Consider the following 72,089-nt stretch of genomic DNA (forward strand, 5'->3'; position numbering starts at 1 on the left):
TGTGGATTCTGGATTCTGAGGTGTAATTGGGAAGATTATCTTCTCCAGCAAACAAAAATACGGGTATTAAGGAAAATGGGATGTTAGGGAATCGCTTGGTCTAATCAATTTAGAAAGCTAGACTGAAATTCAGCATCGTAACTTTGTGGCAGAGGAAAAAAAAAATCTCATAAAATTTTTAGGCATGGTACATCCCTCCTAGCTTTGTGATATAGTGAGAAAGATGGGAATATTGTAACAACAATGAGGAGACCACTTAGAGCTTCAGTTTCTTTATGAGGGGGTTTGTTTTAAAGACTAAACTGATTATGAATAATTAAAATGAGAGTAAATATGAGGTGCAAGGTAAGGGCCTGTTACATAGTAGGCATCTGGTACACAGCAGGGTCTGACAGGACTGCCTTCACCACAATGGATGCTGACCTAACCATGTAACTGCTGGCTCCATGGGCTTGAAGCCACCCAGACACTCATGGCCTGGGCAGCACGGCAAGCGTTGCACCCCCTTCCTCCTGACCCAGCCAAGAGCCCGTCCAGGCAGTTCCATTTGTTTTACTTTAATTTCAGGCATTCATTTCATTTACTTCAGAAATATTAATTAGGAATCTTACATGAAACAGTCTACCTTGTGCTTTTTAGGAATACAAAATTGATTATATGTGGTCCAGCCTTTGAGTAGCTCATACTCTTCCCTATTGAGATGACTCAAACATCCAAATTTTAAACTAACCATTAAGTGCTGGCACACATTTTTTAAACTCTGCCTTAGCCAAGCAAGCTCATGAGATTGCTACATCCATTCTGGAGTCCAATGGCTCCCAGTCACAGGCAGAGTTGGCCTGAGCCTGGAGGAGCTGCTGGCCTTCAGGGCTCACAGCACTGGCCATGCCACTGCACTTCCAACAATGAACTGGCCGCTCTGACCCCTCCCAGCCCTGCAGGAGAATGGGGTTGCCCTCTCTTCAAGCTCTGCGGGACCTAGGCTGACCTTTTTCTTTCTGGCTTCTGGACATTAGCTTGAGCATGGGCTGGGATCAGAGAGGGACTGAATTAGGGAGTGGACCTTAAGTGGCATGCATTTGGCAGACTGGAGGCTTTCTTTTATAAAAAAGATGAAGAAAGAAAGAAAGAAAGAAAGAAAGAAAGAAAGAAAGAAAGAAAGAAAGAAAGAAAGAAAGAAAGAAAGAAAAAGAAAGAAAGGGAAAGAAAGAAAGAAAGAAAAGAAAGGGGGTCATTTGCCAAAGGAGCCCATGAGGCTGTGAAGAGAGAAATTCAGTGGGAGCGGTGCCTTCCTCTCATGCAGACAGGGCAAAGTTTTCTTGGATATGTGACAATAGCTAATTTTAGAAAATTATTCTTGAAAGAAAATGATTCCTGAGGCTGTTACGATACATGAGTGTCTCACTGTTTACACTAAATCTTTTTTATTATTTCAACTAGAGGCCCGGTGCACGAAATTCGTGCATGGGGAGGGGTGTCCCTCAGCCCAGCCTGCAACCTCTCCAATCTGGGACCCCTCGAGGGATGTCCAACTGCCTGTTTAAATGGGCAGTCGGACATCACTCTCACAATCCAGGACTGCTGGCTCCTAACCACTCCCTTGCCAGCCTTGTCGCCCCTAACTGCCCTCTCCTGCCAGCCTGGTCACCCCTAACTTCCCTCCCCTGCAGGCCTGGTTGCCCCCAACTGCCCTCCCCTGCTGGCCTGGTCACCCCTAACTGCCCTCCCTTGCTAACCTGGTTGCCCCTAACTGCCCTCACCTGCTGGCCTGGTTGCCCCCAACTGCCCTCCCCTGCCGGCCATCTTGTGGCGGCCATCTTGTGTCCACATGGGACCAGCCATCTTTGACCACATGGGGGTGGCCATCTTGTGTGTTGGAGTGATGGTCAATTTGCATATTACCTCTTTATTATATAGGAAGGAGGATGTTAAAGTAAATACTTAGATTTAAGATCAGTTGAGACAACTTTTACACAAAATAGAACACAAGTGTTTGTCACACCACAGAAAGCCTGGCCAGCAGGCACTGCAGCAGACAAGTCAATCAAAAAGTGTGAAAAATACTCTCCATTCAGGCAAACCGGTGATCAAAGCTTGTCACCCTCAGGGCTTCTGAGGGACATCATTCAAGTGGCAAAGCATCATTCAAGTGGACTTCGCTTTACCCTGAACAAAATCAGAAGGAAGTTGTATTCACCGTCAGCTGCATTGTAATGTTCATCTGAGGCAGTTCCTACACTTTATAATTTCATCTGACAACCTGTAATTGTGCCTTTTGGAAAATGTGATTTTTTTTCTGAACTATTTGAAGGAGAATTTAGACATTCTTTTGTACTGTTTCAAATATCCATGTGAAAATGTGACTAATTTCCTTGTTTGATAATTAGTATCTAAGGTATGAGCACCAAAATTCCTGAGCAGGTAGAACAATCAGAATAATTTCTAGGAGTGGGTCATTTTTTTATTTTGCCTGTAGTCATTACCCCAGTGTTGCCAGGCAGTTTCCCAGAGGCTTGGCTACAGAGTCAGCAGAAAGTGCGAGGAGGGTGGGGATGGAGAAGTGCAGTTCAAATAGCAGAGAACATCACTTGGAATTTAAACCTGAGGACAGCCAGGGAGTACTGTTAGAAACCCCATGGAAAAGAAGAGAAAGCCACACCTTACAAACTATGCATACAGTCTTGCCAGTTCTCTTCCAAGGGAAAACTTGTAGGAACTCAGCAGCCAGTCATGGAGAGACCTTCCCCCACAAAGCTCAGGTGGGCCTACAATCAGGGGGCACCTTTTCATTGGCTCCTGGGGACAGATCATTTCCCTGATGTGCCACTTATATGTCCCCGATGCTATTTATATCACACCAGCTAATGATGGGACATAGCAATAAGTATTACAGAACCATTTTGTTTAAGCTATGTCCTTATAATATTTCAGATGTACTATACTAGAGAAAAATGTGTATTTTTTTCTACAGCTTACCAAAATTTCTTCCTCTTAGGTTTTGTGGTTACTTTATGGAAAGTGGGATCAAGGCTGTGACATTGGTTGTGTCCTCCAACCCTCTCTAACCTGGATTTTTACAACTATGTTGATGAAGGACCCAGAATGCATACAATGATTTTTGTAGCATTTTGCTAGCAGAGGATTTACTGTTGCCATGGGAATTCATCATTTTGGAGAATGTCCCCTTCACTGGCAGCAGCAGGTCTGCAGTGACAGCAGTTTGCAGGGCAGCTTTAGGATCTACTAAAAGTTGAAGCCTAATCATGAGTTGAGGCAGGATCCCACCACTTTCTATTATTACTGTGGATGAGAAGCTATAAGTCTGACCTAATGAAAATTCTCATTCTTTTCATTGTGATACTTACTCCTATAAGGTGCTCAGAGAGCTTGACAAATCCCACCCTCCCTACTTCCCAGCCTGGAAGATGGAGAGGACAAAACCTTTCCCAGGGTCCTGGCCCCACTATCCAACTAGGCTTTCCCTTTACTTTCTTTGTGTCTACAGACTTCTTCTCATTCTTCTCTGCGCCACTCCCCCCAACCAACCCCCCCTCCCCGCCCCCTGGTTTCATGTCTGTCATCTCCCCATAAAAAACAGACGTCACATGTCTTGGGTTGGGAACTGGCCATTTCTCTATAATCAAGTCTATATGTCTGATACTCTAAATCTGGACATGAAATTTAGCAGGTTCACCTTCTGAGTCCATTTCCATAGCTTCCTGACTCTCAGAACTGGGCAGCTAAGGGTTGCCTGGCATGCAAGACACAGGTCCTCACTCCAATCCCCAAAGCCTTAAGTTTCCAGTTCCTCTCCAACCTATCAAGGTTTCCTGTTTTGTCATCTACTGAATTCTGTGCACATACCTCACCGTTTTGACTTAGTGCTTTAAGTCTCTCAAGCAAATGTTGTTTAAGAAACCTCCATTTCCCTTTCTTTAGTAATCCATCAGAATAAGCCCCCAGAGCTGTTGCAGGACAACCAGGAAAGGATGATTTCTACCAGAAGCAGAAAGACTGCCTTTTAAGTCAGCTACTAGAGCTTTATGGTATTTTAATCTTTTGTCTGGTTTTTGTCCTGGGTTCTTGGCATGGAGTTTCTAAAACCACTGAATTTTCCTCAGTGATAGGGGTGTCTTTGTTATGCTAATGAGGTTATTCTTAGTGGGCTCCTAGATAGCTTCAGGATGGGAGCTGGTCATCAGAAAGATCTACCCTGTGATTAAAAGGCAGGGGAATTTGGGCCAGCCTGACCTTTGGGAAGAAGAGGGGACTGGAAATTTAATTCAGTCACATAGTCAGTGATTCAACCAGTCATGCCTACATAATGGAACCCCAATAAAATCTCTGGATGCCAAGGCTCAGTGGAAGTCTGTGGTTGGTGAACATATAGATGGCCCAAGAGGATACTGTTGCCTGACACCATGGGAAATGGATATGGAATCCCTCTCCATTTGGTAACACATGCACACCTTGAACTACATATATCCCTTACCCAAAAAAAAACAACCCTGTAATCATTAGTATAGTATAACTTCCAGTTCTGTTAGTCATTCTAGTAAATGATTAAACCTGAGGATTATTGTGGGGATCTCCAGGGTGAGAAGTGCAGGTGGCCTGGGGATATAAATTAAGGCTGATGTCGGAAGTCTTGTGGGATTGTGCTAACACTAGTGGTTAGTGTAAACTTGTGTTGCAGTGTATTCAGTTGGGGTGGAAGCAGAATAACTCTTATAAGAATATTTTTCTGGTTTCTAATAGAACTGTGGAAATATTGGCAACAGTTTTATATCTTCAGGTTGTGCATTAAGTTTGAAGCATAATCTGCTGAATGGACAGGTTTAGAAAGATCATTTTGCAGATTCCACTCAAAGTGTGAGTAGTTTGTGCACATCCACAAACTGTTCTCAGTTCCTGATTGAGATATGTACAGAACTGATTGTAAGCATTTAGAAATCTTTACAGCACTTTGATATTGCCAAGACATTCAGGAATCTATACTAATAAAAGGATAATATGCTAATTAGACCGGAAGACCTTCCAGACAAAGCCATGGTGGCGGGGTCAAGGCAGAGGCTGTTAGGGGTGATCAGGCCAGGAGGGGAGGGCAGTTGGGGGTGATCAGGCTGGCGGGTGAGGGGGGGCAGTTGGGGGCGAGCAGGCCAGCAATGGGGGGCAATTGGGGGCAAGCAGGCCAGCAGGGGGGGCAGTTGAGGGCGAGCAGGTAGGCGGGGGGAGGGGGTAGTTGGGGGTGAGCAGGCTGGTAGGTGGAGTATTTAGGAACAATCAGGCAGGTAGGCAGGTGAACTGTTAGGAGCCAGCAGTCCCAGATTTCAAGAGGGATGTCCTACTGCTGGTTTAGGCCCTGTCCTGGCAGTCGGACATCCCCAGAGGGGTCCCAGATTGGAGAGGGTGCAGGCCGGGCTGAGGGACACACACCTCCCCTGCACAAATTTTGTGGACTGGGCCACTAGTGGAAATATAAAAGTATTAGACTGTGACAATTTGTGAAAAAGAGATCCAAAGGCTCATTTAGAAAATACTGCTTCAGTTGGTATGATCAGATGGAATCAGAAATTAGTGTTAAAAGTGTGAGAGTTGCTTATCTTGTCCCCCAGTTTGAAAAGAGGAGCCAATGGTCTCAGAGTTTACTTACTAGGTGCTTCTCATAAATTGTGGAAGGTCACAGCAAAGATAAGGCTTTTTTCTGTCCTTACACTTCCCTCTTATTCCTTCAGAGACTCATGATAAGGGTGAAGTAGGTGGGCATTATTTGGGGCACTACTGAAATCCACAGACACTTTGACATAACATCCCCCTGCAGCAATAGACACTACAGTCTTGCTTATTCAGGACCATAGGTGTATTTCTGGTATGTTCCAGGCAGCCTCCAAGGCCTGGGAGAGACATTGAAGAATCAGATATGATTGCCATTCCCTAGAAATACACAGCAATGCTGCAGTACTGATGGGGAACATAAAAATACATTTTTGGGAGGCGCTAGCAATCTGACTCTACCTAGTTAATCAGTATCCTTAAATGCACATTCTTGCTAGCCGATAATTAACTCACTGCCCCTTCCTTAATTATCTGGTCTTGCAAGACCTATTTACCTAAATATTCCCATTTTACAAAGGCCATAAACCATGAACAATACACAACCCCCGGAGGGGATTATCAGCACTGGCACCAGGCCAGGCCTTTAGGTGTGGTCTCACAGCCCCCATCCTGACACATGGGGCTTTTTGCAAAGCCCGCAAAAGGTCTGGAAGCCTGATCCATATTTGGGGGACAAAGAAACCAAAGGGTATAAAGGGAAAGCTTCTTCCATATTCAGGGGCTCAGGATTTGGGACCAGGCCCCCCTGAGTCACTGTACTAGTACATGTGAAACATCTGAAAATAAATGGGTTTATCTTGAATCTCCAAGTACTCCTGTGTATTTTTCTGTTGCCTGGTAAATTCTGTAACAGTACAATATGTGAACTTTGAGCTTTTGGCTGATAAGTAGGTGAGAGATGGCAAACTCTGCTCAACTCCTGCTTTGTTTTACTAAATTATAATTCTACTAGAGGCCTGGTGCACGAAATTCATGCACTGGGGAGGGTGTCCCTCAGCCCAGCTTGCACCCTCTCTAATATGGGACCCCTCGGGGGATGTCCAACTGCAGGTTTAGGCCCAATCCCTGTGGAATCGAGCCTAAACCTGCAGTTGGACATCCCTCTCACAATCCGGGACCGCTGGCTCCTAACCGCTCACCTACCTGCCTGATTGCCCCCTAACTGCTCCTCTGCGGGCCTGATTGCCCCCAAATACCCTCCCCTGCTGGCCTGATCACCCCCAAGGCTTTTATTAGTATAGATATGACCTTGCACAGAAAATTTTACTAACCCTGCTTTACAATAAGGGCTTGACGATTGAATCATTAGAACCAGACACCAAGATTTCCTTTCTTTGAATAGTGGAGGGAATAATTATCTTGTCTTTAAGTTGCCCAGAAATTAAAATGAGATAATGACTTAGAAAAGTATAAAAGCACCATATAAAGACAACTGTCTTTTTAATGAAGTGGTAAAATGAAAAACACTATTTTTATTCTCCCCTTCCTTCCTTTACAGCTTTTATTTAAACTTTGAAATATATAAAAAATTTCACTCCAATTTTCATTTCTTTACATTCAACATTATTTTGTATTGGTTTCAGGTTTTATATTAGTTACAGAATAGTGGTTAGACAATCATATACTTTACAAAGTGTTCCCCGATATTTCTAGTACCCACCTGGCATCATACCATCATTACAACACTACTGACTATATTCCCTATTTAAGTGACAATGGGTTTACAGGTTCCTTTCAGTCTTTCTTTTGTGTTGCTCGTCCTTCCTTTTCTTTCTCACTTCTTCCCTCATTTTCTTTATATAGTATCTCAATTGGCCATCAAAGCTCAGTGAAGGCACTGGGACACGCTTCAACCATTTTACAGACCAGGAAACTGAGGCCAATTCCAGTTGGCTGTGGCACTTGACTCAGCACACAGGAAGCCCTCAGAGCCATGCTCTTTGCGCTTCCTAAGGGGCAGTCGCCCGGCAAACAGAACAAACCTTCCAGTCAGGCTTCCGAGCCTCTTTCTCAAGCACCTCTTCTATGCGGATGCTCCACATTCTTTCCTCTCTCCCCATTCTTTACTGCCCCTGCTTCTCCGGAGCAGGTGGAAGCCTTCGCACTCACTGCATAGGCATGCTCTGCCATGGGGCAGGGCACCCCGGGCTTGCTTTTGGGTCAAGGCAGGAGCAGGAGTCACTGCCTCTGAAGTGTGAAGGCCGCCTGAGCGAGGCCCGTTAGCACTGGGAGCTTCTCTGAATCACATCAGTCAGTCCAGTACCCTGCAGTGCAGCACCCCTCCACTGAGGTGGCTCCACCCCTCAACCCCCTGCCTCAGGGGTGAGGGTCCTTGCCCCTCTGCCAGGAGTCCTTCCATGCCCCTTGATCCCTGGCTGGGCCCACCCATGTCTTGGGGGCACTGCAGAACCTCTGTCTCTGCAGATGAGGCAGATCCCTGCCCTAGGTCTCCGCGAAGCTATGAATCTGTGGCCAGAGGCCTGGTCTGGGTCTCAGCAACCCCATGCCTGCAATGTTCCTAGGGACCCCCGGGAGCGGCTGGGCAGGCCCGGCCATGCCCCCCTGGGTTGCCAATCTCCCCAGGGACCCCCCAGGAGCGGCTGGGCGGGCCTGGCCATGCCCCCTCGGGTTGCCAATCTCCCCAGGGACCCCCGGGAGCTGCTGGGCGGGCCCAGCCACACCCACCCCGGGTTGCCGATCTCCCCAGGGACCCCCGGGAGCGGCTGGGCAGCCCAACCTCGCCTCCCCGGGGCAGCGATCTTCTCAGGGACCCCTGGAACTAAGAGGACTGGGCGCCACCATCTTGATCTTCTCAACGGCTGGATAGGCCACCCCGAGTCCCGCCCCCCAGCCTCCCGCTGGCCCAATCGTGGGCGTAGCGGAGTGATGGTTATTTGCATATTACCCTTTTATTAGGTAGGACTAGTGGCCCAGCCTGGACCGTCTCCAATTGGAGACCCCTTGAGGGATGTCCGACCACCAGTTTAGGCCCGATCCCACAATCTGGGACTGCTGGCTTCTAACTGCTCACCTGCCTGCCTCCCTGATCACCCCTAACTGCCTCTGCCTGCCTGCCTGATCACCCCTGACTGCCCTCCCCTGCTGGCCTGATCTCGGCCCCAACTACTCTCCCCTGCCAGCCTGATCTCGCCCCCAAATGCCTCTGCCTGCCTGATCACCCCTAACTGCCCTCCCCTGCTGGCCTGATCTCGCCCCCAACTTCCCTCCCCTGCCGGCCTGGTTGCCCCCAACTGCCCTCCCCTGCCGACCTGATCGTCCCTAACTGCCTCTGCCTGCCTGATCGCCCACAAAGGCCCTCCCCTGCTGGCCTGATCGCCCACAACTGCCCTCCCCTGCCAGCCTGATCACCCACAACTGCCCTCCCCTGCCGCAACCCACCTCCTCCACCGGGCCCCACCTCCTCTGTGCACTCAGCCATCTTGTGACGGCCATCTTGTGACGGCCATCTTGTGATGACATTAGGGCATGATGCGTGAGGGCGTGACGACCACCTAGGCCTGTGGTCGGCAAACTGCAGCTCACTAGCCACATGCGGCTCTTTGGCCCCTTGAGTGTGGCTCTTCCACAAAATACCACGGCCTGGGCAAGTCTATTTTGAAGAAGTGGCGTTAGAAGAAGTTTAACCTTTTGCACTCGGATGTCGAGTGTGACTCGACACGGTTAGCATCGGTAGCAGGAATTGAGAAAAAAGCAAGCTAGTGCAAAGGGTTAAGTTTAAAAATTTTGGCTCTCAAAAGAAATTTCAATCATTGTACTGTTGATATTTGGCTCTGTTGACTAATGAGTTTGCCGACCACTGACCTAGGCTATTATTAGTATAGATAAATCCAGTTTCAGGGAAAGGTTGTTGGGATGGCTCAGTCAAGGTGGGAAGACTGAGTGACCTGAGGAGGATTTCCCAGTATACTAGTACACCCACTCCACCTCCTTCTTTCCAGGACAACCAACTGAGATGGTGGGACCCCTTTGCAGAAGTCAGGGGTTGAGGCACATATGACACCTGAATTTAGCCATAGCTCCCCTCGCTCCCCCCTCCTTCCCCCATGATCCTGGTTTCTGATGCCCACTCAACCCTCTCCTACAGGAACACTGCAAACATAGATGGTCCCCAGTGATGTCTGAGCAGATGTCCACACTAGCTAAATGTAGACCTGTTTTTCAGGTTCATTCCACCGCTTTGGGACACCAGCTGCTGAACCCAGAGACCTGCCATGAAACCACACTTGAAGCAATGGAGACAACGAATGCTTTGTGGGATATTTACTTGGGGGCTCCTCTTCCTGGTGATTTTCATTTACTTCACCAACAGCAACCCTGCTGAGCCTGCGCCCAGCTCCCTTGCCTTCCTAGAGACTAGGAGGCTCTTGCCCGTGCAGAGGAAGCAGAGGGTCATCATGGGTGCCATGCAGGAGCCCTCCTGGCCTGAAAGCGTGAACACAAACAAGGGGCTGCTGGATGGACACCCCACGGGGCCTCGCGACCTGCAGAAATGGGCCAAGGTGCAAGATGGGGTTGAGAAAGAAGAAGAGTTCTTTCTATCCCAGATTGGGAGAGAATCCCCAAGTATCTTCTACCCAGAAGACGACGACTACTTTTTTGCTGCCGGTCATCCAGGGTCTCACAGCCACACTCAGGGGACACTGGAGCCCCTTGCCCCGAGGCACGCTGGCCGGTGGAAGGGGTGGTTGCCGGAGAGGAAAAGGCACCAGCCCCAGGGGGGCAGCCCCGTGCTGGAGGAGGGCGAGGAAAGAGACCGGCTGTCCTCCTCCATGTCCAGGGCCTTCCTGCACCGGCTCTGGAAGGGCACCGTCTCCTCCAAGATGCTCACCCCGCGCCTGCAGAAGGCCATGAAGGACTACCTGGCGGCCAACAAGCACGGCGTGCGCTTCCGCGGGAGGCGCGCGGCAGGGCGGAGCCGGGCGGCCCTGCTGTGCGCGCTGCGGCGCCAGGTGCGCCTGCGCACGCTGGACGGCACGGAGCCGCCCTTCTCCGCGCTGGGCTGGCGGGCGCTGGTGCCCCCTGTGCCGCTTGGCCAGCTGCACCCCAACGGCCTGCGCTCCTGCGCTGTGGTCATGTCTGCGGGCGCCATCCTCAACTCCTCCTTGGGGGAGGAGATAGGTGGGTGTCATGGGGTGCGGGGCGGGGAGGTGGGGGACTCTGGTCCCTGTCCTGGGCCCAGTGCGTGATTAGGGCCGGCGCTTTCTCCACCTTCGTCCGGTTCCCTCCCGCAGGGCAGCCTGGGCCTAGCACTGGACGTTGTGGACCTTAGCTGGAGACTGCTTTTCTCTAGCTGGGACTGCGTGAACCCAGGAGGTATCCTTGGGGCCGTTAGAGCAGCGGTGTGCTCCCCAGAGTTGGGTCCAGCGGGAGTGGAAGGCCGGAGCGGCCCTGCCTTTTGCAGGGAGACCCCCCAGCTTCCTTAGAAACTGTGCTCCCTGTTGTTCGTCTCCCAGCCTGGCCCACAGAAGCTGATGCACCCATAGTGTGGGAGAGCTATGGGCAACACAGGGGTAAGAAAGGAGAGCAATCCCCGCGGGGTTAAGTGAGTCAGCTCCACAGAGATGGCTCTTGAGGACCAGTATGGTTAGTCTGGGACTGAACCGCTGTTGTGGGCTTTGCGGAGGGACTGCTGCCGAGAACAGGATTCCTGCCCAACAAGAGTTCTGACCCTTTGGCACAAATCTGACTTTTGGGTCACGGCCAGTGCACCTAAGCAGGGCGCTTCTCCAAGTTGGTGAATAATAGGACCCCACCTGCCTCCTATCTTCCCTTATGAACTATCTTTAAGTCCATGCCAGGAGCCCGGGGGGACGCTGCTTCATAGTTCCCAGTTAGGGATGGGATATACATGTAGAGAGAAAGGGGCTGATTGAAGGACTTGCGCCTGTGATTGTGGGTACTGGCAATTCTGAAGTTTGAAGGGCAGGCAGGTAGGAAATTCAGGTAAGAGCTGAAATTGAGCCTGAGATCTGGAGGACGGGTTGGTGGGTAGAAACTCAGGCTGGGCTTCTCTAATGCAGTCCAGATGCAGAATTCCCCCTTCAGGAAATGTCAGTCTTCGCTGTAAGGACTTAGACTTCCCTCTCTGCCCTGGCCAATTCTATTGCTGCACCAGTTAATGCACCTGTAGGCCCATTAACTCACTTAACAACCTGTGTGCTTAGCCCTACTGTGTGCCAGCTTCTGCACTGGGTGCCAGAGAACAAATGTGAATCACACAGCCTCAGCCTGAGGTGTGACTGTGAAGCAACCGCGTTTAATACATGCTCACTAATCTGGAAGTGACATTCAGGGGCAGCTGTTGTTTCCTGGACCCATTCGTTGTTCTGTGTCCTTTAGGAGTGGTTGATGTCCTGACCATCTTAAAATGGGGTGGTGCCATCGTAATCAAGCTCCACAACCCAGACCTCATCTGAATGTGAAATTTTTTAAAAGTTAAAATAAGCAAGACACAAGTCTAGACTTGAGGTCTGGGGTCCCAGAGTCCCTATGCTGACATTACTGCAGGCCCATAATAACACTGTCCATGTGTCACATAAACGTGCAGCCTGCAATTGATTAGGAGAAGTAGTGGTTAGAGGTCCCTGGAGTGCAGTAACACCACAGTTCCTTCTCATTTCCAGGGCCATTATTAATAATGTACGAAGGAGTTGAAGTATTATGCTGTAAAGCAGGCCGTAACTAGCTTCTGGTTTGGTTTTGCTGTGTTTTAAACACCTCTGTACCGCTGCTGCACATTTGGAGTGTTCTCGCATGTCAGGGAGAATTCCCCTGCCCCTTATTGGGGCATAAATGCCTCTGACCAGGGTCTCATAAACTCCGTGAAGAATTTGTAATAGAGTGTGAAAAACACTGGGCATTACATGTTTTGGGGGAACGTGAAATGTCCTATCTTGGTTCATTTCTAGTATCCAAATGTAATTTATATTGTCTGCATTCACATGAAACTTCATGATTAGAACTATCTAATACATACTCAGAATCTTAACTGAAAAACACAAGTTTTTAAAATTCTTTATTGTTTTGTCTAGGTTCTTTAGAATCCAGTCTTGTACCTACCATCTTAAGAATATGTTATCATAGCATAATACAAGTTGTAAAAACAAAATGTCCTTCATTTTTATAAGCTGGTATCGCTTACATCAGCACTGGTTCAGTGTGAGTGGTGCCTTCTCCTTTCTGCTCACCAGGAATGTGGGAATGTGCATGTGCTTATCAACACAGAGTTGTTAATGGCTCTCTTAATAAAAACAAAGTCACTAGCAGATTCCTCCAGGCAACTTGGAATATTGGGGCATGCTGTACTATTTAGCTAAATTCATCTTGACCTCTAAAAATCTCTCGCGGATTGGCTAAATGAAGATCAAAAGACTTACCAACATAATTTTATGAAAAACTGAGAGCAGAGCTATAAAAGTACCTGGGGCTACTAGCTCCATGTCAGCACTGCCAGGAGGCCCCTTCAGGCAGAACTGTGCCTGAAGGCTTAGCAGTCACACCCCCAGCCCCAGAGGAAGACTCAGTGAGCCTCTGGTTTCCTCGCCTGCTGGCTCCCTCTAGCTCCCTCTGCTGGTCCTATTGACAGTGCAGTCCTTTTTCCAAGTTCTGTTAGACTGAGTCATGTCCTGTAATTGTTTTTAAGAACATTGTAGCAGTTGTCAAAACCTCCTTGTTGAATATGTTATTGAAAAGCAAACTGAACTGTTTTGGAAATGTGGAACATTCTTTCCTAGAGAATCATTGAGATCTTTTTTCACCCATACATATAAATAATAATTTGGTAGCGAGATCATCTGCCAGCAGTCCTGTGGAAACTCACTACAGAGGAGAAATGTCTGCTCTGAACTAACATTGGTGGCCTAGATCTGGGCAATCAGGATCTGTGTACTTGAAATACAAATTCTGGGAAGCCTGTGGGAAATGGGGGAGGGCCTATATAGGGAGTGGAGCCCCTGTTTTGTTACCTTAAAAAAGCAAGAAAGATAACAGAGTTATTTAGCAAGCACTGAGTATTTATTGATCCCCATCTCTCTGAGGCCTGATAACTATGCTAGCTACTAGTGACACAAAGATGAATAGGGAACAGGCCTAAGCCTCAAACCCTCTGCAGTCCAGTGGGGAAGACAGACTATGAACAGGCAGTGATTAGGAGAAGAACTGAGAGAGGTGTAGACTGACAGGGAAGACAACGGAATCCTAGCCCACGGTGAGGGCTGGTGCCTGGACAGAGAGGAGGTCAGCAAAGACTGCCCAGAGAGGGGAATCCAGCCCAGAGGTCCAGCGAGCTGCAGGGCGCCACCGGTGGGAGGGGAGAGCAGAGAAGGCTGGACAGGTGGCAGGAGGTCAGCTCCCAGATTTTTTGTGCATCATTCCCAGAAATTAGACTTCACTAAGTAATTATTATCATAGGTATCACTCAGTAGGGTGTTTACAGCAGGTTCAGTACCAAATACTTTTATGTGTTAACTGCTGGAAGCCTTACACCCCGAAGTAATAGATAGTTATTTCTGTTTTATGGATGAGGAAATGTAGACACTTGGAAGGCCCAGTGGGCGGAGCCTAGGTTCCATCAGACTCCAGTCCGAGTCTCCAGGAACTCCAGCTCTGACCCTGGGCCTGTGGTCAGAGGCACTGCAATGTTTGAAGCAGAGGACTGATGGGTCGACTTTTTATTTTAGAGAGATTGCTCCAGAGCCTAGATTTGAAGGCATGAAGATATAAGTGCCATTGCAGGAGTCCCGGGAGAGGTGAGGTGGAGTCCAAGAGAGATGAAGTCCCTAAGGACTGCAGGCTTTTGCTTGCTTAATGATGCAGATTTCGTGTACTGGGTGTGTGAGGAAAAGGAGGAGGAGAACGAGGATCCAGTGCCCAGGGCAGGACAGTAACGGAGGGCTCCTGCACCTCCTGGCTGGCTGCTCCTCAAAGGGCTTTAATGTTCCTTCAGTGAGTGCACTTAGCCTGTTCTCAAGGTCAATGTGAATGGCTCTACCCCGGAAAAGCCTTCTCCAAAACGATGCTTTGCTCCCCTTGTGCTTGCTGTCTGATCTCTTTCTTCTCTTCTAAATGTGAACAGACAGCATAGTTTTTTAAAGCACATTTATCAAGGTGATGCACACACAGCCAAACGGACATTTACAAAACACGGCTGCCTGATGGGCGTACTCTCAGCTCATCCTCCCTATTCTGCTCACTGACAGCTTTAAGGAGGGTCATCCCGGCAGCGCCAGCTCTCCCTCCAGCCCTCCTCCACAAACGGGCCTTTTAGCTCTTGACTCACACCACTGCTAAAGGAGGTCAGCTGCCCTGTGCTTATGAAGTCATTTGAAGTCTTAAAACACACCTCAGTGGAACTCTGGCATTTAAAAGCTGTGATGTTTTCAAGAGTAATGCAATGAATTTGGAATTGCCTGATTAATTTGAAATGCAGCCACTGCTTAGGTGCCTTGGCTTGTTGACCTCAGCCTCAGAGCTGCCCGGGGGCAGTGTGGTCCAGTGGGAGACCTGTGCAGTAGGAGTGCTGGCGCTGCCTCGCCCTGGGTCCTGACCACCTCTCAGTGCCCAGAGCTTGCCTCCCTGCTTGCAGCCTGCACTCATGCTCCACCCTGCCAGGCAGGGTTGCCTTAGGTCCAAGTTTACACAGTGGGGATCCACGAAATGAAAACTATCTACACTAATAAAAGAGAAAAATGCTAATTGACCGTACCTCTGCTACGCCCACAGCCAATCAGGAGTGATATGCAAATTAACCCAGCAAAGATGGCGGGTAAATTTGCATACGCAGGCGGCACAGGCCGAGGCCCTATGTGGCCGATGGGATTCAAGCTGCAGTCAGGGACCAGGGCAGGCAGCAGGGGGCAGCGCCAGAAGCCGCTGGTGGATCCAAGATGAGATGGGGACCTGAGCAGGCAGCGTCAGGCGGCTTGGACCCGGGCAGGCAGCGCCTGATGCCACCTGCCCAGGTCCAAGCCGCCCCGCCTGCCCGGGTCCAAGCCGCCCTGCGATCATGGGGCGAACAGGCCAGGCCGAGCCGCCCCGCAATCACTGGGCGAAGAGCCCGGGTCCAAGCCACCCCATGATCACGGGGCGAAGAGCCCGGGTCCAAGCTGCCCCACGATCACAGGGCAAAGAGCCTGGGTACAAGCTGCCCTGCGATCACGGGGCAAAGAGCCTGGGTCCAAGCCGACCTGCGATCACAGGGCGAACAGGCCAGGCTGAGCTGACCCGTGATCATGGGGTGAACAGGCCAGCAGAGCCTGGCCAAGCCGCCCTGCAATCCCAGGCTAAGAAGCCGCTCTGCTGACCAACCTGCGCTATGGACCTGTTCCCCTCTAGCCTGCAGCCATGGGAAGTCTCCCTCTCCCCAGACTTAGGAGCACCAGCCCAGGTCTACCCAGCGGCCTGGTCCTGACTGTGTGGGTGAGTTCCTGCAGGCTGGGGTTTGATCCCCATGCATTAGCAGTAGGAGACCAGTGCCTTTGTTATTGCTGTGTGTCCGGGTTTTAATTGGACAAATGCCTGGCGGTCCTGGTCGCCAGCTTAGCAAAATCTTTTAGGAGGAGAATTCTGTCTGGGTTTCCTCAAATTCCCTCAGCCCCTACTCACCCCTCTGTAAAGGTGCAGAACAAGTGAGGCCCTTAAATAAAAATCAGCTGCTTCATGAGTATGGCATCCCTTCCTATTTTAAAGGAAGCTGAGTTCCATGTGTACTATGCTATGATATCTGAGGCACAGGACAAGGGAGGCCCTAAGTGTACTATGCTTTGATATTTGAGTCATTCTTTATTGTTCAATGTAATTTATTTCTGTACGCCTCAGTTTTGTAATAGTTAAATTACTAGAATAATATATCTTGCTATAAAATATTACTAGAAGATCAAATGATCAGGTGGCATTTATTGTTATTTTCTATAAATGAACACAATCTCTGGTATGCTAAAGTGATAGGTATTATAGAAATATTCAGATAGAGAGACCTACAGGCTTGATTACAAGTGAGGCTTACTATCACAACCCAAATGTATTGCTTAAAAAAAAAGCAGGGAGCCAACTAGAAACTGAACCAAATATAAGCCCTTGAAGGGCAAATGTAAATTGGATAAGCTTTGCTATTACAAGAGCAAGAAGAAAAAATTCAGATGCAAGAATGAAAACCACATTGCATCCACTCTAAGTAGCTGTTAAAGAAAAAGAATGGTATACTATGAAAATACTTAATACAGATTGTAAAGACATTTGTTCAAAGAGGATTTCCTAGAGTAGGTGATATTTCAGTTAATTTTTTAAATGTGAAGAGGTTAGCTAGATAAAAAGGTGTAGGGGTCCTGAATTGCAGAGGGTGCAGGCAGAGCTGAGGGAACCCCTCTCCGCCCCCCTCCCGTGCACGAATTTCGTGCACCGGCCCTCTAGTTTTTATAATAATACTCATAATAATGTTGACATTCGCATTGATGTTGCAAAAGCATTGGCGAGTAAAATGCTTCTTAATACAAATCAAGGCATCAGGCCCAACTCTGCTGGGCACGGCATTTTCGCTGCCAAACTCAGCAGTAAAAGCAAAAAGGGCCAGGTTCACTTACAGATGTCCTTGATGAAACAGTAAAAATTGTTGACTTTATTAAATCTCAGTCTCTGAGTACCTGTGATTTTGGGGCCCAGGGGGAAGTAACGTGAAAAGCACCGTGTGTGCTGGCACACAGGGAAGAGCGTCAGTGTGGCTTGTGAGCAGAATGAGCCGTTTTATCACTGAAAACACGTTTTACCTTGAAGAAATGGCTAACTGACTCTATTCAGTCTTAGACATTAGCATTCTCAAAAACTGATTAAGTGAGCCTGTCACTTTTAGGAAAGTAACTGACAATGATGGTTGCCAGTGAAAATTCAGGCTTTCAAGCATGAGCTTGATTTACTTTATAACAATATTTTGAAGATCTGGATAACTTACTGAACTGATAGTCCCAGGTGATCATTGCACAATGTTACAGAATTATGCACAGGTGAATCATCCATTTTAAGAGCAAGATAAACTGATGGGTTTTAATGTAACAGCATGAAAAGTTCATTGATACTGCGTCACATACCTCATTGCGGCCACCTTTTATAAACTAGCACTTAGCAGGTTTTGATGAAGTATCAGAGAAGACTATTCCCAGTAATCTACAAAGACTTCAGATGTTTCTTCCATTTCCAGTGATACGTCTGAGTCCTTATATACTTCAACTAAAGCAATACATTGCCGCAGACTGTGTGCCCCAGCAGCGAGGAGAAGCCAGCTGTCGTCCGAAGAGTCACTCATTAATGAGATTTGCAAACATTTAAAACAGTGCCAGTCTTCTCACTATTTTTTTTATTTTGAAAATGTATTTTTCATAAAAATGTTATTTTAAATTAAATTAATAAACATTTAAAGTTTTTCTTTTTTACTTCCTAATATTGATGTAGTTCAAACCTTTGGGTTGTCATAGATTTTCAAGAATGTAAAGGGGTCCTGAGACCGAAGAATAAGCCTCTAGAGTGGCAGACTTCTATTCTTAGGAGCCAGGTAGTAAATGTTCGGGCTTGATGAGCCACAGGGTCTCCCAGCTCTGCTCTGCTGTTACAGACAATAGACACACAAGTGAGTATGTCTGTGTCACAGCACAGCTTTGTTTACTAAAACTGGTGGCAGGTCATAGCTTGCTGACCATTGAAAAATTTCCCCTAAAAGAACATTGCAGGACTTTTTGATGACTTAGCCAGGTACCCTTTATGCATTGTTTGTATTCCAAAAGAGTGTTGCTTTAACCCACAACTGGAATCTGAAATCTTCTGAATCCAATGCTTGTAACATGGTTTTAATGGTGGCACACATGCCAAGTTTCTACTACTTAGGGGGTAGGAGGATCTATCCCAAGGAGACTCCGCAGGAGGGGATAGACTCAAGTGGAGAATGGGAGCTGCTTTAGGGACTTGAGTGGAGTATGGTCACTATAAAGGTGGCATGTATCCACAAGACTCTTTGGCAGATCAGAAATGCATAATTTCACCTCACTCCCTCACAAATAGGCAGTGTCATTGCTCCAAGTTGAACCTGACATGTGCATAGAATTTTTGAAGCTAAAGATAGCCTGTGGAGATTCCCTTATTGCTGATTAAGTCTGATTTCAGGCTGGTTTCTGAAAAATTAATTACTTGGCACAGGAAATTTCAAGACGTGTATAAAGACTGCTCTGTGGAAAGGAAACAAACATATCTCCCATTTCCATCCCTTAGTCAGGTGAGCCCACTTTCCTTGACCTCTAGCTCTTGTCTCCCTTGTCAGTCTCTATGATATGGGAGCTGTCTTTTGGGACCTCAGAGAACTTGGGGAAGTCTGACTTTTGAGTCAAATGAAGGGAGACATGGCTCTCTGTTGTGGGTGAAGCTCCATGGACCACGGTGTGCCTGATGGACTATAAGTAGCATTGGTAGCTGGTCCCTCCCTTCCTCCAGGGCGAGGCAGTAAGGTAGGCCATTGCTAGAAAAGGAAGAATGTACTAAGATTGCTCTCATGTGGCTCTTCTTGGCATTGTGAGCAGTAGGTAAAGATGCACAGAAACTATAGCTGGTTTTCTTTTTTAAGCACAAACCAGCACCCAAAAGTGGTCAAGCTGCAGTGAAGGCTGTGGCTCTGCCTGTGAGAGACACACTTGATCTTGGTGCAGGCAGTGGTGTTGGAGGCACAAGGAGCAGCCTCCACTCTGAGCAGTGAGGAGCCACGGTGAGCAGCCCGTTTGTAGCATCATCCTGTTCCCGTAGATTCCATCTTCAAAAGGTTTTGGAGTCTTTAGGAGAATGGCTGCAAAAAGCATGTCCCCTTGTAAAGATGTGGACACGTAAGCATCGCTGAATAACTGAGATGACACAGGACCTGCTGTAATTGCACGGATTGTGCCTCCATGCTGATCTGCCCCTGGGCAGCATCTCAAAGAAACAGTACGCTGAAAATGTGTCCATGGGTCTCTTCATTGTTGGTGTCTGATTAGCTTCCGGTTTAAAAGATTCACTTTTAAGATATTTTACTAGATTATGTTTATTCTACAGATAGGAAAAAAGTGAGAGTGTCATTTATGTGCCCCTAGATTCTCATGATGCAGTCTTGAGATTTAACGCTGCTCCCACCCGTGGCTATGAGAGAGATGTTGGGAATAAAACCACTGTGCGCATCATTAATTCCCAGGTAAGATGGATGGAGTGCTTGCATGGATGTGTGCTCTATAGGTATATAGCTTAACAGATGAGTGAAATTACCCAGAAAATCATGATCATGATTTTCCTTATTTCTATGGGTCTTATAATTATAAAGAAGTAATGAGGAAAAAATGTAGAGAAATGGGAATTTGTGTGTGATATGAATAGGAAAAAATGAGTAAATAAGCTCAAAAAAAAGTATACACACACACACACACACACACACACCCATAGACTTATCATGTTGCATCTTGTGGATTTCAAAGGATGTTAAACTTACAAGAAGTAGTGGCCAAGAGAAGGCAGGGGATGGAGGAGAGAAAAGCAAAGGTACAAAATCAAGGTTAATAGCGTAGCTTTAAACTTTGTTACTTGAAATTTTAAAAAATGAAAATGGATTGTTGAAATGAAAATATCTCTTTTCTTTGTATTCTTAATAAGAATGTTTTCCAAATTTGTAGCAAAATTATTCTCAGAACAAACCACAACAATTTCTAGAGTTTCCAAACTATGATAGAAAAATATGAGGTGATGAATGATTTCTGATGAGTTGCTTGCAGAACAAAAGATTAGATTTCTGCCTAGTACCCTGAGCCAGGCAGCACACAGCAAGGTAAGAAACAATTACCACATATCCTTCATTTATAGATGCCATTGATTATAAGATTCACCATTCATTTAATAACAGCTTTTCAGAGCAGAGGAGCTAACCCTCACCAAATTAAAATACATGTCACTGTAGGATACCTTTTAACTACAGAAACATTAAAATGTGAAGAAAAAAAGTACATTTTAGAAACTGAAAAATTGCACCTAAAAAATGAAATCACATTTTTTTCTCAAAACTGTAATTTAAAAAAAAAAAAAAGATGATTGACAGGTGAGATTGAAGAACTCATCCAGACTAGACAGGCCCCAGAGGAAACGGTCACCCAGGCTAACACAGGTTGGCTGGCTCGCTGTGCCCCGTCGTCCTAGGCTGGCACGCTGAGGCACCTGCAGAATTCAGTTCATCCACATCTTCAGCTCTCTCCCAAGTTACCTGTGAAGACAATTGAAGAAGGTTGTGGGGCCCTGAATTAGCTAGGATACGTCTTTTAGGAGCCGATTTGATTCCACTAGATATGAGTACAGTGCTGGGTGAAAATATAAGAACAGGGCGATTTAAAAATAAACAAACAAAAAAACACCTCATTTCCCCAAACATTATTTTTAGGTGCTTTAGCATGCGATGCCAGCCTCTCTCCCTCCCCCAGAGGAAAACAAAGCCTGAGGGACTTTTGAAAAATGGATCAGAGCAAGGAAACACTTTTCTTCATCTCTTTTTAAAATATGATTTTGAAGAACCAAACACTTGCTTTGAAATTATTTTTCTATGTATTTGCAGATTCTGACCAACCCCAACCATCACTTCATTGACAGTTCATTATATAAAGATGTCATTTTGGTGGCCTGGGACCCTGCTCCTTATTCTGCAAATCTTGACCTGGTAAGTCTTCATTTGTCGCCCCTACCCTGACTCTAGTGGTCAGAAGGTGCCTTTGACTGATTACTCATGGGAGCAAGTCAAGGATTGAGCTTTGATAGACATAATGAAACTGATCATGGGTGCTGCTTAAATACATGTGTGCCCATGCCATCTTGATACCCACTTCCCATAATATGCTTGGTGAGCATTGTCCATCTAAAAAGGGCTTTTGCTCTGGTGGATTTTTTTTTTCAATATCCAATGTCCAAATGTTCAGAAATTCCTAGTTACACTGGAGGTTGGGCTAATTAAACTCAAAATGTTCCCATTATGATAGGGTTACATTACCTTCCAAACAGTTACAGACCTTTTGAAATAAATTGGAAGTGCTTGGCAAGAAAAATCTAAACTTGTGTATCACCAGTTTGTTATTTAAATGAACCTGTTACCAGCTTTCCTTGAGTGGGTCACTGTGGCTTCAGCTTCTCAACCTGTTTAATCTTGTGATGCATAAACAAGATCATGGCTAGCTATCAGAATGTAGGCAAGTTACATGCACGACTTTCTGGCAAGTTGCTGGCTATCTAAACAAGCAGCCAGTTACTTCTGGTAAAGCCTGGGATGAAGAGCCAGTGTCGCTGGAAGATGGATTATAATTTCACCGTGACAGATGCTGTCCGCTGTGCCAACGGGTGTCTTTCGAATTGTTTTGCTGTGACTCGAGAATGCAGTCTTGTGGGGGGACTGATCTTGGCTCTTCCGTCCCCATCCCCACCCTGAGGTATCTTTCTAAGAGAGCTGCCCAGGGTTGATGGGTCCCTCTGAAAGGAGTGTTCTGTCACTGTTCCTCAGGAAGCTGGACCTTTACCTAGCATGATTACTAACCACTTTAACCAGGATTGAAATCAGAACCACCTGGAGAGGATTTTTTAGCTCCGTCTGTCAGAGCCCCATTTCCAGAAATGTAATGCACGGCATTGATGTGTGTTTTCTGAGAAAGCCTTTTGGGCTCTCATTTGTGCCCTCCATTGAGGATCAAGCATCACATGAGTGTTTGAACTTTTCAGCTTCCCTCCCAGCCTGAGGTTCTCTGGCTTGGAGTTCGGCTAGCTCTCCTGCTGTTTGTGGACAGACCGAGAGCTTCTAGGTGTCAAACCTTGCTTGTTGCTCTGTTGGAAGCATCCAAGCGTAAGGCACAGGGCTGTGCAACCCCATGCGTGTGAGCGCCATGACGCTGAAGTCTGAGTGACAGGCTGCTGTCCAAGGGCCTGTCCTTCCGTTCGCTGTGTCAGGATCGAAGGAGGGGAAGAAGCAAGTCCCACATTCCCCGGCTTCCTTCCCACTGCCTCACTTAAGATGATCTGGCCCAGCCATCCTCAGCATCTTCAAAGCAACAGAACACATTCAACCATGGACTGTTCCTCGGGATCTTACTCTAGACCAGGTGTCTGCCTGAAGGGAGCTTGGAGCCCGAGCCCAGCCTCCCCCTCACACACCTTCTCCAAATCCCATTTCATGGTGGCAACTGACACGCTTCTGCAAACATTTTTTTAAATCAACCTATAGATTATTTTTTCATAAAATATTTTATATACAATCAATGTAAGCATACATTTTGATGAGTATTAGCAAATATCTATAGTCATGTATCTACCACCATAATTAAGAAATCGGATATTTTCATCACTCCAGAGTCCCTTGTGCCACACCCATGGGTCATCCTAGCCCTAGCCCTAGGCATTAACTGATTTGCTTTCTGTCGCTTTAGATTCTATACGGAAAACATTAGTTTTTAGCCCAGAGGTCAGCAAACCACAGCCACAGGACAAATATGGCCCTGGTTTTAAATAAAGTTTTGTTGGAACAAAGCCAAGCCATTCATTTGGCATCTTGTGTGGCTGCTTTCCCAGCACAAAGGCAGAGCTGAGTGATTGCCACAGAGACCATACACCCACAAGCCCTTTGCAGAAGTCTGCTGAGCGCTGCATGCAGCATCTGTCTATCTCTGTCCACATTCCCTCCTCCCCTCTGAGTCCCTCCATCCCTTCCTCCAGTGCTGCCCCGTGTCCTTTGCACAGTGTGGCCTCAGGACTGGATTGTGTTGATTTTTTCTCTTAGTGGTACAAGAAGCCAGATTACAACCTGTTCACACCATATGTTCAGCATCGTCAGAGGAACCCAGATCAGCCCTTCTACATTCTTCACCCTAAATTTGTATGGCAGCTTTGGGACATCATCCAGGAGAACACCAAGGAGAAGATTCAGCCCAACCCACCATCTTCCGGCTTCATTGGTAGGTGCATTGGTGAAGCTGGAAAGAGGGGTGTGCAGGCAGGTTAGGCCTGATAGGCAATAAGTACACACTCATGTTATACAATAAGAGCAAGTAAGGTGGTTTTAGAGGGGAACTAGACCAGCTGAAGAAAAGAGAAACATTCTTCTCCAGTTTTTATTGCCATGTAGCCCACTACCCAAAATTCCAAGAACTACTTTATTTCCTTGCATGACTTTATGGGTCAGTATGGGCTTGTCTGGGGTTGCTGGGTTGTGTTCAGCTGCTTCATGGGATGGCTTTGCTGCATGTATTACCCCATGGAAGGAGTTCAGGCTCAGCTGGGACTGTTGGCCTAAGGCCACACATGGCCTCTTACATGGCGGTCTCAGAGTAGCTGCACTTCCTAAATGGGCTCCAGGCAAGTGGTCCAAAACATAGGCAATAGAACTGTCAGTGTCTTATGGCAGAGGCCTGGAGGTGTGCACAGAATCACCGTGCTATGCTCTGGGGGTCAGAGCAGTTGAGGTCCTGTCAGCTTCCAGGGAGGACACACAGCGCCCACCTTGGCCATCTCTGATCCACCACCCACTGCCACGCACAGTGCTGGCAGGAGGACTGGCTGGGGATGAATGTGTGACCACAGGGCAGTGCCAGGTGGCCCAGGCTCTGGTGAGACTAATTTTAGGGCCTTAGACAGCTCTTACCACCAGAGTCCACTAGCTCTAACTCAAAACTAGATTTGATGTAACAAGATTATCACATATTGTTTAGCCCGGCTTTGATCCTCAAAGTTGTGGTCTTACCACATTTGTTTACCTACGTTTCAGTATATTGCCCCATTATTTCTTTGATTTCACTGAGTTGAGTAACATTAAATAATGTCTTAGATCTCCTTGGCAATATGAAGGCAGTAATAGAACCAAAGATATTAGCTTCGTGCACATGGAACTGTAACGTTCTCCCCTGATTTCAGTGTCTTTAGAACTGTGCACCTTGGCGTGCGCTGTGCAGTGGGTCCCCGTGTGACAAAGGAGAGTTTAAGGAGCTACACTGGTTTCCTGGTGGATATGGGGAACATGCACAATATCTGAACTGAAACTTACAGGTGTTGGAGTGGGTTTTTAGTTTTGTAATAATGTGAATATTTTATGCAGAATTCAAGACAAAATTTACACTGTGACTGCATGTTACTCTTCAATTTTTAAAGCCAAGCCTTTGGCACTCATTTCCAAATCAGTCTTGAAATCCTAACCTCTTTATCTTTTGTGCAGTTCCATTAGATCTGTTGATTTAGGAAAAAGGGTATCATTAATTTCTCTGCAAAGGGTGATAGAATAATGCAAGACAGCATAATAGGGTGTGACAGGGGTTTAATATCTTTTTCTTTCTGTTGCTTTCTCATGAATTCATTTGGCTAATATTTGATTTGAGTAAAAGTTTTAGGGCACATTGGTGGGCTGTCAGATACGCTTATTGTGATATAGTTTGAGATATTCAAGTTAGCTAGTCACAGCTGGAGAAGACATTTTCCTCAGGTGTTTTTGTTGAAAGAAATCATGCCTCGTATATATGGCCAGCCTCCTGTCATAGCTGTTGACTGAGAATTTGGAGTTTCCCAGGTTGATACTTGCCTTTCAGCTTCTTTTACATGAAAAAGGGGATTGCAGTTTGAAGAGAGAGTGTCATTGGGTCAGACAGACTGTGACTTCTTCTCTTACATTTACTAACTTTCTAATTATGGGCAAGTTGCTTAATCCTGTGCCTCTCCATATGCACATGTGAGAAATGCAAATAGTAATAAAACCTTTGAAAAGATGAGTTAGTGGGCCGATTTGCAGATGTTATTTTCTAGCTGTGCTCTGTCCTGTATTGCAGCTGTTAGCCACAAATGGCTATATACATTTAAATCAATTGGGATTGATAAGAGGAAAACTTCACTTCCTCGGTGTGACCAGCCCCATTTCAGGTTTCGGTAGCCACGTGCTCCTGGTGGCCACTGGCTTGGGCAGTTCAGACAGAGAACTCTCCATGGTCACAGGCAGTTCTGCAGGGCACACTGTTAAGTTTGGCCAGAATGAAAAAGAGCAAGTCGATAAAGCACCATTGTTCCCACTGGGCAGGCTGGATCCCGGGGATTTAAGTGTATACTAGTAGAAGGTGTGGCTTGACGTCACTGACTCCGCCTGCCACTTTTGTCCCTTGCCATATCTGAGTGTGAGCACCTTGCTAAAGGTGGGCGGAAGATACCACCTGGGCAAGCCATGCCCAGCAGAGCTGCCACCCTCGGCATCTCCTGCTGATGTTACAACCTTTGTACTCTTCCTGGATCTTGCTAGAAATATGCTCAGAGCAGGGACTGTTCTATAATTTATCTGACTTTTTAATATACCAGTAAAACGATGTCACCCGCATCTGAATCTATCTGCCAGAAGAATTTTTAAAGATAAGTGAGTGTTTTCTTCCATTATCAAACAGTGTTCTTCAAACGTGCCTTCATGTTCTAAGGTCATGTTGAAAAGCTATTGACTTATTGTCTCGTCACCTCATCATTTCCAAACATTCCAACCTATCACGTCAGTTACTGAACCAAAGAACCCATGGTGGAGCCCGTCCACGAGGTGGAATGTCTCCATGTGCATGCATTTCCAGGTCCTGCCCAGGTGCGTGGTCAGCAGGGCACGCTCCTTCAGAGAAGGGCAGCACACAGCCCCTGGGCTGGCTGCTTTCCTGAGGAGCATAGGGTTCCACCTCAAGTGAAGCAGGATGAATCCTTTTCTTTATTGATGAGCTGCTCATCCAGCTGGGAAAAAGCTGTCTCACATTTAATGTCTTCCATCTCTAAATCCACTGCACACATTTTCCCTAAGTGTGTTTATGAGTCAGCATGTGTGAAATAGAGGGACTCTAAAAGTTGACTGTTTTGCCCTGGCTGGTATGGCTCAGTTGGTTGAGCATCATACTGTGCACCAAAGGATCACTGGTTTGATTCCCAGTCAGGGCACATGCCCGTGTTGTGGGCTAGATCCCCAATAGGGGGCATTCAGGAGGCAGCTGATCAATGTTTCTCTCTCTCTCTCTCTCTCTCTCTCTCTCTCTCTCTCTCTCTCTCCCTCCCTCCATTCCTCTCTCACAAAAATCAAGTAAAAAACATTTAAAATATTAATAATAATAATAATAAAAGTTGGCTGTTTTGAACACAAAAGGCATTTATCTTACGGGAATTTAATCAATGGCTATTAGATCCCCAGAGGAACACACCTGGCCCCTTAAATGTAATGTTATTGGTACTAGTTAGAGGCCTGCTCCTGGGCTGAACTCATTTGTACGTCAGGGGTGGGGAACCTTTTCTTTGCTGAGGGCCATTTGGATATTTATAACGTCATTCATGGGCCACACAGAATTATCAGCTTAGAAACTAGCATGCTACATTTGGTCAAACATTTAATTAACTCACCCCTACTGCCTTGGCAGGGCCAGACCAAATGGTTCCTCGTACGGGCTGGATGTTCCCTACCCCTGGTGTAGGAGGAAGGCAGTGCAGGTGGAAGGGAAAAGCCATCCACAAGTGGATGTTAGTTGAGCACCTCCTGTGTGCCAAGTGCAGGCTGACCACAAGGCTGTGCGATCAAGGAAGCCTCACAGAGGTCCTACCCTGGAACTTACTGGTACAGTGTAGCAGGTGGCAGACATCACATAGGTACATGCACACAGATAAATGTACAAACTTTTAAGTGCAGTGACGGAAAAGAGCAGGAGGTATGGGGGTCTGAGAAATTTGCCCATCTTTTGGTTCCTGCTTTAGTCCAGCACACAGTCGGTACAAAAAATAATTATTCAGAGAAGGAATGAATGTTAGCTCAGTGGTTCTGAAAGTATAGCATACATCAGAATCACGCAGAGGGCTTGTGTATCAGTTACCTAATGCTGTGAAGCAATTACCGCAAAACTCAGGTACTGCAAAGAACAATAAGCAGGCGTGATCCCACACAGTTTCTGTGGTTAGTGATCCAGAAGCACGTTAGCTGGGTGACTTGGCTTGTATCTCAGGAGGTTGCAGTCAAGCTATTTAGACTTGGGCCAGCCAGTCTGCTCCCAAGGGCGGCTCACTTACTTGTACAATGGCTGTTGCCAGAGGCCTCAGTTTCCCACCACAGGACCTGTCCACAGGGCCGCTTGAGTGCTTGAGGGTCCTCACAGCCTGGTCCTGGTTTCTCTAGACTCTAGAGTCCAGAGCCAGGGCTCCAAGAGAGTAAGCAGGGGGGAGGAAGCCACAGTACTTTTTAGGGGGTCATAAATTATCACATTGGCTACTTTCGGTCCACGATACAAGTCAGCCTCATGGTTGTGACACGGAGCTATAAAAGATGAGACTCATGTTATGCCCAGAGAACTTAGTGTAAAAAGGCATATGTCACAGCTGACTATAAATACCCTTCCTAAAAGTGGATTTTTGTTAGTTTGGTTGGTTGGTTAGTCGTATCATCTTGGGAACCAGATTATTGGATATACTAATTAGTGGGGTATAAGCAAGGTCCCAACTCTTCATGGATTTCCAGAAACCAGCCTCTCATTTGGGCAGATGACTTAGCCAGTGTCTTTTATTCAAACAAACTCCTTCTGCACCTTCTTTAGCAACCCCTAGCCCAGCTCTAGCAGCCTTGCTGATGTCACATAAATCTTGTAGGCTTACCTTGTCAGAGAGAAATGGGGTATGGAGTGTGCTGGGAAAGGGAAGCAATTACTATTTTTTTTGTTAGTCGAAATATTTAATTGTTGGAACAAAAATAAGTGCTAAAGTAAAAATTCTCTGGAAAGAGTAATATATAACAAAAACAATATCTAGTTTTATAACTTTATATTATGCTAGACTAGAGGCCTGGTGTATGACATTTGTGCACTGGGGATGGGGGGTACTTCAGCCTGGCCTGCGCCCTCTAGCAGTCCGCAACCCCTGGGGGGGATGTCCACCTGCCGTGGAGGCGGGAGAGGCTCCTGCCACTGCCACTGTGCTTCAGCAGCCGTGAGCTCGGCTTCTGGCTGAGCTGCGCTCCCCCTGTGGGAGCGCACTGACCACCAGGGGGCAGCTCCTGCATTGAGTATCTGCCCCCTGGTGGTCAGTACGCATCATAGCGACCAGTCGTTACACTGTTGGGTCGATTTGCATATTAGGGTTTTATTATCCTATCTAATAAAAGAGTAATATGCAATTTAACCACCACTCTGCTACACCCACAGGCCACGCCCATGAGCCAATCAGGAGTGAGTATGCAAATTAACCCAACCAAGATGGCTGCGGCCACAGAGTGAGCAGGAGGCTTGGGTTTCCCCAGCAATGGAGGAAGCCAAGCTTTCCACACACCCAGGCCTCCACTCAAGGCTACAAAGTTTCAATTATAGAAGATAAACCCCAACAAAAATGGCTGCAGCCATGGAGCAAGCAGGAGGCTTGGCTCCGCTGAAGGCTACAAAGTTTCAATTATAAAAGATAAATAAATCCCAGATACCAGGGCCTCTGCTTGAGTCACTGGGGGGTGTGGCCAGCCTGCAAACCACCACAGGCCCCTCGCCCAGGCCGCCCCTCGCCCCAAGGGAACCCCCACCCTGATCTGGGACACCCTTCAGGGCAAACCAGCTGGCCCCCACCCGTGCACCAGGCATCTATCCTATCTAATAAAAGAGTAATATGCAAACTGACCATCACTTCAACACACAAGGTGGCTGCCCCCATGTGGACACAAGATGGCTGCCAGAAGATGGCCAGCAGGGGAGAGCAGTTGGGAGGGACCAGGTCTGCAAGAGAGGGCAGTTGGGGCGATCAAGCCTGCAGGTGAGGGCACTGAGGGGTGACCAGGCCAGCAGAGGAGGGAAGTTGGGGGCGATCAAGCCTGCAGGGGAGGGCAGTTAGGGATGACCAGGCTGGCAGAGGAGGGAAGTTGGGGGTGACCGGGCCTGCAGGGAAGGGCAGTTTGGGGGGACCCAGGCCTTCAGGGGAGAGCAGTTGGGGGGGACCAGGCCTGCAGGGGAGGGCAGTTAGGGGTGACCAGGCCTGCAGAGGAGGGCAGTTAGGGGCAAACAGGCTGGCAGGGGAGCAGTTAGGCATTAATCAGGCTGGCAGGGGAGTGGTTAGGGGGTGATCAGCCTGGCAGGCAGAAGCGGTTAGGGGCAATCAGGAAGGCAGGCAGGTGAGCAGTTGGGAGCCAGCAGTCCTGGATTGTGAGAGGGATGTCTGACTGCCCATTTAGGCCCGAACCCAGTAGGGGATCCCTTGAGGGGTCCCAGATTGGAGAGGGTGCAGGCTGGGCTGAGGGACACCCTCCCACCCGTGCACGAATTTTGTGCACTGGGCCTCTAGTGTAGGATTATATAATGGTGAGTTGAAGGAAGTAAAATTGTACTGAATTTTTTATTTTACATTAAGATGAGTTTTTAATTAAACTATTAGAATTATAAAGGCAAAGTGAAAAAATTAGCAGTTCAAGAATCTGAAAATAGACATAGGTTTTAAGTAGTATAACTAATAAAAAATTAAAAGGGACTTTAATTACTACAAACCACATTACTTTCCAAGAGTCCATGCACTGTTTTCGAGAGTTGACCATATGCTACTTTTTAAAAAATTAATCTTTATTGCTGAAAGTATTACAGGTGTCCCCTTTGTGTTTTTCCCATTAATCCCCCTCCACCCTGCACCCGCCTTTCTGAGGCCTTCACCACACTATTGTCTGAGTCCATGGGCTATGCATATATACATATAAGTTCCCCAGTTAATCACTCCTCCTCCCCCTAGCCTTTTCTCTGAAACTCACCAGTCTGATCCATGGTTGTAAGTCTGTGGATGTACTAGTATTTTGTTAATCATTTTATTTTATTCATTAGATTCCACATATGAGTGAGATCATGTGATACTTATCTTTCTCTGACTGGCTTATTTCACTTATAATACTCTCCAGGTACATCCAGGCTGTTTCAGATAGTAAGAGTTCCTTCTTTTTTATAGCCACATAGTATTCCATTGTGTAAATGTACCACAGCTTTTAATGCATTCATTTGCTAATGGGCACTTGGGCTATTTCCAAGTCTTAGCTATCTTACCTAATAATAGACAAACATGTAAATTGACCGTACCTCCACTATGCCACCAGCCAATCAGGAGTGATATGCAATTTAACTCAACAAAGATGGTGGTTAATTTGCATACACAGGTGCCGAGTGATGGGGGCGGGATGCTTGCGTCGTTGCCATAGTGACGATGCAGGCGTTCTGCCCCACCCCCAGTCTCTCAGGGCCTCTGGGCAGTGTGGGAAGGTGGGGCTGGAGCGGAAAGAGGCGGCTCCGTGGCCTGAGTGGAAAGGTGCTGGGCTGAAGTGGAAAGGTGGTGCCGGCAGCCAGGGAAAGGAAAGCCCATTCTAGCACGAATCTTCGTGCATCAGGCTTCTAGTCTATATATATAAAACCCTAATATGCAAATAGACCAAACAGTAGAATAATTGAACAACTGGTCACTATGACGTGTGCTGACCAACAGGGGACATGCGTGGAACATGGTGGGCATTGGCAGCAGGCGGGAGAGCACAGAATATGATGGGCAACAGCCATGGCGGGATGGTGGAGCAAGTGAGCAGGGATGCCAGACCAAGGCGAGGCACTGGTCGCTGTCATTGGGGCGAGCCTCTGGTGGTTACTGAAAATTCTTTGCTTCCGTGCACCGCGGTCCCACCGGACGCTCGCACCTGCTGCTGGCGCCGGCCCCACTTGCACCCACTTCCAGCACTGGAGCCACTGCTCGTACCCGCTGCCAGTGCCCAGCGCTGGCCCCAATTGCTTGGCACTGTCAGTGGGTGTGAGTGGCAGCTGCCGGCCCCGATCGCCCCTCAGGGCTTCTCCACATCCCCCTACTCCGGAGGGGCAATCGGTGCTGGCAGCCGCCTCTCGCACCCACTGCTGGCGCTGGCCCTGCTCATACCAGCTGCCAGCGCCCAGCATTGGTCCCAATTGCTCAGCGCCATCAGTGGGTGTGAGAGGTGGCTGCTGGCCCTGATCACCCCTGAGGGCTTCTCCACCTCCCCCTGCTCCTGAGGGGCAATCGGGGCAGCAGCCACCGCTCACACCCGCTGATGGCGTCAGCCACGCTCACACCCGCTGCTGGCACCAATCGCTCCACGCCATCAGCACATGGGAGTGGTGGCAGGGGGCTGCCGGCAGACAAGGGACAGGGCGCCATGATGGGAGGGGCTGTGGTGGGGTGTGGAGGATGGGCCAAGGTCTGCCCCTGTGCTCACCACAGCCTCGCGGCCCACAGTTTCTTTCAAGATGCACCAATTCGTGCCCTGGGCCCCTAGTTGTAAATAATTCTGCTTTGAACATAGGGGTGCATACATTCTTTCTGATTGGTGTTTTGGGGTTTTTAGGATATATTCCTAGAAGTGGGATCACTGGGTCAATGGCAGTTTCATTTTTAATTTTTTTAGGAAAATCCATACTGTTTTCCACAGTCTACATTCCTACCAACAGTGTACCAGGGTTCCCTTTTCTCCACAATCATCACCAACACTTGTTTGTTGATCTGTTGATGAAAGCCATTTTGATAGGTATGAGGTGATACCTCAATTGTCATTTTAACATGCATCTCTCGGATGATTAGTGACTGAGCATTTTTTCATGTGTCTTGGCCTTCTGTATGTCCACTTTGGAGAAGTATCTATTTAGGTCCTCTGCCCATTTTTTAGTTGGATTGTTTGTCTTCCTTTTGTTAAGTTGGATCAATTCCTTATATATTTTGGAAAGTAACCCCTTATTGGATGTATCATTGGCAAATATGTTCTCTCGTGCATTGGGCTCTCTTTTCATTTGTTGATAATTTCATTTGCTGAGCAGAAGATTTTTATTTTAGTAGTCCCATTTATTTATTTTCTCCTTAATTTCCTTTGCCCTAAGACATGTATCAGTAATTATATTGCTACTATGAGAAATGTCTGAAATTTTGCTGCCTATCTTTTCTTCTAGAATTTTTATGATTACATTTAAGTCTTGTATCTATTGTGAGTTTATTCTTCTGTATGGTGTACATTGTAGTCTGGTTTCGTTTTTTTGCATGTACCTGTCCAATTTTCCCAACACCATTTATGGAAGAAATGGTCTTGACTCCATTGTATGATCTTGCCTCCTTTGGCAAATATTAATTGAGCATAATGGCTTGGGTCGATTTCTGGGTTCTCTGTTCTGTTCCATTGATCTATATGCCTCTTCTTGTGTCAGAACCAGGTTGTTTTGAGTACAGTGGCTTGGTAGTATAACTTGATATCTGGTATTGTGATTCCTCCAACTTGATTCTTCTTTCTCAAGATTGTTGCTGCTATTTGGGGCCTTTTTTTGGTTCCATATAAATTTTTGGAGTGTTTGTTCTAGGTCTGTGAAATATGCTGTTGGTATTTTAATAGGGATTGCATTGAATCTATAGATTGCTTTGGGTAATATAGACATTTAAATGATGTTGATTCTATCAATCCATGATCACAGTACATTCTTCCATTTGTTTATACTTCCTTTATAATTTTTTCAGTGTCCTATAGTTTTTTCCATACAGGTTTTTTACCTCCTTGGATAAGTTTATTCCTAAGTATCTTAATTTTTTTGTTGCAGTGGTACATGTGATTATTTTTTTAGTTTCTCTCTCTGAGAGTTCATTACTGGTATATAAAAATGACATCAGTTTCTGGGTGTTAATTTTGTATCCTGGTACCTTGCCCAATTCATTTATTAAATCTAATAGTGTTTTGGTGGAGTCTTTAAGATTTTCTATCTACAATATCAGGTCATCTGTGAATAATGACAGTTTCACTTCCTCAACAATTTGGATACCTTTTATTTTTTCTTCTTGTCTGATTGCTATGGCTAGGGTTTCCAGTATTCTAGGATTTGAGTAAGAGTGGTGAAAGCGGACATCCCTGTCTTATTCCTATTAGGGAAGATGGTTTTAGGTTTTGCCCATTGAATATGATGCTGGCTGTATGTTTGTAATATATGGCCTTTATTATGTTGAGGTATAATTCCTCTATTCCCACATTGCTGAGAGTTTTTAACAAATAGAGTGAATTTTGTTGAGTGCTTTTTCTGCATAAATTAATATGATCATGTGATTTTCATCTTTCAGTTTGTTTATGTGATGTATCACATTTATTGATTTGCAAATATTGTAGCAGCCTTGCATTTCTGGAATAATCTCACTTGGTCATGGTATATTATCTTTTAATATGTTGCTGGATCCGATTTGTTAATATTTTGTTGAGGATTTTAGCATCTATGTTCATCAGAGATATTGGCCTATAATTCTTTTTTTGTAGTGTCTTTATCATGTTCTGGAATTAGGATAATGCTGGCCTCGTGGAAAGATCTTGGAAGTGTTCCATCCTCTTTGATTTTTTGGAATAGTTTGAGGAGGATAGGTGTTAGTTCTTTGGATATTTGGTAAAACTCCCTGTGAAGCCGTCCAGACCAGGGCTTTTGTTTACTGGGAGGTCTTTTTGTTATTAGTAGTACTGTTGCAATTTCATCAGTAGTTATTGGCCTATGGAGGTTTTCTGATAATTCGTGATTGAGTTTTGGAAGATTGTATTTTTCTAGAAATATGTCCATTTCATCCAGTTTGTCAAACTTGTTGGAATATACTTTTTCATAGTTTTTTTTTTTTTTTTTTTGCGATCCTTTGTATTTCTGTGGTGTACTTCACCTCTTTTTCAATTCTGATTTTCTTTATTTGGGTCCTCTCTCTTTGTTTCTTGAAGAGTCTTTCTAAAGGTTCAACTTGTTTATCTTTTCTAAAGAACCAGCTCTTGGTTTTATTGATCTTTTGTATGTTTTTTTAGTCTTGATGTTATTTATTTCCACTCTGATCTTTATTATTTCCTTCCTCCTACTTATTCTTGGCTTTTATTGCTGTTCTCTTTGTAATTCTTTTAGTTGTAGGGTTAGATGGTTTATTAAGAGTTTTTCTTGTTTTTTGAGGTAGGCCTGTAATGCTATGAACTTCCCTCTCAAGACTGCTTTCACTGTGTCCCACAGATATTAGGTTGTTTTGTGTCCATTTTCATTTGTTCCCAGGAAGTTTTTAATTTCTTCTTGATCTCTTTGGTGATCCATTCATTGTTTGTTTAATAACATGCTATTGAACCTCCATGTGTTTGAATGTTGTTGAGTGTGATTATTGTAGTTGATTATGAATTTCATGCCATTGTGACCCAAGAAGATGCTTGATAAGATTTCAATCTTCTTGAACTTATAGAGACTTAGTTTGTGTCCTGACATGTGGTCTCTCCTTGAAAATGTCCTATGTGCATTTGAGAAGAATGTATATTCTGTAGCTTTGGGATGAAATGTTCTGAAAAATGTCATTTAATTCTATGTAATCTACTGTGTCATTTAGGATGGCTGTTTCCCTATTGATTTATTTTTCTAGAAGATCTATCCAGTTATGTCAGTGGGGTATTAAAGTCCGCTGCTGTGATTGTATTGCTGTCCATCTTTCCCTTATAATCCTCCAGAAGCTGTTTTATATATTTAGATGCTCCTATATTAGGTGCATATATGTTTATCAGAGTTATATCCTCTTGTTGTATTGATTCATTTAGTATTATGAAGTGGCTTTCATTATCTCTTGTAATGGACTTCACTTTGAAGTCTGTATTGTTAGATCTGAGTATTACCACCCCAGCTATTTTTTCATTTGCATTTGCATTGGAAATTTTATTTTCCTCTCTTCACTTTCACCCTGTGTGAATCTTTTGTTCTGAGGTGGGTCCCTTATAGATAGTGTGTGTGTGTGGGGGGGGGGGGTGTGTGTGTGTATGTATATGTATATATATATCATGTTTTCTTATCCATTCAGCTATCCTATGTCTGTTGATTGCAGCATTTAAGCCTTTGGCATTTAAGGTCATTATTGATAGGTACTTATCTGTTGCCACTCTATTCTTTATGCCTGTGTTCTCCTCTTTCTCTCTACTTCTTCTTACAACACTCAGTTCAGCATTTCTGCAGTGCTGGTTTGGTGATAATAAATTCTCTTAGCCTTTTTTATAAATTCTCTCAAAGCTCTTTATTTCACCTTTGATTTTGAATGATAGCCTTACTGGATATAGTAGTCTTGGGTTCAGTCCCTTGGCCTGAAGTGTTTCTATTGAGAAAACAACTGGCAGTCTAATAGGAGCACTCTTGTAGATAACTTTCTGTCCTTCTCTTACAGCCTTTAAGATCCTTTCTTTGTATTTAATGTTTGCCATCTTATTTATTATGTGCCTAGATGTGGATATTTTCGGGTTCATAGTGATTGGGACTCTCTGTTTTTCCTGAACTTGAGTGACTTTTTCCTTCACCAAGTTAGGGAAATTTTGTGCTATTATTTCTTCAAACAGGTTCTTTATTCCTTTTTCAGATTCTTTTCTTCTGGCACTCCTATGATGCAAATTTTATGTTTCATGTTTTCCTAAACATCCCTTAGACTCTCCTCCTGCTTTTTAATTTTTTTCCATTTGCTACTCTGATTGGGTGTTTTTTTCTGCCTTGTCTTCTAATTTGCTGCTATGGTCATCACCTTCTTCTAGTTTACTGTTGAAACTTTCCAGGGTATTCTTTATTTCCACTATGTCATTCCTCGTTCTTATCTGTTTCTCATTTATTGTTTCCACCTCTCTTTTCATGTTGGTGTAGCTCTCATTAAATCCTTTATAAATCTTATTAAGTTGCTTGTACTTTCTTTGAGTTTTTTGAGCACCCTTATTACCATTACTGTGAATTCTTTATCTGACAAAGGCATTTCTTCCTTTTCTTTTATTTTGGGGTTCTTTGTTGCCACATTTTTGCTGTTCCTTTGTTTTAATTTATTTGTATTAAGATAAAACTGCTATGCCTCCCAGACTTTGAGGGGTGGTCTTATGCAGAAGATGTTCTGTGGGACCCAGTTGTACAGTCTCTTATATCTCCTGAGCTGGGTGCTCTAGAATGGCCCCTTGCTTGAGTTATGTGGGTTCTTCTGTTGTACTTGGGTTCTGAATATTATTGTCCTGTCGTGGATGGAGTCTCCTCTCAGGCTTGCTGAGTATGTGATTCATCCCTGACCATGTTGTACTTGCTGTTGTGGAGGTGCTAACCAAGCAGAACAAAATACAACACAGCAAACATGAAACAAAAATAAAATAAAATAAAAACATACACAAGACCCCTATAGCACCAATAAAAGCAACCACCAGAAAAGAGAGAATTAGGAAAGAGATATGAGAGCAAGAATGATAGAAAAGAAAGAAAGAATGAAAAAAATATGAGGAGAAAATAAAACAAACCAAAAAAATAACAAAATAAAAAAGGCAGGGGAAGAAATATGTAGTTGCAGAGATGAAATAAAGGAAATTAAAAAATTAGGGGAATATGGGAAGGAAGATGGTTTAAAATAAAGGAGGAAGAAAGAAAGGAAAAGAAAAAAGTTTGAAAAGGAAAATATAGGAAAAAGCAGATAGACCTAAAATAAGAAAAGAAAAAAGAAAAAAAACATGAGAGCAGGAGAAAAAGAAAAGAGAGAAAGAAAAGAAAAAAATTGAGTAGTGAAAAAAAAGTTGAGTAGGAAAAGGGAAGAGGAAAATTAGATATATGAACAAAACAACAGAGACTAGAATAATAACAAATCAATAAAGCAGATAGGTGAAGAAGATAAATTTAAAAAGGAAAGAGAACAATAAAAAGGAAAAGAGAAGAAGAAAATGGGGCGGGGAATGAAGTGGAGTGGCATTTGTTTCATCAGAGTTCAGTGCCCCATGGGAGCTCCCTTTGGGTCCTACTCTTCTGATGGCTGTGGCTGACTGTTCTGTCTGCCAATTCTGAGCTTCCTGTGAGGGACTTAGGTGCTTACCACTGTCATTAACTGTCTTCCTTTGGCTTTCATCAAATTGCTTGAAGCTCCACAGTTTGTGTCTGTCTCCAGAGAACTTGGCTGCAAGCAGTCAGGGCCAATCTGCCCTCTAAAATAGGTTTGTTAGCAGCCTGGGGCTCAGGGCTGGGTCAGCAAACTTCTCCTGGTTCTCTGGGCTCCACCTCTGTCCACCTTTGCCTGCTAGCCAGCTGTCAATCTTAATCTCAAAAGTCTGTTTCTGAAAGGGCTTTAGGTGGGGCAAGTGCTATTCAGTTTTCAGGGAATGTTGTGGGTGTTTCCCTGTCCCAGATTTACTCTGCAAGTGGCCCAAAATACTACTTTGCCCTTGGCTGGGCAGTGATCCTTGTACTCAGTCCAGTGGGATCAGCTGGAAACCTGGAGTTATCAGCTCTCCGTGTGGGACAGCACCATTCAGGTTCCTGGGATAGTGGGGCTGATGGCCCCTCTTCCAGTCCAGTCACTGAAGCTCCCCGAAACTGTTCAAACCTGTAGGCTTGGCCTCTGCTTTTGTTTTCTCTGAAAACGTCAAAATGCAAGGTGTGGTAGGCAGGGCTCCTGAGGCTGGGACAGGCTGTATCACCCAGCGTGGGGTTTTTTCCTTTTCCTGCCCTGTGGCTACTGGGAGTGGCTAACTCCTCTCAGGAAACATGTTTGTTTCAGTTTGGGGGTGTACAACCAAAGATCTGGACTCCTGCCTGCTGCTTTTCCACATCTCCCCACAATGCTTCCCACCCCAGCTTCTCCTTAGGTACCTAAGTCCTCACCTCCCTCCCTGCATGGAAGTTTAGGGTGAGTAGCTACAAATAAAAACTGTGCTCTGGGTTTAAAAACAAAAACTAACAAACAAATAAAAACTGCAGCTTTCACTCCCACCGGCTCTGATCTACCGGCTCCAGGCTCCATAGCCACACGCAGCCCTGCCAGCTGGATGTTATGTTGGCTGCTGTTCTCGGCTCTGGTGCTCCAGGTTGTGAAGCCCGGCCTTGGTTCCAGGCCTCTATCTTCTGAGGGAACAGACCCTCCCTGGCCGGCAGCTCCCTCCTCACTCTTGGCTTCCCAACCTGCCACTGCTGGAAGCTGGGCCAGCTCCTCTCATCACCTCAACCTTCTTACCAGTCTCCGGGTGTTTTGTCCTTCCTTGATATGTCTCCTCCTCAGCTGGACCTGAGTTGGTAATTCCAGGTGTATGTTCCCCACTTTAATTTTATTTCAAGTCTGGCCCTGGGAGGAGGTGCAAGAAAGGTCTGCCTATTCGGCTGCCATTTTTTCCAGATCTAGCAATTACTATTGAAGGGAAGATGAGTCTGGAAGAAATTTCTGTTCAGTGCACCATTCTGAGTGTTTCCTAGTGAGAGTGGCCTGGGATACTTCTGCATCAGCAGTATCCAAAATCTCAATGCAGTCGCAGGGCTGTGCTTTTCCTGGGTTCTGTGCAACCTATGCATTAGCGGTTCTTATGGAGAAGTTTTCTTTGGGCAAGATGTCCTGGTAAAATCAAATTTAGGCACAAATACTTTTCAACTACATAAATTCCTCTTGTTTTATCTGCAAATGCAAACACTGTGTTTCTACTCACAGAGGAAGAGCAGCTCATGTAGGTTTGAGGAACACGCTGACTTCTTCGCTGAAACCATTTTACTAGTATTGTTGGAAAAACACTTCAGAAGTGTGCAATTCACTTACTCAGAGAACTTACCAAAGCTAATAACTTATGCTTTTTAAAAAAATATATTTTATTGATTTTTTTACAGAGAGGAAGGGAGAGAGATAGAGAGTTAGAAACATCGATGAGAGAGAAACATAGATCAGCTCCCTCCTGCACATACTGGGGATGTGCCTACAACCAAGGTACATGCCTGCCCTTGACCGGAATCAAACCTGGGACCCTTCAGTCCGTAGGCCGATGCTCTATCCACTGAGCCAAACCCATTAGGGCTTATTATGCTTTTTTTTTTTATAATGAAACTTAATTGGAGATACATAGGTGAACAACTATAATATTGATGTAATATAAATACATTTTAATATTAAGTAACTTAAACTATACTTTCATTATAAGCCTATTTAAAATATATATTTTTAATTTTTATTACTTTTATTGGGGTGACATTGGTTAATAGGATCATACAGGTTTCAAGTGTACATTTCTATGATACATGATCTGTATATTGCATTGTGTTCCCACCAACCAAAGTCCAACTACCTTCTGTCACCATATATTGGCCCCTTCCACCCCCCACCACCACCCACCCCTTTCCCTCTGACTATCACTACACTGCTATCTGTCCACAAGTTTCAGTTTTATATAGCACCTATGAGTGAAATAATATGGTTCTTTCTTATGGCTCAGTAGTATTCCATAGTATATATGTACTACATCTTCTTTTCTTTTTTTAATCCTCACCCAAGGATATTTTTTTCATTGGTTTTTAGAGAGAGTGGAAGAAAGAGGGAAAGACGGAGGGAAATATCGATGTGAGAGCAACACATTGGTTGGTTGCTTTCTGCACCAGGGCCTGGGCCAGGGAGGAGCTTGCAACCGAGGTACATGCCCCTGACTGGAATCGAACCCGGGACCCTTTGGTCCACAGGCCAATGCTCTATCAACTGAGCCAAACTGGCTAGGGCTGTACCACATCTTCTTTATTCAATCCCCCTTTGAAGGACATTTTGGTTTTCTACATGTCTTGGCCACCGTGAATAATGTTGCAATGAACATAGGTTATGCACATATCATTGCAAATAGATGTTTTTCAGTTTTTTGGGTAAATACCCAGAAGCGGGATTGTTGGGTCATTTGGTAAGTCTATTCTTAATTTTTTGAAGAACCTCCATACTGTTTTCCATAGTGGCTATATCAGTCTACATTCCAGCCAGCAGTGAATGAGGGTTGGTTGCTTTCTCCACAACCTCTCCAACACTTGTTATTACCTGTCTTGTTGATAATAGCCAGTCTAACAGGTATGACGTGGTATCTCATTGTAGTTTTTCTTAATTTTTTATTTGCATTTCCCTAATAGCTAGTATGTTGAACATCTTTTCATATACCTGTTAACCATGTGTTTTCTTGGGAGAGGTATCTGTTAAGGTTCTCTGCCCTTTTGTTAATTGGCTTATTTTATTTTATTTGGTGTTGAGTTGTATGAGTTCTTTATATATTTTGGATATTAATCTCTTGTTGGAGCTGTTGTTTGCAAATATCATCTCCCATTCAGTCAGTTACCTTTTTGTTTTGTTGGTAGTTTCTTTTGCTATGCCAAAGCTTCTTTAGTTTGATAGTCCCACTTATTTTTTTATTTTTTTGCTTTTACTTATCTTGCCTCTGGCCAAATTCATAAAATGCTGTCTACATAAGGTCCATAAGTTTAGTAACTATGTTTTCTTCTGTGTAATTTATTGTTTTAGATCTTATATCTATATCTCTGATCCATTTTGAATTAATTTTTGTACATGGGAACAAACTGTAATCTAGTTTCATTCTTTTGATATTTAATATTATTAAGATATTTACTAGTTTTAATATCTGTGATTATACTGAAGTTAGTCATCTCAGTTTCTAAATGAATATTTTAAACCATGTTTTCTACTTTTTTAACATCTTATTATCACAAACAATTTTACCAAACAAAATATTTTGAAGAATTATTATTAAAGAGATGAACATTTACTACAATTAAATAAAAAATGTAACTGATTACTCAATTATTTTCAAGACACTTTAGTATAACTGTGCAAATACATTTTGACTTTTAGTAACAAGGTCATGCAGATTTAGTGAAATTTTGACAAACTTTTTAAGAAATCTCATTTATTTAAAGATATACATCAAAGGAGATTTAGAGATTTATTTCTCGTGATAGATATTGGTGCAAAGCCTTCAGCAAAACTTAAGGAAAAGAATGATCCTGTCTTGCTTTATAAGATTTTTCTTTGCAACTGTTTTTTAAGACTAGAGGCCTGGTGCACGAAATTCGTGCACAGGATCCCTCTCCAATCTGGGATCCCTTTCACAATCCAGGACTGCTGGCTCCCAACTGCTCACCTGCCTGCCTTCCTGATTGCCCCTAACCGCTTCTGCCTGCCAGCCTGATCACCCCCTAACCACTCCCCTGCCAGCCTGATTGATGCCTAACTGCTTCCCTGCCAGCCTGTTTGCCCCTAACTTCCCTCCCCTGCAGGCCTGTTGTCCCCCAACTGCTCTCCCCTGCAGGCCTGGGTCCCCCCTCCACTGCCCTTCCTTGCAGGCCCGGTCTCCCCCAACTTCCCTCCTCTGCTGGCCTGGTCACCCCTAACTGTCCTCCCCTGCAGGCTTGATCGCCCACAACTGCCCTCCCTTGCAGGCCTGGTCCCTCCCAACTGCCATCCCCTGCTGGCCTGATCGTCCCCAACTCTCCTCCCTTGCAGGCCTGGTCCATCCCAACTGCCCTCCCCTGCTGGCCATCCTGTGGCGGCCATCTTGTGTCCACATGGGGACAGCCATCTTTGACCATATGGGGGCAGCCATCTTGTGTGTTGGAGTGATGGTCAATTTGCATATTACTGTTTGATTAGATAGGATTAGATAGGATTAGATAGGATTAGATAGGATAGAGGCCTGGTGCATGGGTGGGGGCCAGCTGGTTTGCCCTGAAGGGTGTCCCGGATCAGGGTGGGGGTTCCCTTGGGGTGTGGGATGGCCTCGGCGAGGAGCCTGTGGTGGTTTGCAGGCCGGCCACGCCCCCCGATGACCCAAGTGGAGGCCCTGGTATCTGGGATTTATTTATCTTCTATAATTGAAACTTTGTAGCCTTGAGTGGAGCCAAGCCTCCTGCTCACTCCGTGGACGCAGCCATTTTTGTTGGGATTTATGTATCTTCTATAATTGAAACTTCGTAGCCTGGAGTGGAGACCTGGGCCAGCCAGGGCAGGCGGAAAGCTTGGCTTCCTCCATCTCCAGCCTCCTGGGGCAACTCAAGCCTCCTGCTCTCTCCAGCTCTGTGGCTGCCACCATTTTTGTTGGGATTTATTTATCTTCTATCATTGAAACTTTGTAGCCTGGAGTGGAGGCCTGGGCCGGCAAGGGCAGGCAGGAAAGCTTGGCTTCCTCCGTTGCAGGGGGGAACCCAAGCCTCCCTCCTGCTCTCCGTGGCCACAGCCATCTTGGTTGGGTTTATTTGCATATTCGCTCCTGATTGGCTTGTGGGCGTGACTTGTGGGCATGGCTTGTGGGTGTGGCAGAGGTACAGTCAATTTGCATATTACTCTTTTATTAGATAGGATTCTCCTTTGCAGGGCTTATAAAAAGGGGAGATATACATTATAATCAAATATTTAAACATTCTTTAAAACACCAAATAACCCCTCACTCTCAGTATGCCATCCTGATTTTATTTTATTCTATACTCTTCCAAATCTTGACCTCATCTAGATTTTACTTATTCTAAATATTGTTGTAATAAAAGGGGCTCCTTTGATTCATGGCACCACACAACAGACACAATAAATGTTAGCTTAATGAATGCAGGGAGGAACAAAAGAATGGGAAGTTATACCTTATGTCACCTTATAGATTCTCACCTACGGTCAAACTGGTCTCACATGTAGAAGGATATCCACCTCCTTCTGTATGGTTGATATCTTGGACTCTACAGAGACCAGAATCAAATCTTGGCTCCAACAGCCAACTAAATATGAGATCATGAGCAAGTTACTGAATGTACCTAAACCTCAGTTTTTTCAACTAGAAAATAAAGATACTAATAGTACATTTATCTTTAAAGTATCATGTTCCTAGCACAATAGCTAATATTTACTGTTTACTATTATTGTGATGTGCCTCACCTCAAATTTTATGCTGGTCAAATAAGACTATATTCCCAAATGTATAAAGATCTTTCTTTCATTAAGATAAATCGAGGTAAAAATAGACTTTTGCTTTCTTTGATATTGTAGAGGCCATATCATTACATCAGATAGGTATATCATAATTTATGCCTGCCTTTAGTTGTTGAATAATTTGAAATACTTTTCAAATTATTTGATAGTATCAATCATATTGATGAAGCATTATTATATCTATGTACCAATAATATGCTATAATCTATTCTATATGTGAATATATAGATTTTTTCATTTAAACCATTCCCTTAAGATAAGTTTTCAGGAGTATTAGTGCTGAGCAAAGGGTATGACATTTTGATACTTGTTGGAAAGTGCTAATATACTGCTTTTTCATTGAATTTCTGATCAGAGCCCATATTTTTCTTACAGTTCAAAGAAAGAGGCACCCAGTAGATACATTTGAAATATATTACTTGTACGATCCTTTTCTCTAGAGAAGCAATGAAGGGGCCCTTGCACCTCTTGGACTGCACATGTATTTACTAAATTAAAAGGAAGTAACATGGCTTACATTCATTTAGATGATCCATAAAGACTTGTTTCTTTGGAACAACTTTTTCATCTTATTGGGTTACTTACCTACAGCCCATTAGGGAGCTAGTTGTTCGCATATGAGTAGCAGTTCTCTCTCTAATCCCTAGTTGGGTTTTAGAGATTGACCTTCTAACTTGGCACTGTGAGGTCCCTTTGTACTATAGCCTCACTGAGGATAAATAGCAATTTACTTGGAATCTCACAGCTTCCATTTTGCTCTCATAAAGACATCTTACATAATAAAAGGGTAATATGTAAATTACCATCACTCTGCTATGCCCACAATTGGGCCAGCGGGAGGCACAGGGGGCGGGACTCAGGGTGGCCGGGGTGGCCAGGGTGGCCGATTGGGCCGGCAGGACGCTGAACTCGCATCACCAGCAGCGGCGCGAGCTCAGCGTCTGCGCCATGGCTGTGCTGCAGCACAGAAGGGGCCTCTGGGGCAGCGAGCCCACGTCCTGCTGCGGACCATCAAAAGCGGGGAGCTAAAGCGGGGGAGCTGGCTGGCTGTCCGCTCTGGCACCAGGCCTTTCGAAAGCCTCCGCCACGCCGGAGGCTTTTGAAAGGCCTGGTGCACCAGCGGACAGACAGCCAGCTCCCCCACAATCGAAAGCAGGGAGCTGTGTGTCTGCTCCAGCACCAGCGGACCCCCTGCCATCAAAAGCGGGGAGCAGGCTGCTAGCAGTGTCCGCAGAGCGTGCTAGGCTTTGCGGGCAGTGGATATGGCCTGGATGGCAGGTTAGGCCTATGGGACCCTACACATGCATGATTTAATCATGCACTGGGCCTCTAGTATTTTTATAGAAGGCCAGTGAGCTCACCTGGGGTCACAAAGCATGGCTGGATTGGTTTGCCACCTACATGAAGCTGGCTCAGAGGCTGAGCACCGCCAGGCAGACAGGCTGGTAGCACAGGGCACACCAGCAGCACAGAGGTGAGCTCACTTAAATCCACAACTGACAACATTTTCATTGTAGAAACCACCAACACGCCCCTACCCTTTTAAAAGGCAGGCACTACTGATTATAAGTAATATTTCTGCAATTCTTCAATGCAAACACTATCATTTTAGGCTATTTAATATACACACAAGCATAATATGCTTAACAGGTCATAACTTCCTTTCTTTTTTCTGTTTTATACTGTTTTTTGGGTTTTGATTTTCCAATATAGCATCCAAACTCATGATTAACACAAAATAATGACATATTAACACAAAATCATAAGCCACAAAACACCCATATTTATGATTATGTAAAAATGCATTGCAATTATGTTGATTAGAAAAATTTTGCATTTCTCTGTAAATAATGAATCCTGAATGTGTGTTAGTTACCACCAAATAAATGAGCTAAATAGTGGCCTTCAAGTATTATTCTCACATTATGTGATTTTATTTACTACTAGAGGCCTGATGCATAAATTCATGCATGGATGGGATCCCTTGGGGTAGCCTGAAGGGATCAGGCCTAAACTGGCAGTCCAACTCCTGCCTGCCACTCCCACTCATCCCGGCCCTGCTGCTCACGCCCAGTCAGTCCCGATCTGGAGAAGCTGGTGTCACCACAGCGGCGCTCACCAGCCATGAGCCCTGCGTCTAGAGCCCATCCCGAAAGGGTTGGGAGGGGGACTGGGATGCAATTGGCCCTCTGGGCAGGTTGTGGGACTCTCCTACCGGCCCGGGATCTGGATCCATCCCGCTGACGTTCGTGCCAGTTGTCGGGAGCCACCTGGCAGCCACTTTTATATTGTTTCTTCCTTGCAGAGCATCTAGGGAGGGGAAGTTGGTCTGTCAGTGCCTGGCCCATTCTCCAGAGATTGGACCTGCAGGACTACTGAGGGAGTGAGTGGCTGCCGCTGGGCTGGTGGGCCACCGGGATGGGTCAGTCAGCTGAAGGGCACTCCCACTGTGAGAGCACACTGACCACCAGGAGGCAGCTCCTGCATTGAGCATCTGCCCCCTGGTGGTCAGTGCATGTCATAGTGACAGGTTGACCAGTTGTTCAGTTGTCTGGTCACTTAGGCTTTTATATATATAGACACGGGGGAGGAGGGGGAAGGGGAGTGTCCCTCAGCCCAGCCAACACACTCTCCAATCTGGGACCCCTTGAGGGCAGTTGGACATCCCTCTCACAATCCAGGACTGCTGGCTCCCAACTGCTCGCCTGCCTGCCTTCCTGATTGCCCCAAACCACTTCTGCCTGCCAGCCTGATCACCCCCTAACCACTCCCCTGGCAGCCTGATCAATGCCTAACTGCTCCCCGGCTGGCCTGATTGCCCCTAACTGCCCTCCCCTACTGGCCTGGTCACCCCTAACAGCCCTCCCCTGCCAGTCTGGTCGCCCCTAACTGTCCTCCCCTGCTGGCCTGGTCACCCCTAACAGCCCTCCCCTGCCAGTCTGGTCGCCCCTAACTGTCCTCCCCTACAGGCCTGGTCACCCCTAACTGCCCTCCCCTGCTGGCCTGGTCACCCCTAACTTCCCTCCCTGATGGCCTGATCACCCCCAACTGCCCTCCCCTGCTGGCCTGGTCCCCCCAAACAGCCCTCCCCTGCCAGTCTGGTCGCCCCTAACTGTCCTCTCCTACAGGCCTGGTCACCCCTAACTGTCCTCCCCTGCTGGCTTGGTCACCCCTAACTTCCCTCCCTGCTGGCCTGGTCACCCCTAACTGCCCTCCCTGCTTGCCTGGTCCCCCCCAGCTGCTCTCCCCTGCAGGCCTGGTCCCCCCCCCCAACTGCCCTCCCCTGCAGGCCTGGTCCCCCCCAACTGCCCTCCCCTGCAGGCCTGGTCCCACCCAACTGCCCTCCCCTTGCTGTCCTGGTCACCCCCAACTGCCCTCCTCTGCTGGCCTGGTCACCCCTAACTGCCCACACTGCCCTCCCCTGCAGGCCATCTTGTGGCAGCCATCTTGTGTCCACATGGGGGCAGCCATCTTTGACCACATGGGGGTGGCCATCTTGTGTCTTGGAGTGACAGTCAATTTGCATATTACTCTTTTATTAGATAGGATAGTAGATGTTTCTTCAATTATTTTTTATTATAAGATGTTTAAATTTCCAAACCACCTTTTAATTACAAATATTTTCTGGAAATCTAACTTAAAAAAAAAACAACACTTTTGTTCCATAAATAATCTTAAGTGTACTTCTCACACTTTTCTATATTATAATGAACTAGAGGCCCGGTGCACAATATCATGCATGGGTGGGATCCCTAGGGATGGCCTGCAGGGATTGGGCCCCAGCTCGCACCCCCAGCCTTGCAGCCCCACAGCCCCACCTGGCACCCCGCCTTAGCCTGGTGCCACCCGCTCACTTGCTCCACCATGCTGCCTGTGGGGCAATCAATCAGGGCTGGGCCCCCTGCCCAGCTCCCTCAGCACCTGGGAGCCAAGCTGCAGCCCGCCCCCCACCGCCTCCACTGGTCGCCATCTGTGGAGCGATCGGGCCCCTGCTCACACTCACCTTGGCCTGGCACCGCCAGCTCACCTGCTCCACCATCCCGCCACGGTGGGTGGCACTTTCATTTGGGTCCATCGGGGCCAGCAGCACCTCCACTGCTACCCGCTGCCAGCGCCGCGTTGCCAACGCCCGCCATGTTCCACGCTGCCCCCTGGTGGTCAGCACACATCATAGCGAGTGGTCAAACTCCCAGTAGAACTCCCCGTCAAACTCCCAGTTAAATGACCGCCCGAGGGGACAATTTGCATATTAGGCTTTTATTATATAGGATTTATGGAGAAACCACCAAACAGCTGTTAGATTTCCATTAGACTGCACATTCAATACACTCAGCCTTTCACCCTCATCACTCATTGAAAAATATAAGTGTTCTATTGGTCAGTCTCAGAAATTCCTAATTTACCTAACATAAAAATTGCATTCAGTAGTTAATGGAAGTGATATAAACCAGTATTTTTCTTGTCACTGCCAATATGTTCTGTTTATACATAGCTTATTTTGCCACATGTTGAAAGAATATGTTCATCAAGGAGAAAAGTATATTATTTTTAATGATGTAGGATGTTACTTTAAATATTGCCAGGTGAAAAGCAAGAAAATTTTAGTGTAATTACAGTACAGCTAAAGGCTAAACAATTAAACTATACTAGACTCTGAAAGCACATCAGATTCATCGATATCTGCATAGTAGAATTTTAGAGAAGGAGCCTCATTCATTCCGAATTTGTGATAATCAGAGCATGAGTTGAAGTTTGCTTTTTATCCACACTCTAAGCAAATGAATACACATTGCTTGTTATGCTGAGTTATGTAATGTGACATTTTATTAAGACCAGTGTAAATGCTTTTTAATTGGCTTGATAATTATGTTGCATTATACAGTATTTTAAAAATGCAATTTGGCACATGAATGCCTCTTGAGTCATAATTGCCTGGAAAAATTACGCTTTTTTTTTTCTTTAAATGAATCCCTAGTATGGACTTATTTGGAAAATCTGGCCAAGAAACTTAACATTAATTGAATTATGTTTAATTATTTTAAAAAGCTGGCCATGTGCCCATATGATTAGCTTGTTAAAACACATGAAAAAGAGTTTTAAATATTGATCTACCTATCAAAAACTATAGTTCCATATCAAAAGCAGTAAAATTTTATTAGTGATGAAACAGCTTCTATTTAGTAATCTATAAATAAAATTATTTAACATAAAAGTTCCTTAAGCGATTATTTTTAAAAATTACTGAATAGCATAGTATTAGATGATTTGTATTCTTGCTTTTTGGATAATCCTGAATCATAAGAGAGGAAATGAAAGAAATAGCAGTAACATTTGTATCATCCGCAGATTTTAATTCCGTGTCGATACTGCATGGGGAAATGATTACGAAGTCACACTTTGAATTTATATGTATATGGTATCTGTGCAGAGAAGGCCTGCCTGCTGCTCCATAGAGGCCTGTACAAGGTTGGCACCTGGGGACTTGGGTTCGGGGAGGGTTTTCACTGTCATAACTGGTAAGACAAGAATGGTTCACTCTGTCTAGACTGTTCGTGCAAGCGGTGTGGCTCACCTGCGTTCCTCCTTCGAGTCTGGAGTTTTGGTTTGCGCCAGATAGAGCCTGCCTACGTGGCTAGCCCCGGTGCTCACCTTCCTGGAGTACTGGTTCTCTGCGAAGCATTCCTGGTTGGCAACATTTCACACGTGTTGCTGGGATAATGAGTAATCCTGTGTGACCACTCAGACAGCATTCTGGAAGCCTCCCCCCGGGTCCCCTGGACGTCTCTCCCCCTGTGGCTTTTCCTTGCTGACTTTGCCTTGTATCCTTGCTTATATAGTCCTCACAGCCAGTCATAAAGCCCAGGGGTTGGGAGGGGACTCCCGACCTGGAATCTTACTGGTGGCGGCTGTCATGTCTGGACGACGGGGCTCAGCATCGCACACCTCAGCAGAGAGGCTGGTGTGGCGCCCAGCACTTTCCTCAGCACAGTGTTTAAGACACTTTCCTCAAGTCACCCTTAGAGTTTTAGGTTATGGGCTTAGCCCACAAACTCCGTTTGCTCAGTGATGTTTGGGGTTACAGCTCTCTATTTGAACAGTAAAACAAAGAAATTAAAGCAACTCCAATACTGACAGTTTCGGTGAAAAAAATAATTTTTAGTATGAATTTTAAACTGTTTAAAACTCCATTTCTTCTCATTCAAACAGCTATTTTATATTAATTTATAATCAAGCAGTTATTTTATGATCAGTTTTATGTAACATGTTTCTTTGAAACATAGCAGTTCTGTTGCAAATCAGGTGGGACCTGAGGGTAGAATCTGATACCTGGTGGTCTAACGTGGGGGACTCACTAGATTGCAGTCTCTAAGTTTAGTAACTTTGTGCTTTATTTTCAATCCCACAGGACTCAACTGAACAAGTATATATATACTAGTATTACATCTTTTTTTTTAATCCTCACCCAAGGATATGTATTTTTTAATTTTAGAGAGAGAGGAAAACATTGATGTGAGAGACTAGCATCAATCAGTTGCCTCCATATGTGCCCTGACTGGGAATCGAACCCACAACTTTTTGATGTAGGGGATGACTCTCCAACCACTTGAGACTCCGGCCAGGGCTGCTAGTATAACATCTTTATATATAAATGATTATATATATTAATTCTTTCAGAGAGGAAGGGAGAGGGAGAGAGAGATAGAAACATCAATGATGAGAGAGAATCATTGATCGGTTGCCTCCGGCATGCCCCACACTGAGAATCGAGTCCACAACCCAGGCATGTGCCCTGACCAGGAATCAAACTGTGATCTCCTGGTTCATAGGTCGATGTTCAACCACTGAGCCACACAAGTCAGGCTAGTATTATATCTTCATATGCCCCACACCCATGAACCAGTATACCCACTCACTGGAAGTGGGAAGCCTGGAGAGCAAGGTTTTCTGGTCACCGTCATTCCCCACCACCCTGCCAATAGGAACTTCCCACATGGAGGTCATCGGGTTCCATTTTCTTTCCGTCTCAGGAATCCTCCTCATGATGTCCTTGTGCAGTGAGGTGCATGTGTACGAATACCTCCCGTCCGTCAGGCAGACGGAGCTGTGCCACTACCACGAGCTGTACTACGACGCGGCCTGCACACTCGGGGCCTACCACCCCCTGCTCTACGAGAAGCTGCTGGTGCAGCGCCTGAACACTGGTGCCCAAGGGGACCTGCACCGCAAGGGCAAGGTGGTTCTGCCGGGGCTGCGGGCCGTGCGCTGCCCCGCCCCCAACTCTTGAAAAGGGCCTCTGGGGAACCAATGTGCAATAAGTACTACTGTTGTGCTCTAAGTCACAAAAGAATACTTGAACATATGTTTTAGGCAATGTGGTCTTGAGTCTTTAAACTGCAATTTAGTGATGGCCTCGAGAATTCTTCTCTTTCTAAGCCCTTGAGTATTTATTGCTGCTTTGAATATAGTGATGGAATTGAAAGGGGGGAAAAGATCAAGAAAGATGCACAAAAAAAGAATAGCTGGAAGAAAATAAAATGTATAACAACACCGCTAAGTTTTTTCCACGCTGTGGGCACAGCTTATCAGGGCTGGTGTCGGTGACAGGGCTGATGCCAGCAACACGTCTAACACTAAAAAAAGGTTTAGACCTGGAAGCACGGACATTGAGACACAATGTTTACAGCATCGAACGTCACTTGTGCAGGCATTCATCAGAAAAGATTCTAGAGTTTATGACGAATATCTGACTTGCCACTCAGCTGTGTTTATTTTAACATCAGGAATCTAGGATTCCTGTGAGGTGCCTGTGTTTCCAAACCGTTGCATTCGCCATCTGTGCTTCCCGTGGCCACAAGTGATTTGCTCTATGTCAAGACACATTTCTGAAACCATAGAGCAACCATGCCAAGCAGGCCAAGAACAGTCCAGCCTAGAATTGCACACAGAGGAGACATGTGGGTTTCCTGCATGATCTTCTTATCAACTGGGAGCATCCCCTAGATGGAAGGAGCAGCACTGGTGAGTAGCACAGAGTAACGAGGCTGCAGGGTAACCCTGCATGGGACGTTTCCCCGCCCCAGCACTCTGCCTTGGACCTTCTCACCAGCCAGCCCTCCCCATGGCCTTCCTAGTCACACACAGGACAATAAGGACACACCTATGGGAGAGGGCTCCTTCCAGCCCAGAAGGAGGGGTTTTGGAGCAGTAACCCCCTGCTTCTGGGATGCACATCTTTGTCTTTTATGAGGATTTCTTGCAGGTTAGTATCAGCTGTTGGAAACCTGGTACTAATTCTTCCTACAGATGGAGGGATGGACGTTTAGGAATCCCGTCCTCATTTTCACAGATGTGTTTTATGTCAGCAACATAACAAAGCCATATAGTTAAATAAGAGGGTGTGAAAGCGTGGCTCTTTAGCAACAAGGAAACATGTATCTGCTTCAGGGGAAAGACAGCTGGAGGGGAAATGGTCACCCAACGCATTAGCTGTATTCAGTTTTTATTTTACTTAATCTAAACTTTGGTCACTCATACATTGAAAAAAAGATTTTGATATGAACAGAGTGAAACAGAAACCTTTGAAATACTTTAATTAAACATGGCATTATTTCAATATGCAACCAAAACATGTGTCACTGATCTGTTTGACACTTCTTTGCAATGACCGCAGCAGCTTAATTAAGTACCTTCCCCCTAGAGAGTGTTAGAATGGCAGGAGGGTTTATGGAAAGTTTTTTTGTTCCAGATTGCTTTTTCCTGAGCCCTCTCAGGACTGCTTTCTTGAGCAAGAGTGATTTACAGAAACTGACGACTATTTGGCTCATCTCAGCAGAAATCCAAATGGATAGCAGAATCCTATAGACATCTTTACTGTAATAGTGAAGTAACTGAAAGTTTAATGTGGCAGTGTCCATGAAAGTCCCTGTGAGAGCTTCGTTTCTGTATGTATGAGAAGAGATGGGTGATTTTGTCCTGCACATTAGCTTATGTCTGAGCAGACCTGGTCAAGCGCTTTTCTCCCTTATTTCCTGAAAGAGCTCAGTCTCGTCCCATGTCTAGTGGGTCATGGGTTCAGTGATGCTGGATGCTGGTGAGGTAGCGCTGGTGCGGCGAGCAGTCCTCTTGCAGTCCTGGCCCCAGCCCCCGGCTCTGCCCTCACATGCAGGGAATGGAGGTTCCCCAGTGGTCCTCGTGAGCCCTTACCACATCCCGTCACCAGGACAACCCCTGGATGACTGGAAAGATTGGTTAGAGGAAAATGTATTGGGTCAATGTAAATACTCAAGGTCCAAAGCCCCAGAAAATACTTCAAATATTTTTAAATTGCATTATGTTGTAACGCATATACTTTTAAAAAGTGCTTTCTATGTCACTGAAATGATAAGAAAGACTGGAGGATATAGAGGAAGTTTAATTAAAATCTTTGAATTTATTATGGTCTTGACTCTTGGGACTCAGGATTTGTTAAAATTCCAAAAATGTGGTACACATACTAATATAGCATGGGCTGGGCATTCTCCAATTTAGAAGTTTAAATTGTTTAGCCTCTCAAAACATTAGGCAGTTGGAGTTAGCATGATGACTGCTTCGAGGATTAGCCAAATGGGTCTTAAGTGCAATATTTGGCCAGATGTTGATTAAGTCCTTATAGGCTACATATGAACTGCAGTAAAGCACACAGGCCTTTTGTGGCATAGTTGATAATAAACAGTGCCCCACTGCGTTTTTTCCAGGCCCTGCCCCTTCTAAACCCTCCATCCTCTGTGAAGGGACGCTGATCAAGTCCTCATAGTGCAACCTGAGGCCACTGGTCCCTTGTTTCACTCTCAGGATGAGCAAGGTCACATTGCTATATATTTCATGATCTTTTCACTTGATCTTTTTTTGGTTCTGTTGTAATCACAAAGAAACAACTGTTGGCAAAGGATGACAGCTCGCCTTCATCTAGATTCTCCCTAACTCCTTTCACCAGTCCCTCCAGGTGTGAGGGTAAGGTGTAGCAGGTGGAGCGTTCTCACTGCCCTCGTGGAAGGCAGTGCTGGCCCTGTGAGTCTGACCCTCCCCTCAGTCCATACAGGGCTGCTTTTCTCAAGAAATAACCCTTTTCAGTGGCAGCACTTCCATCACTGAATTAACCAGGTCCCATTGGGCACCTTCGGTGGGGTCAATCTCACATATGCCATGGTATGTGATGGGAGAATTTTGATGTAGGTGGGGTCAGCTTCACATGCGTCATGGTATGTGATGTCTGCACAGATGACTGGATTCCGGTCTCCGGAGACACATGGCACAGTGCATGTTTGGGCTGGTGGCCAAAGTCACCTGGCTCATTTCTGCTTAGCTATGGAAAGAAATGGGAGAGGAGGTGGGAGGATTATGGAGAAATACATGACTGAATATGTAGGCCAATAGCCTCTGCATATACTCTACCACACTATCTATGTGACTTCTCACATTCTGATAGTTTAGAACTCTACCCAGTGGTTGCACAGCTGGTAAAGGCAGCTACATTTAGAAATGAATTGCTTGCATAAAATGTGCCTGAGTTCAAATTTGTTTTTGTACTCTGGATATTTCCATTGTGAAAAATATTCTGCATGTTTTTCTGTCACTAGGACTTTACACAATTGGGACATGAAAGGTATTTCTGTCAATTCAAGGATAAAATGTAAGTGCTGGTTCTTGTTTTATTGAATGGGTGAAACTTTTTAGTAAGAAAATATAATCCAGCATATTCCTCTACAAGTTTGGGCCAGTGGAATTTAAAGAATTAGTTCTCACTCTTGTTATAAAAGTGTGCATATGGATATAGTTATATAATTGTATATACACATATCTACACACATGGTTGGATTTATATTGTCTTTTTTCATCAACTTTGTTTCTGAAATCTTTGTAATACATTCTATTTTAATTATGCAAACACTAGGTTTTTTTTGTTGTTGGGGGTGTTTTTGTTTTTATTTTTTTGCTAATCCTATAATTTAATATAAAAATATCACCCGAGGATATTTTTTCATTGTTTTTTTTTTTAAGAGAGTGGAAGGGATGGGGAAAGACAGAGAGAGAGAAACTCTGTGTGAGAGAGACACATCAATTGGTTGCCTCCCACACATGCCCCGACTGAGGCCAGGGATTGAACCTGCAACCAAGGTATTTGCCCTTGACTGGAATCAAACCCTTGACCCTTCAGTTCGTGGGCCAATGCTCTAACCACTGAGCAACTGGCTAGGACACAAACACCAAGTTTTTAAGAGAAGGAAGCAAATGTTATTTGTCCTTCTGTTAAAAAAAAATTAGTCTTCCACACACTCATACTTTACACATCCTGGCTACATTAAAAAGTATAGTGGACATATTTAAACATCACTGTGAAGGTGAACCCATGACCTGAAGACAACCTAATGTCACTCCGAAGTTTGATGAGAAGTTGACAACTCATTGCTTTTACAAGATTCAGGGAAGAAACATTGATTGGTTCTACGGAAAAGAATCTTCTCATTAGGTAGGTTTCAAGCAAATTAACTGTACTGGTAGCATCAAGACATAACATTTATATATCACACATTCTGTTTATCCTAGATAAAAATAAAAAAAAAATACTTAGAAAACTTTTCTGGTGGAAGCCAGTGAACTTTTTTTAACAGCATTGGGACTTTTTTTTGTATGACAATTTTTAAATGAAATGTGTGCTCTTCAAACTAAGGCTTGAGGTTTCCAGGGTTACATTTTAAAGGTGTTTGTACACATTTTAAGGTTTTGATATTTTCTATTTTGGTTTTGTATATTTTTATGTATACACAGTGTACAGATTTTTCTTGTAAATAAAACATTTTTTCAATTGTCTAGGAATTTCTCTGTTTTCATTTGTAGAAGTTGCACATGCAGATGAGTGAGTGGCAAATAATGAGTCATCCTAAAAAAAGGCAAGAAGCTGAAATCTGATTAGAAGTTGTGGAAGAAGCAACAACATCTTGCCTCCAACTATGAGCATCACACTGGGCTTCGTCCAGGGCCTAACACCATAGCGCAGGGGAGCAGTTGCAGCAAAGCCAAGCAGAAAAGGCAAGGACAGACTGTCATATCCTGATGTTGACTTCGCCCAGCATTGTGATTAATTTGTTGCCTTGGGGGACTTTCCCAGTTCCACAGGGCTTTACGTCAAAATTTACATAAGTTATTAGAGAGGAGCCTGTAGGCAGCTAATTCACTTCCATCCACTGCAATGTCAAATTAGCCTTGCTATTTTCATACTTGCCATGTGAGTGGAAAATCAGTTAATTAGGCTCCTAAAAAGAAATTCCTGGGCATTTGTGCTTTTTGGTTAGAATATGAAGGAATCCTTGAAGGGGAGCATGGGTGTTTGATGTGAGGATTGATGCGAGCAGCTGGCAATTCTGAGAATCACAGAGGACTGCCCCACCCTCTCATTATCGCCATCTTCCTTCCCCTGGAAGATGACTGCTTGCTTTTACATAATTAAAACCCAGGCTTCACTGGGCTGGTTAGGGAAGGACGTGAGGTGGAACTCTCAAAGGAAGCTGCTCCTCACTCAGAGAGCAGCCAGCACCTGGGAGGACTCTGCGTTCAAATAGAAGTACCTGAGGCAGCACTCAAAGACACGAAGGAGGAGCAAGGGGAGGAGATGGAGGTGAAAAGGATACAGAAAAGGAAGGCTGCAGTGAGAAAAAGTAAGAAATGAGTGCCATTTACATGTCAAATTCATTAATTCAGAAACCAAACTGCCTCATACTGAAGTCTCATCTGTTGACCCAGCTCTATACACTGAAGTCTGTGCTCAATAAACCCTGGTACGCAGGCCTGGCGGGGACCTCAGGTATAAGATGCACCTTCTTTTTGTGTCATTACCGAGAAAATGCTGTAAGCGAACTGTAATGTGAATCTTACACCGCACTAACCCTCTGCTGGCTCCTCTTTGCCTGTTGCAAGGGCAGCAAATCAGGGCCCATAGCCTGTTTTGGTACATAAAAGTGTGACTGGCAAGCAGCCATACTCATTTGTTTCCATGTTGTCTATGACCACCACATAAAGGCCCAGTCCAGCTGTGGTGACAGAGACCTGAGAGCCCGCCAAGCTTAAAATACTTATTATCTGGCCCTTCACAGGAAAGGTGTGCCAATGCTGAGTACCATTTAGGCAAGCCTTAAGGTAGTGTGCGTGTAGACCTCACAAAACCGCTGTCCAGGTGGATAGCTATCTTAGCTCCAGAGAAGTTGGGTCAGAGAAGTTAGTTAATCATCAGCCTGCAGTTGGTCACACATCTGGGAAATGACAGGGCCAAGCTTGCAGTTCTCGACTGCCTTCAGCGCTCACTCTTGGAACCAGTAAACTAGGCTCTTAAAAACAGCCCCTCCCTGAGGTACTACTCCAATACTCAAAAATCCCATACTCCAGCTCCGTTTTGGAGGATAATCATACTTTTATATTTTTAAGTTCTGAAATTTATGGAAATTCAAAGAGGACTCAGGCTTTTAAGTTTTCTACATTCCAAGAACATTGAAATGTATCTGAACTACATGTGTCAGTTAAGTACAATTTTTATTTTGTTACTGGAAGCCAGTCACTGTTTGCCACAGCCCGATGTCGAGTACTGCTGAGATGGCTTAGAGAAAGCAGGCATGGCTCCTTGGATATTCATCAGCTCTCTCCCAGCTGCTGTCCTCACTAAACGGTATCATGCTGGAGGAAAAATACAGTGCTGAAGTTGAAAAATGCAGTACAAGCTGAGAAACTGATCACAAAAGTCAAGGTAAGAGAAAAATCAATACCTTTCGAAAATACATCTTCTCCTTGTCATTGCTGACTTCCAATATTCACAAGACTGAATTTAGAATAGCAGCATGCCCCATGGCTATTTTGAAAACAATGCTGACACAAGATTGGGGAGCTTTCTCCCAACTGCTCTTATTCTCGTTTAGGAAAGCTGTTTGAGAGAGCCCAGGGGGCCCTGGACACACTAGAGAAAGACCTGCAGAGGCCCTGGGACCCCAGCAGGGGAAGAGCCAGCAGCAGTTGCTGCTGCTGCCCCCTGTAGGGCTCAGAGTGAGTCTCAGAGCCGGTGTCTAGAGGACTCTCAAATGCACTACAGAGCAAGGATGTGTAAGAAATGTGACTCCATTTTTTTCCATAATTAAACTTAATTTTTATCTCAAATTCTCTTTCCAACACAAGGTAAAATCTATCCTAGTTCATCGAATCTAAGACATCAGGTATAAGATGCACCCTTCTTTTTGCATCATTACAGAGAAAACTGCTGTAATTGAACTGTAATGTGAGTCTTACACCTCACTTAGGGACACACTATCAAACACACTGCCACGAGCCACACATGGGTATCGAACACTTGGAATGTGGCTCCTCAGAATTGAGATGTGAAGTGTAAAAGTTCTCCCTGGATTTCTAGGAACTATTACGAAAATATGAATGTAAAATATCTGCATCATTTTGTTATATTGATGACAAGTTGAAATGATATTTTAGATATATTGGTTTAAATAAAAATATATTATTAAAATTAATTCCAACTATTCCTTTTTACATTTTAACATGCTTACTAGAAGATTTAAAATGTTTTCTTTGCTCATATATTTCCAGTAAACAATAGTGACATAAAAATATAATGTTTCTTTAAAAAGCTTTTAGATTTATTTAGACACAAAATTTTATTACATGTCACCCTTGTATACAGGGTATTCTTAAAACATTCATATTCAGTGAATCTTCTGAATCACTTTTTTTGTGAGTCATTAATTTCTGTTTTTTTCCCATCCAAAATTGCCCTTGCACCCTCAGAAGCAGTAGAGATACAGCACTTTTTAAACAGTGCTGTACTGCTGTCTCCAGGATTTTCTCCTAACCTGCGGGCACATTGTGCAATTTCTATGTCCAAGTAGACAGTAATAAATTCCTCGGACTGCTAACTGGCAGACAGTGAATGCAACATGCATTTCAACTTCGGAGGTCATAAAATGTGAAGAAAAAATAGATCTTGTTGTAATGAAAAATGATATTTCTAATCTAGCTTAGGTTTAAACCCATTCTTCCTCCAGAGGTGTGTTTAAATTCTGAACTGCAGAGAAACCCTTCTGACATGAGAGAGTAAGGTCTTCCAGAGGCCACCCCTCCATGAAAGCAACAAGAACACTGGCAGAAATTATTGAAATCAATTTTTTTCAGACATTAGCACATTAACTAAAGGTTTGCAACAATCCAAGGAATGTTTGTTTTAATAAATGGTTAACTTTCAAGAAGATCAGTGAGCCCCGGGCATTTTAACTTGCTCTTCTCATCTTTATCCCCAGTAAGGCTCGGACAACAGCCGCACACATATGGCAGCTGGAAGCCCAGAGTGCAGGCAGCCACTGAGGGGTCCAAACAGCTAGTGAGCTTCCTGAGACCCTCAGAGAACAATCACTATTGATCTTTCTTGAGCTCACTGAAAGCTCCATTACTGGAGCCTGTAGTTATTTCACCTGTTTCAGAGGCATTTGGGGCTAACAGTCCTACCCTTAGGGTGTTTGTTGAAAATAACCAACAACAATTGATCTGTTTGAGACAACCATATCAGTTGGGGCTAGCAAGAGGCTGACCAAAACCATTATAAGCAAAAACTGGGAATGAGATGTCTGTAGCAGGCTTTAACAGCTCTGATAATTCCTGTGAATCCCGAAGGCCATGCAGGGATGTGTGAATGCTCAGAAAATTCCTGAGAAGGCCCGACTCTCTCACATCTGGCCAGCCTGAGTCGGATATTGAAGACATGCTTCATTCATCACACACCTGGACCCTACACAAAAGTCAGTTGACTGGTTGGTCAAGGCATTTAAGGAAATCCCTCTTCAGTCATCAGCTGGACACCAAGCTGATGGAGTAGAAACTTTGAGGGCCACATATGATGAGTAACACAGAATTACTAAACACACAAATAGCAAAAATAAGTCCCCATGGAAAAGGGGGGAGAATCTGACTTCCAGAATCACCATATTGTTTAAAATGTCCTGTTTTCAATAAAAAATTATGAGACATAAAGTGAAACTGTAGTGCAAATACAGGAGAAGATATCCATAAGGGAGACAGGTTTTGGACTTACTAGATAAAATCTTTGTCAGCTATTATAAATATGTTCAGAAAACTAAAGATAACCATGTCTAGCTAGGCCAGTGGTTGAGTGTCCACCTATGAACCAGGAGGTCATGGTTCAATTCCTGGTCAGGGCACATGCCCAGGTTGCGGGCTTGATCCCCAGTGGGGGGCGTGTAGGAGGCAGCCAGTCAATGATTTTCTCTCATCATTGATGTTTCTATCTCTCCCTTTCCCTTCCTCTCTGAAATAAATAAAAATATATTTAAAAATTATAATAAAGATAACTATATCTAAATAATAAAAAGTGAGAGTAATTTTTCACAAATTAGAGAATAGCAATAAAAATATAGATATTATAAAAAGATATAAAAATTTTGGAGTATAATACCTGAAGCGAAAAAATTGCTAACGGGGCTTAAAAGCAGATTTTTACAGGCAGAATAAATAATTAGTGAATTTGAAAATATATACACTTGACTTCATCAAATTAAAAACTTTTGTGCTTCAATGGACACCAAGAAAGTGAAAAGACAAACCACAAAAAGGATTTGAATAGCTATTTCTACAAAGATATACAAATGGAATTATGCCCATGAAAAATGCTCAACATCATTAGTCACTAGGGAAATGCAGATCAAAACCACAGTGTGATACCACTTCACACCTATCAGAATGGCTAGCATCAAAAAACAGACAAGTGCTAGTGAGAATGTAGCGGAATTGGAATCCTCATCCATGCTAGTGGGAATGTAAAATGGTGTATCTGCTTAGGAAAAGTTTGGCAATTCCTCCGATTAAAGCTACAGTGACCCAAAGACTTCATTAATTCCATCCTATGTATACACCTGTGGTAGGTTGAAGAATTGCCTCTAAAGAAATCTGTATCTTAATATCTGGAACTTGTGACTATGTTCTGTTAAATGGCAAAAAGTATCAACATTGCAGATGAAATTAATATTACTAATCAGCTGACCTTAAAATAGGAAGATTATCCTGGAAGATGAGGGTGGGCATAATGCAATCACAAGGGGAGTAAAAGACTTAGAGGAAGGTATGAACAAGGGGAACCAGAGAGAGGCTGTGTGCAAAGCTCTGTCCAAAGTTTCTGTCTTTGATGGTGAAAGAAGAGAGCCGAGAGCCAGAGAACCTGGGCAGCCTCTAAAGCTGGACAGGCTCAGGAGTGGAGTGTCCAGTGAGGAATAAAGCTCTGCACACATTGATTTTAGTCCAGTGAGATCCATTTCAGACTTCTAAACTACAGAACTGTAAGGCAATACATCTTTAAGTCACTAGTTACGGTAATTTGTTGTAGCAGCCATAGAAAACTAATGCAACACCCCAAATAATTATAAACATATATCTACACAAAAATTTGTACATGAATTACCATAGCAACCTTATTCACCATAGCCAAAGAGTAGAAATAATTCAAAAGTCCACACTGATAGATTAATGAAGAAAATGTTGTAGATCCACACAATGGAAATTTTTTGCCACAAAAAAAGAATGAAGTAATATATGCTACAACATGGATGAACCTTAAAAACAATGTGTTAAGTAAAAGAAGTCAGTCACAGAAGAATAAATATTGTATGTTTTCATGTATATGAAATATCCAGAATTAGGCAAATCCATAGAGACAGAAAGATTGGTGGTCCTAGAGGCTGGGGCGAGGAGAAATAGGGACTGACCACATAGGTATGGGATTCCTTCTTGGGTGATGGAAATGTTCTGGAATTAGACAGTGGCAATGGTTGCACAGCCTGTGAATATTCAAAAACACTGAATTGTGCACTTAAAGGATGAATTGTGTGGTATGTGAATCACAGCTCAACAAAGTATAAATAAATATACTCAATTTTATTTCAAAGAATTATACTCAAATGTATTTATACTAACAAATGCAACCAAAGTTTTATTAAAATCTTTAGCTATGAGAGGAGCGGCTGCTTATGGTGTGTGAGGCCCCAGGATGAAGTCTCTGGTCCTCAGCCATCGCCCATTCAGGCTGAAATGACCTCGTTGTCCAACTTAAGGCCAGTCCAGCAGATCCACTGCTTCCTCGCTTCCTGCAGTCTTGAGGCTTCAGGTGTGGTTCTCCCACAAACTGCTTCCTCATCCCCGGCTGTGCTGCTGGGGCACTGGGACCCAGGCTCCTGGCTCGGTGCTTAGAGTCGCGGTTGCTGTCTGTGCCCCTGGTGGTGGGCACTGCTGACACCCACTGCCCCCTGCAGTTCCCCAGGACAAGCAAGTCGTGCATTCTCCCTGGAGGTCTTCAAACCCACCTGGGAGTTCTCTCACCACCCCGACCTTGGACTTAGCCTGAAGTGGTTCTGGGCTCGTGGTTCTGGGCCCACCAGCATCTAACTCTTGATTCCTCTCCAGCTTTCTCTCACCCGCATCTTGGAGAAGCTTTAGCCAATCTGGACACAGATAAGAACTATGATAACATAGTCACATAGTCTTCCAAATATTTGTCTTAAAACTGAACTGTGGGCAATGAAAGTCCACCTTTGTATTTTATAGTTATACTAGAGGCCCAGTGCACAAAATTGGTGCACTTTAGTGGTCCCTCAGCCCAACCTGCCCCCTCTCGCAGTCCAGAGCCCTCAGGGGATGTCCGACTCCCGGGGAGTGGACCTAAGCCATCAGTCGGATATCCTTAGTGCTGCTGCAGAGGCAGGAGAGGCTCCCACCATCGCCACTGCACTTGCCAGCCATGAGCCCGGCTTCTAGCTGAGCAGTGCTCCCCCTGTGGGAGCATACTGACCACCAGGGGGCATCTCCTGCATTGAGCATCTGTCCCTTGTGTGTCATAGTGACCGGTCATTCTGCTGTTCAATCAATTTGCATATTAGCCTTTTATTATATAGGAGGATTCTTTCTCTAAGGAGTAATGGTAACTTGTCTGAACTCCCTAAACTGAGGACAGAGCCAAGGGCATTAGGGATTATGTGGGGAGAACCTTAAATTACAATTTCATGGCATCCTCACCACATACCAAATTTGCAAGTTGGCCAAGTTGTGAGCAAGATGCAAATCAGAAACTCATGGTTTGGGCACTTGCTCTTTATCTACATTGTGCTTTAACTTAATGATTCTTCCACACCTGAAGGTTTTTGTGAAACTTTAAAATAATGATATGCTAATATCATCTCATATTCTAAAAAATTTTTTTTCTGCCTCTCATATACATTCAATGTAAAATTATAACTGTATGCATACCTCAAGAACAGTAAAACAAATTGCTGGACTAAGAACAAGAATTTATTCCTTGGGTTTGCAATTTACCTTCCTATGCTACTTTTGTCATTTGCTGCATCATTAGCAGACAAGCAATACCCAGTGCTAAAGGTTTAAAAGAAAAATGGAGGTGACACATTATACATTGAGGGAAGTCTACCAATAAATACAGTTTCCCTTGCAAATTAGGGAATTATTGTGATATTAGTAAAACAAGTTGTTTTTGAAACCACTCACAAATATCAGATTAGCTCCACAAGGTTTAGCTGACGGCCTTCCACATTGTGAAAAGGGTCAGGGCTCTGCCGACTTGAGGCCCTTCTGCTCTCTGTGGGTTTCAGAACCTCCCACCAGCTCTCTGGTGCCCACAGGGTGAGAGGACAGGGCTTGCAGGATTACCTGGGGCATTTTAGGGGCCATTTCTCAAGATAGTATCTGTTACTTCTGCCCACAGTCCCAGCATCTGAAGCCATCATGTGCCCTTGCCAAATCGCAGGGGCCTAGAAGCCTGGCCTCACTGTGTGCCAGCAGAAGAAGAGAGATACCTCAATCTCTCTTCCTCGACAGCAATTCATTTAAATTGGGCAACCAGCTTTTTGAGGATCATAATTTTAGGAATGTAGTTTATGAAACACTGACTATACCCAAAGGGCCAAGCAGAACAGACAGAAAAGAAACTATGAAGACTCGATGGATTTAAGGAGCCAAGTGAAATAGCCAGCAAAGAGGAAGTTCTGGGTCAAAAGGAGGGCTCAGGGAAATACGCCAGGGAAAGATCCTGTGCCCTGACATTGGGAGCTCAGCAAGCGTGCACTAACCACGTGTAGGTCAATGAGTGACTGCCAAGCTGAGCAGCACCAGAGGCACGAGGTCCTAGAGGCAGTACGCCTGGGGCCTTCCACATGGAGAAAGGCACAGAGCACTTTCAAAGAAAAATGTTCTCCTGGACCCCACTGCTAACTCAAAATCTCCTTAATATTATCACACTGATGTGCTCCAATATACTACCAGCTAAAAGCTCTGCCTGGTTACAGCTTTCACACAACTATACAACAAAAACGTTTTTTAATTCAACACAAATAAGCAACAATTGAATTAAATTTCCATTAATAACAATGTGACAGATAATATTGGTGTTCTTTTTTAAGCTGAATCACATGAAAAGGGCACAGACTACCATGGGGCAGATTCCCTTAAAATTCTGTTATTGATTTTTATTTTTTTAAATAATTTTTAAATTTTCCAATTAAAGTTCACATACAATATTAGTTTCAGGTATATGATTGGACATTTATTTAACTTAAAAAGTGATCAACTCAATAGGTCTAATATCCACCTGGCACCATACATAATAACTGCAATATTATTGACTATACTCCCTATGTTGTACTTTACATCCCCATGACTATTTTTATAACTGCCAATTTGTACTTTTTTATTTGTTTGTTTGGTTGGTTGGTTGGTTAATCTTCACCTGAGCATATTTTCCATTGATTTTTTTAGAGAGAGTGGAAGGGAGAGGGAGATACAAAGAGAGATAAACATCGAAGTGAGAGAGACAATAGATTGTTAGCCTCTGCACGCACTCCCCAACCAGAGCCAGGATTGAGCCTGCAACCAAGGTACATACCCTTGACCAGAATCGAAACCAGGACTGTTCAGCCCATGGTCTGATGCATTATCCACTGAGCCAAACCAGCTAGGGCCCAATTTGTACTTCTTAAACCTTCACCTTTTCACCCATTTCCTCAACCCTCTTCCATCTGGCAATCGTCAGTTTGTTCTCTATATCTATGAGTCTGTTTCTGTTTTGTATGTTCATTCATTTTGCTTTTTGGATTCCACATGTAAGTATTTGTCTTTCTTGTCTGGCTTATTTTACATATCAAAATACCTTCTAGGTCCTTCCATGTTGTTGCAAATGGCAAGATTTTATCCTTTTTATGGATGAGTACTATTCCATTGTATGTATGTACCACATCTTCTTTATCCATTCATCTATCAAAATGGCTATCATCAATAAATCAGCAAACAACAAGTATTGGCCAGGATGTGGAGAAAAGGGAACCCTCATGCACTGCTGATGGGAATGTAAATTGGTGAACCGCTATGGAAAACAGTATGGAGGTTCCTCAAAAAATCAAACTGCCTTATGACCCAGTGATTCCATACCTGGGTATATATATCCAAAGAAACCTGAAATACTAATTTGAAACAATATGTGTATCCATATATTTAGGACAGCATAATTTACACCTAGAGGCCCAGTGCACGAATTCATGCACCTTGAAAGGAACTGTGGGCTGCAAGGCTGCGGTGGGCACAGGGGCGGATCTCAGCCCATCCTCCGCACCCCCACCTGGCCCCTCCCACCACAGCCCCCAGTCTCCTGTCTGCCGGCAGCCCCGCTCCCACTGCCACCGCGCCTGCTGACAGTGTGGAGCAATTGGGGCCAGCACTGTCAGTGGGTGCAAGCAGCGGCTGCTGCCCCGATTGCCCCTCAGGAGCAGGGGGAGGTGGAGAAGCCCTCAGGAGGGATCAGGGCTGGCAGCTGCTCCTCGCACCCACTGACAGTGCCAGGCAATCAGGGCCGGTGCCAGGTGCCAGCAGTGGGTGCAAGCAGCAGCTGGCAGCAGGTTCGAGCGGGGCCAGCATCGACAGCAGGTGCAAGCACAGGGTCGGACCACGGTGCACAGGAGCAAAGAATTTTTGGTAACCACCAGAGGTTTGCCCCAATGACAGTAACCGGTGCCCCACCTTGGTCTGGCACCCCCGCTCACCTGCCCCACTATCCCACCACAGCCGACAACCACCATGTTCCGCATGTGCCCCCTGGTGGTCAGTGCACGTCATAGTGACTAGTTGTTCAGTTGTTCCACCATTCGGTCTATTTGCATATTAGCCTTTTATTATATAGGATAGCCAAGACATGGAAGCAACCTAAGTGTCTATCAATAGATATCTGGATAAAGAAGATATATACAATGAATTATTACTCAGCCATAAAAAAATACTGAAAACTTACCACTTGGGATAACATGGATTGACCTATACAGTGTTATGCTAAGTGAAAGAAGTCTGACAAATAAAGACTATTACCATACTATTTAACTTATACGTGGAATCTAATAAATATATGAACAAACAAACAGAAACAGAATTAGAGATGCAGAGAACAAACTGATGGTTGCCAGATGGGAGGGCAGTTGGGGACTGGGTAAAAATGGTGAAGGGATTAAGTACAAATTTATAGTTACAAGATAGTCTGGGGAATGTAAAGTCCAACATAGAAATTGTAGTCAATAATCCTATATAATAAAAGGCTAATATGCAAATCAACCAAACAGCAGAACAACTGGTCGCTATGATGTGCACTTACCACCAGGGGGCAGATGCTCAATGCAGGAGCTTCCCCCTGGTGGTCAGTGCACTCCCACAGGGGGAGCACCGCTCAGCCAGAAGCTGGGCTCATGCTGGCAAGCACAGCGGCGGCTCCTGCCGCCGCAGCAGCACTAAGGATGTCCGATTGACAGCATAGGCCTAAGTCGACATACCCTAAGGGCTCCTGGACTGTGAGAAGGCACAGGCCAGGCTGAGGGACCCCCACCCCTCCCGCCAAGTGCACGAATTTTGTGCACTGGGCCTCTAGTGTTGTAATAACTATATACGGTGCTGAGTGGGTTCTAGACTTATTGGAGAATCACTTCATAAATTATATAAATGTCTAACCACTATGATAATTACCTGAAACTAATATAAAGTAATATTGAATGTCAACTGTAAATAAATAAAGGTGCATTCAGCCTAAAAATAAATAAACAAGAGGGTGGAAAATGGGCTCCACCTCTTGACTGGATGAGTGGCAAAGTGCCACTTGCAAAGGGATATGCATTTGGAATGGGAAAAACTTGTGGCTATTAAAAACTTACTAGACTTGATTATAAGCCCTCAATTATTCTACAACTCCCTGTCCAAATAACTGTTTTTATTGTCCCATAAATTTGTCCAAATTTGAATCCAAGGTTATCCTTCCATGAGAAAAACTAGGAGGTATTCTTGCACAGGAGTGTCTACATGGGCTGACTATCACAAACTACAACATTGAAGAGAAGCTGTGCACTCCATTTCCCTAAATTCTTTCCCCATGTGTTTCTGAATAGACTGTGTCGATCAGAGAGCATAAGGAGTGATAGCAAAGGTGAAAGAGAATGAAGGGGCATTGGTTTCTGAAGGCAAATGGAGGCAATTGGAACATATCTGTGATTTATCACAGCTTCCCAGTAAGCTCTTGAGATCTACCTGCTTCAATGGGTCATTTTTACCCAGTCCGCAATTGCCCTCCCATCTGGCAACCATCAGTTTGTTCTCTGCATCTATAAGTCTGTTGCTGTTTGTTTGTCCTATCAGTGGAGATAGGTGGCAGGAGCTTCCCAGAAGTGCCTGAGAATGAAGTGGCTTCTTGGAGAGCTCTTAAAACCACACTTGGGTGTGTCAGGCTGAGGTCTGGTGGCCGCAACTTCCCCGAACTTCACTCACATGGTTCTTCCAACAGTTTGTATAAGCCATTATTTTCCTACATTAAAACCTCTAAGTGAACCCTATAATATACATATATACTTCTGTTTTCCTGACTGAAGTCTGGTGGATAGATTTTGGTGCCAAAGATTGTTTCTCAGATCTGAACAGGTTTGAAGGTAATCACAGTCCAAGGCATATTGTGGCCAAGTCTTTAGTTCTCAATTGTTGCCTGGAATTGAGTGCTAAGGATAGCCAGCTTTGGAAGGAGGGAGTGACAGCTTCCTAGAATGTTATGATGGAAGTGGAGAGTTCAAGGACACAGGAATTTAATAACTGTTTCTCACTATACTGTAGATTTTGGTGAAAGGAGAGCACAAACTTAGTCCTTTAAATTCTCATCTCTAGGCATGCATAGGCAAAGAGAGCTTCTATGAGTGTCCTACAGAAATCCCTCATTTCTCATAGCCAAACAACCAAAATTTAGGAAAATAAACTCAAGGTTGAATACTTAAGGTGGCTGAATTTCAATACAGATTGAAATCACAGCCTTGCCATGTCTCTTATGTAAAATTAGAGTGTGGATCAGAAAAGAAAGAGTCTCTGAGTTTGGAATGGGATCATTAGGGAAGAGTCCTGTGATTCTGAAGAATCCCATATCCCAGCAAGCCTTCCATGCCAGAACTAGTAGACCTTCCTCCCAGCCTGAGTAGTGGAGCTTGCACCCCCCCCCCCGAAAACCATGTAATAACCTCACCTGAGGTAGTTATCTTTCATGGACACTCAACACCCACCCCCCCCACGCCTGCCACCAATGCTTTCACACCCCATGATTAGAGTCTATAACACTTATTGATCTACTTTACACCACAGCAGGATAAAAACCAAATCTAATCTCAAAGGAGGTGCCATATCTATCTATATATACATAAAAGGCTAATATGCTAAGTGTTCCTCCGACAGTCCGACCAGTCACTATGACGTGCACTGACCACCAGTGGGCAGACGCTCAACACAGGAGCTGCTGTGACACACACTGGCCATTTACAAAGAAATGGCACCACGGACCTGTCGCTGACAAAGCACCACTCACTTCCCCCAAGTGGGATACAGGCCCTGCCACCACTCTGGAGCGACAGCCCACCAAATTGCAGCCAATGCTGCTGAGACCCCAATGGCACAAAATGCAGCCCACAGCCCAGCCCAGAAATGATGGCCGTGGATGCCGGGTAATGATGTCACATAGCAATGCCTTGGCTTCCTCTCTCTAGTGACTAGCCTCCTTGGAGTTTCTTCAGCCCAGGAACACGACTTGCTTTATAGCCAGATGCAAACATTTTACACTTTAATCAAATGTCTGTGAAGTGTTTTCATGTGCCTCATCTCATTTGATCCTTGCAAAAGTCCTGGAGTAGGTACATAGGAGACTCGGTAGAATCCTATTTTCTTTTCATTAGCCAGAAAATAGAGATTTAGAAAGCTTAAAATCTTGACCTGACTTCAGGTTTTCTCACTGCACAGAATATAGTCAAACACTGCTACAGTTAAATATTTCACCATTTGTTCTCCCTGCGTGATCTACAATAATTATCTGCTTCGTGTTGATATTTACTGCTGTGTTGCTGACAATTACCTGAAAAAGGAGTTGAGGTGCTTCACTGGGCTGGAAAAAGTTTGGCTAAATCAGAAAGCAGGTCTAATTAAGCAAGTTTACATATATATATATATATATATATATAAAGCTCTCACTGGCGCCAATTGTGCATGTGTATTTCCATCTGTCATTGTCGCTTGTGAATTTGGTTGACATTTCTATTATAGAGAAAGGGTGAATAGCGATATTAAAATATTTCTTCTAATTAATTTCCTTTCACTGTGCACAAATGCATGCACCAGGCCTCTAGTGTATTAAAATAATTGCAAACTTTTGCTGGTTTATATTGAGTGAAACCTGAGAAATGTGTGTGGGAATAGATTATTGTGCAAAATATTTGACTATGCTATTTTGAACTGTTTCTTGGGTTATCCTTGGCTTATAGATGTGAATGGGTCCCTAGTGAGAGAAAGCTCTGCAGCACATCCAAGCTGCTGGTCCAGATGCCTGGCACAGGAGCCATACACAGCAGATCCAATGGGGTCGGTAGCAGGCTCCTGATAGAAGAACACATATGCATGGTCCCTTAGGATCTTGGAATGAGACCATGATTTCTTCTTTCGATAACTTTTGTCCTTTAAAAAAAAATAGTGTCTGGCTTGCTACTGGGTCCTGGTAGCTCCTATGTGACCCAAGATGCACATTAAGAGCTGGGTGGTCTCTAAGTTACTGAACCACAAAGCTGGACACATACAGCTGCTGCCCTTCATCAAGTGTAACTGATATGTAGGAAATTGGACTCAGCAAGTAATAAAGGCACAAGTAAGTTGCTTGAACAAGCAGCTCAAACTCTGGTGTACCTTCTCCTGCACTGACCCCTTTCTTCCAACCCACACTGACAGCCCAATAGGCCCAGCGACCAGTTAACTGAGAACCAGAAGATGTGGGTCACATTTTCAGATGGCTCCACAAGTTATCCTGGCACACTCAAAAGTGGACAACTATCTCACTACAGCCTACCAGGGAGTGACCTCAAGGTCAGATCCTCCCGGAGTTGTTCACTGTGCCTGTAAGAAAAGATGCCTGTGGTATGGAACTACCTTGATGGAAAGGTCATGACTGGGGGCTTCACAGGATGTTCATGGACTTGGAACAAACAAAAATGAAAAATCTATGACAAGTTGCTGTGGGTGGGGTGGGGGGGGGGGGGGGAGAATCACTTGAATTGAGCTTTCTGAAGTCACATGATGTGAAGGTATTGGTCTCTTGGAAATTCTCCCCAAATAGCAACTATCATAGATAGCCCTTCTGTGGATGTCAGCCACTATCTCTGCCACCTTTCTGAAACCTGCTCAATAAGATTCTGAGCCAATAGCCACACTAGCAGGTTGGTGGTCATGCGTGGGCCCCAAAACACGGGCTTCCACATCAAGGTTCACCTGGCAGTCACCTCTGCTGAGTGCTGACCCATGTCAGCAACAGAGGACAACACTGACCTCTGTGATTTAACATCATTCTCCCTGGTGGCCATTGGACCACATGTTTTAATGCACTGGAAACCCCATCATGCAGTAGGAAGAAATTCTTCAAAGGGATCTTCACGTACACCGAATGTGGGTTTGCAGTCCATGCCTGCAATATTTCTGCCAGTGCCTCTTCCCATGAACTTTTAAAGGCCTCATCCACTGTCATACCATTTCACAGGGCAAGGCTTCTGACCAGTAACTCATTTGATAGTCCAGGAAGAACTCACTGCCTTTACCATATGCCCTGACATTACAAATTACAGCATCAGTGAGGTAACAGCAATGTGGCATAGGCTCTGACAGCAACCCGTATACATTGTCATCTTGTCCACAGGTAGAGTACCTAGATGGAGGAACTTTCCATACTAGCAAACTATTGTCTCCCCATTTCCAGCTCATTGATCGTGGTCCCTGGTCACGTGACTCAGGCCAATGGGACATGAATACATGTGCACATACCCAAGATAGGAATTTTTCCCAACCTCATTTCTTCGGTGATTAAGGCCATTCTGCTTTTAAAGGAGAGGTCAAACTTTAAATTCTTGTTACTGGAAAGGTTTTCTTACATCCAAAAGAAGCCTATGTAACTTACCAAATCTTCTTTGGATTCGATGTTCCTGCTCTGGGTTAAGGGCCTGGCAGTGGTCCTGACACATCATTGAACAATGACTATACATCATCAAGTCTGGTGACCATGACCAGTGCCTTGTTCATGCTCCCTCCTTCCCAAATACCTTATAGGAGCCCCCAAGTGTGTAACCTGCTATGACTCAGTGCTAAAACATTGATTGTGCTAAATTAAGTGCTTATCAAAAATGACAGAGGTGCTCATGAGCTGGGCCTGTAGGATCAAGCCTTGACATTTGCATTCATCTCTTGCTGGGCTGGGGCAATGGGAGGAACTCCAGGAAGGTCAAAGAATTCCAGGTGCTGGTCAGCTCTCAGAGGAGTGAACAGGGCAGTGGCAATGCCGGCTGACCAAGGCTCCTCCAAAAGCCAGCCTGTGGCATTTAAAGAATTATTGAAGATGTCAGTTTATCATTTCTTTCCCAAGGGAGTGGGCTGACAGTTTCCTAAGTCCCCCAGCTTCTTTGTGGGAAGTACAACAGTGTAGAGGGACATCTGAACACACATGAGGAGCCTTTGCAGGAAAATCCTTCTCTTCCCAGTCCTCACCCCACAAAGGAAAAACTAAAACAAAACCTCCCAGCTCTAGAGAGATTAAATGTTCCTCCTTTGATGTCCTGAAGCCTACCCAAAGGCCGCAAGAACAAGCTCCTCTTTCCTGCAGACACTATTAGATGCTCTCCAAAATCCAGGTTCAGCCCTGGCTGGTTTATCTCAGTGGATAGAGCATCGGCCTGCAGACTAAAGGGTCACCGGGTTGATTCCTGATCAAGGACACATACATACCTTGGTTGCAGGCTGGATCCTCAGCCCCGACAACCAATCACACATTGATGTTTCTCTCTTAAAAAAAAAAAAATCAATGGAAAAAATATACTCAGGTGAGTAATAAAAAAAAAAAGAAATCCAGGTTCATCTCTTCTCTAGGCAAAAAAAAAAAATTACGCTGAGAATAAAACCTGTGTCTAGTCTTTATTTGCCAGGTGTAGCACGAGAGGGAAAGGAAAGGCCCACGCCCTGCTGTGGAGAGGTTCCACGAGCACTCAGGGCTGTGGGAAGTCAGAGCCAACACACACGTGCACATGTATGAGGCCAGCTGGTGGGAC

At 44.8% G+C, this 72,089-nt stretch overlaps 1 protein-coding gene across 1 annotated transcript; it reads left to right on the forward strand.

The window, feature by feature from the left end:
* Positions 1-9,848: 9,848 nt before the first annotated feature.
* On the forward strand, positions 9,849-50,936 carry ST6GAL2 (ST6 beta-galactoside alpha-2,6-sialyltransferase 2). The gene is made up of 5 exons (XM_008154122.3): positions 9,849-10,755; positions 19,734-19,831; positions 21,230-21,331; positions 23,429-23,603; positions 50,403-50,936. The coding sequence occupies exons 1-5, from the start codon at positions 9,849-9,851 to the stop codon at positions 50,657-50,659; spliced, it is 1,539 nt and encodes a 512-aa protein (XP_008152344.2). The 3' UTR covers positions 50,660-50,936.
* Positions 50,937-72,089: the final 21,153 nt, after the last annotated feature.

The sequence above is a fragment of the Eptesicus fuscus genome, chromosome 9 (assembly GCF_027574615.1).
Source record: "Eptesicus fuscus isolate TK198812 chromosome 9, DD_ASM_mEF_20220401, whole genome shotgun sequence".
Classification (NCBI taxonomy): Eukaryota; Metazoa; Chordata; class Mammalia; order Chiroptera; family Vespertilionidae; genus Eptesicus; species Eptesicus fuscus.

What these genes read in the sequence shown, in the direction of transcription:
- ST6GAL2 (XM_008154122.3), top strand. Translation starts at nt 9,849, where the DNA reads ATGAAACCACACTTGAAGCAATGGAGACAACGAATGCTTTGTGGGATA. An exon ending in CTCCTTGGGGGAGGAGATAG is followed by an intron (nt 10,756 to 19,733) that starts GTGGGTGTCATG and finishes ATGTGCCCCTAG; the next exon opens with ATTCTCATGATGCAGTCTTG. An exon ending in ATTCTGCAAATCTTGACCTG is followed by an intron (nt 21,332 to 23,428) that starts GTAAGTCTTCAT and finishes TTTTTCTCTTAG; the next exon opens with TGGTACAAGAAGCCAGATTA.